Source organism: Camarhynchus parvulus, chromosome 1, assembly GCF_901933205.1.
Source record: "Camarhynchus parvulus chromosome 1, STF_HiC, whole genome shotgun sequence".
In the NCBI taxonomy this organism is placed as follows: domain Eukaryota; kingdom Metazoa; phylum Chordata; class Aves; order Passeriformes; family Thraupidae; genus Camarhynchus; species Camarhynchus parvulus.
Genome location: NC_044571.1, coordinates 71,220,569 through 71,292,657, shown reverse-complemented (window position 1 = coordinate 71,292,657; position 72,089 = coordinate 71,220,569).

The window sequence follows — 72,089 nt, the reverse complement described above, 5'->3', positions numbered from 1 at the left end:
AGACAGCCATTGGATCAGGATTCATCCCACCCATCTGCAGCTGTTTGTACAGCAGAGGAGCTGCATCTTAGCTGGTCAGAGGAGAAAGAGAGGCTCAGTGACAAGACAGAGGCATCTATAGGTAACAAAGACGTCCTGCCTGGCCTCTGACAGCTGAGGAAAGACTTCACATCTCCTGTGGGCCCAGTGTCATGCCTACCAGTCCCATATAGATGTCCTGGATACCTCAGGGCATTTAATGTGGAATTAGGTACATAAATCCTTTCAGATTCCTTTATGGTACAATTTCAAGATAGAACCTAGAATAGCTTGGGAGTATTATCCCCCAGAAATGCTGATTTCTTCTTTTTTTCCATCACAGGAGTCTCAGCACGGGGCTCAGGCATGTGAATGTCAATAGTGGTCATTTTACCCCAAGCGCCTGAGGCCATTTTCTACAGAAGGGGTGAAGACCTGCTAGGGCTCCTCACAGCTGGTACATATACACCCAGCACTGGTGGGAGACTCACCCCCTCCAAATCAGCAGGTGGAGGCCAGGTAAGCCTCCTGAGGGCACCTGGGTTGGCAATAGATGCTGATAATAAGGCAAATGAATCCCGCTGCCAGCTACTATGGGTCTCCAGGCTGCTGTCACTAGATGTCAACTGCCTGTAATGGGATCTTGGGCATTTAACTCATGTGTGGACACCAAATTGTGTTTTAAACTAGAGCTGAATCCCATTTCTAAATTCAGGTGAGATAAATTGACTTAGAACTCAAAGTTAGCTTCTAGCAATCAGCTTTTTTCTCTTGCCTTTTTTTTTTCTTGCCGCAGCTGGAGCTATAGCCACAAGCACAGAGTTAGGGAGAGGGTGGTGATGCTTGCTGCTTCTCATCTGGTGTGCAACAGAGCAAGCAAGAGAGGTTACTGAGCTGTCACCCCTACCAAACCACAGGAAACACACTATGCCAGATATATGTACTTACAATATGACAAAAAACTGTCGTATGTTACTCCAATTCAATTACACTACACGTGATGACTTGTTATTCATGTGTGCCCTTTTCAGGCTTTAAAAGAATCATTGGAGCAGAGCTCCCAACAGGTATTTTCAGGTACTGGTTCTGTAACTGTTCAAAGTGGGTCCACAATATTTCTCTTGTAAACTCTTTGCAAGAAGGGAGAACAGTGACCCAGTTCAGTTCCATGTTCCCTTTCCATCACCTCTACCATATCAATAAGAAGATGTGGTGTAGCAGTGCCAGCAACATCTGCAGGAAAAAAAAAAGATTGCTACAACTCACACTTCATGAAACATTATAGTGGAAAAGAAAATGTGTTCCAAACCACCTTGAGGTTCTGAAGTTAATTCATCATTAAGCATGGGAGACATGGGCGCTGCAGACTCCTGCATTGTTTCCATCATAGAAAGCCCTAGATTTTGCAGTGTCCCAGCATGGAAAGCCACACAATCAGACATCAGTGTGTATATTTTACTTTGTGCATTTAATAAGTATTAATCATCTACTTAAAATCAAGCAAACTAAAGCAAAATACAACACAGGGCACTAATTTTATAGTGGGCCGTTAACCAAAGACATGCCATGCTTCTTAGATTCCCTTTCTGCAAATGGTTCAGCACAAGCTAGTTTTACCACTCATATCAATCAAACTACAGGATCAACACTTGAAACGGGAAAGAAAATTATGTTGGCTGCACTGTAGCTGTAACCTTTCATGCTAGTAGTTGTTAATGAGAGGAGTGAGGTTTGAATCATACAAACTAAGACTAGGGTACAAAACCCAATTTTTTTAAAAAAAGCTCTGAGATGACCCAATTACATCCCAGACCACTGGGAAGAAAGAAATGAAAGAAAAGAAATGGGCACATCAGTTTTAGCCAAGCCTACTAGACAGTACAATTTTTCTCACAATGTCACAGAATAGTTCTTAATAGAATATGGCAACTCTCTGTTACATGACAATAGCAAGAAGTCCTAAAAAAATGCCTATTGCTTGGACAACAAATGGTGGGGAGCAGGGAACTGGAGAATGGGAACATATGCAGAAAAAAAAGCAGTCACAGCTGCAGGGCACAAATCTGGGGTTGGCAGTCTGTCTGAGGTGGCTGCTCCTGGGGACACTGGTCCTGCACACAGTAGATGTGAGCAGATCTACACAAATGGCTCAGAGGGCCATGATGTGGTCCCTACTGCGGGGTGACATGAGAGCTTGTGTATGACCTGCGCTTCTTACAGCTCAAGGTCTCACTGGCTGATTAAAGGTGACCTTTGCTCTCAACTGTTGCCACATTTCTCTTCACAAAAAAAACCAAACACAATTCTTCCCAAGAATATTTCTGAGTTCTACATTCTCTGAACCTCAGAGAAAAAAACAAAACAATTCTTATCTCATTTACTCCCCCTGTGTTATTCACAAGTAAAATACATTGTAAAAAATTGTTTACCTAAAAAAAATTAATAATTAAATTCTAATGTAAGTACTTTAATTCACAAACCAATTAAATCCATGTATGTGTGTATCAAAACTGTCAGCTGAAAATCACAAAATACAATTCAAATAAAAATACAATAAAATACAATTAAGTGCTTAACAAATTAAATTTAAATATAATGTAATATAATATAAAATAATATAGTATAATAAAATAATTAATTAACGTTCTAATAAAATAAAATCCTCCTCATAATTCCTCTCCTTCATCTGGGGCAAAAAATATCTACTATACTCAACAGATTGCAAAAACTTATCTTTTTTTATCTCTCCGTAGCACTTTATACTCTGGTTCACTTTTAGTTCTGTACAAGCTTCTATGCTTGTAAATGGAAAACTACCTGCCAAGAAGCCACATTTCTGTTTTCTGTAATCTCTGATTTATAATAACCCCTCTTCAATCAGGCACTCTAGCAATGGAGCATTACTGGCACTCAGAAACCGGAGATTCAAATCTTCTCAGTTATTTATCACTTAGTGCTATAAATGCAGTGGGTGTGTTTTTGAACTGTTCCTCTCATTGAGACATTTAATACAGTGAATTATCTCCTCTAAAGAGACTGGAACATCATGGCAGTTATTTGACAACTGAGGAGCTGTAGCAACATTCAAAGCATATGTTAAGCCTTGTTGTTCAATTAGTATGCCAAATGGCAGCTCAAAATTTAACATTAATTTAGTGCTTAGTCTGGGGATTAACTGGGAAAGAATGGTTTGGAAGTGTCCACAGATAGGAGGAATATAAGGAAATTCCAAAAAAACAAGAAGCAGATGGTGTCCAGAGAGAGGTCTGGATTTTTCTACTGTAATGAAAGATGGACAGTTCCTTTGACCACATGGTAGCCATTGGATATGAAAACTCAGGATTTTTGTAATTGAATTACTGGCAAAGAATTACTCAAAGACCTGGGAATTTAAGACAAGCTATCCAACCCTTAGATTCTCTCCTTTCCTGCAAGCAGTCATTCCTGTGAGAAACAGCATGCCTGCAATTCCACTGGGTTCTACAAAACCTCTATTCTCCCAGGCATAATAGGAATGAAACTTTTTCATTATTACTAGAGTACTGTTCAAATGTGATTATAAGAAATTCAAACAAAAATACAGCCTACCAAAAGGTAACTACATACATACATTTAAATACTGATCCGAATAGAAGGGATTCAATTTGAAAACTTATTCGGATGTCAGTAATTTTAAAATTTTACCCTCCATTTCTTCTTCAATAAGTTTCCTTTAAAAATGTTTGCTAAAATAAAAGCATGCCATTTTTTGTTCTAGGGCTTTTTTTTCCTGAAAATCATAGAATCACAGAATCATAGAATATCCTGAGTTGGAAGACACTTATCAGTATCATCAAGTTCAACTCCTGTCTCTCTATAGGATGCCCCAAGAACCACATCACATGCCTGAAAACATTGTCCAAACACTTCTTGAGCTCTGTCAGGCTGGTGCTGTGACTATTTCCCTGGGGAGCCTGTTCCAGTGCCCAGCCACCCTCTGGGTGAAGAACCTTTCCCCAGTGTCCAATCTAAACCTCCCCTGATACAACTTCAGGCCATTCCCTTGGGTCCTGACACTGATCACCACAGAGAAGAGATCAGTGCCTGCCCTTCCTCTTCCCCTCATGAGGAAGTTGCTGACTGCAATGACATCTTCCCTCAATCTCTTCTTCTCCAGGCTGAACAAGCTGTGTCCTCAGCTGCTCCTCTTCTGATATTAAATTGTTGAAATAAAGTTTTTAAATAATTCAGACTATCTTTCCTACCTGTTTGTTCCCATTGAAATGAATAGTCATATATTTGAAGCACTACCTTGTCTGAGTAAGGCTGGCAGATATCAGAAAATAAATTATTTCTGGACTACAAGCATAAATGTTCAGATTTGGTTCAAAAAGCCTTTCTGCCAAGTTATAAATTCTCAGACATTTTTGTTTATGTTTGAAAAGCTGACATACTCTTCAGACCTATGTCTCAAATGCAATGCTATAATTTCTATAGGTTTAAAGAATAAACTTTATTTATCAAACATAGTAATTAATCATTCCTCTTTGCTGGATGTAAATGTAGACGTCACTCATGTCAATGAGCAAGGGGACATTCCCGGCTTTAGCTGCAGAACAATAGAAACCTGAAAATGACTGTGCTTATTGTCTGTGAAACAATGAAAAACTGTGGTAGGTACATTTTACAGTCATGTCATAAAACATATCTGAGTAAAAACACATGCTTTTTTGATCATTAGGGTTTTTCCAACTGGATGAGCCAAACTGCACAATACTGTAGAATTTACTTTGATTTCTATAATGAATCACTAAAGCAATCCCACAAGGCTATCCAATGTAATAAAAGATTAACTATTTCCTAGTACAGAGTCATGTTTATGGAGATGTGCCAGTAAGTTCTCTAATTCAGTCTAGCAGAAATGTACCTCAGGCTTTAGAGCAGATATTTACTCTAATTCCAGCTCTTCCTTTCGTGACATGAAGTCCTGTGTGGTTGCAAGTTCTGTTAGGTTTCCATGCATCACTGTGTCTCAAGAAATATGGCAAAAATTATATTGAGACACCAAAAACTAAACTGAAACCTGATGGTCCCATTCAGAAATTTTGCCACAGATGTAAAAGAAGTAGTTTTCGAAGCAATATACAAAATCTTGTTTATTGCAAGCAAAAATAAAAATATCCTTCCTCACATATATATTCACTGTGTCTTTACAAATAAAATCCATTCTCATGACACCAAAGAATCCTACAGAACCACCTATGAAATATTTTTTGCTTACAATTTGGGTGAAAGAATTTCTCTATAAGAGTGAATTTTTCTACTTCATGGATTTATTCCTTCTACAGAGTGGAAGCTAAGCTTCCCAAATAACCGTGTGGTTCAGTGACTATTCTGAGCTCATTATTTTGAGTTTCCAATCTCAAAAGTGACTTGTCTGATGAGAAAAATGTTTCCTCTAAGGAGGAGATAACGTCCTACCTGTGGCTTTGCAAATCAAGAGAGGAAAATGAAACAGAGATGTATGGCACTTCTCAGGACAGGAGTGTGGTTTCTTCTTGGTTTTTTGCTTGCTGTGTTTAAGTTACATCTTACATTTAATGAATTATCACAGAGGGGAAAGAATTAGTGTTAATAATACAAATGAATACAGTTTTCTTGATAGAACTAGAAGATAAGACATGTTAGCTTAAAATTCACTGAGAGAGGTTTAACACACTTTACTCTCTGTTTGTCAGGAATTCTGTGCACCAGCTACAGCACAGCAGTCTAAAGGCACACAGCAGCTTCCATATATGTTTGTTCCCAACAGACCCCTGAATTAGCTTAAGCAATCATGCATATTTTATTAACTAAGATGTGCTACTGCTAAAATGCATTAAGAAAATATGTTTGTGACATAGCCCAGGAAAATCTGATGGTGTTAGATGTGAGTTCCATTCTCATTCTCATTTTCAAGATGGTCTTTGGAGATCCCTTCCAGTCCAAACTATTCTATGATTCTATTATAGATTCATTTGTCATTTGAAGTATTAATATTGACTTAGTAATGTACTTAAGGAGAGTAGATGATTTATCATTCAGCCCAGTTTCTCTATTTAAATATAACTCTATTTTTGGATGGTCCTTTCAACCTCTCTGAAAGCTTATATTGTTCTTCTAAAATTGGAGAACCAGATGTGGAACACGGCCCTTAGTTTGTGTTTGGCTTGTCTATTTCTAAAATTTCTGTGAAGTGAATATGCTAGTTTTAATTGAGAGTTAGCTGGATGTTTTCTTAAATAACAGAATCTGAATGAACGGGAAACTGTGATGAGTTTAAATTCGCCAAGCAGCTGTTAGTCTGACTGATACAAATACTCTGTGGAAGCTGGGGTTGATGCTGGGAAACTTTTTCTATTCTGCTCAATATAAATTAAAAGGAGGTGAGCATCTTTGTAAACCAAAAGAAGTATGACTTCTCAGAAAGCCAGAACCGAAAATGAAAAAAGCATTCTGCTCTAAAAATGGCAGGGTAATCAAGACCTTATATTTATCTTCTTTTTTCCTGTTGTTAAAAGATGAATTCTCAAGGATCAAGTGCTGTCAAAAGCCCAAAAGAACAAGTAATTATTTTGCCATTTTGCCTGCAGGATCATAGTTAAAAAAATTCATATTTGGAAAGAATATTTGAAGCTTCAGTGTTTATTAGATGATTTATGTGTGGTTTTGATTTCATTTTTTGAGAGCAAAATTGGCTAAGATTAAATAGATTTAGGGTCAGCCTTTTATTTTGTGTCAGTATTCCTCGGAGAAATAGAAATTCAGTTGCTGACTATTAGCACTGCTCTACCTCTGCCTGTTCATACTCACCCCGTGAGACCACACCAAAACCAGAGACATCTGGTTCCTGTGGCACAGCAAACAGCTTTGGGCAGGAGGTGGAGTTAGGGCAGGGTTTTCTCCTCTTAAATTTAAAGGGAAGTATCCACGAGCGCTACATGTACAAGCAAATCATAGGGAAGAGAGACCTGCCTCAGGGAAATAATGCCTCAAGCAGCTCTTTGTACCTAAGCCTTGTGGAGGATAGCATGACTCCTTCAAATAGGACCGTTTTAAAAAAATCTTGAAAAGGTACTATCAAAATTTGGGCCAAAATTCAGATGCAAGAAGAAAATAACCTTGAGGTAGCCCTACTCATTGCAAATAGAACTGATATAAAATGTGGGCCTTCATCAAGTAAAAGCAATCAAATATATTTGGAAATTATTTAACATTCTTCTTTATGGGCTCAGTTTTAACCAAATGTGATCTGACAGTAGTATCTAAGTGAAGTCAGAGCTGAGGTGTGCTAAGGAATGTCTTCACACAGTCAAATATACTGGAGATAATGCTCAAAACTAAAAAGTGCATAACAAAAGAGATTCTGTTGTGCTGACTTTACTGGGAAAGCAATTGGATTGACTGAACATTTTTAGAAACATAACCCTGATTGCTACTGTATGTGTTGCTGCAGAATTATTTTCACATGTTAATAATTCATTTTTTTCCACAACGGTATTACTGATTGTGTGGAAGCATATAATTGATTCATTAAACTGTGTAGTTCCCTACAGTTTGACCTCTATTGACGTCTCTGAATTTGTGGCAAGCTATTTTAAAAGAGCAGAAGCATATCACAGCCAGCAGCCTTACACCAATATAAATATTTTCTACTGTGCTAATGCTCAGAATTCACTTTCTGGCAGCTGACCAAGAATTTTGCATAGGAATGCACTGAGCTGGAGACGCCTATCTAATAAATTTTATCTGACACACTCAAACATCCACTTTTATTACCATGTCTGATTTTCCCATGCTCATACAATTTAAAGCTACAGCTTCTCCCTTTCTCCTCTTTGAAGAAAGAGTAATATTTTCAAACAGAATGTCACAGGGGTACATTACCATGAGCACTTTCATCTGTGGAAGCCTTATACAAAGGAATGTATACTATATATTCAAAAAAGCACATTCTCTCACCAATCCCACCATCTTTCCACAAAAGCTCCCCAAACAATGCAGCAAGGAAAATCGTATTTCTGTGACATTTTTACTGTTTATGGGCTGCAATTTTTTTTTTTTTGCACTGGAGAATATTTGAATGCTAGTCCTGATGTTCTCTATACATTAACTGCAATGAATTCTTCAATATTTCAGGGGACTTTGCCCCTTCAGAATGTGTTGCCCAGGGTCTAATGGCTGAGGATATGTATCTAAAGGAAAAACATTCTGGAAGATTCCCATAGCAGTGCTATGATGAATTAGCACTGCCCCTCAGCTGATGCAGGGAGTTGCAATATTTGGAAACTGGATTGATATGAATCTTTTGCTGGAGTCTTCTGTGGAAATCAAGAAATGTCCCAGACAAGATTTTTAATGCAGTGATTAAATTGTTCCCTGTACCTGTGCTTATCAGTAATTTTCAGCCCTGCGTAATGTTCAGAAACCTGGTATAATTATATATATTACAAAAAAAAAAAAAAAAAGAAAGAAAAGCACACAGGAAAGAGGTACCTCAGTAAAAAGATTAGATTTCCCCAGTCAAAAACTATTTTCCTCCTGAGACAAATGAAAGTCTTCTGAAGTCAAGGGCGCCCTGTACCAATTCCAATGAATCATGCGTTATTATCTCTCCATGATACAAACTTACAGCAAAGCCAAAAATTCTCCCCTGAGCTTTTGAAAAGGAAATTAAATCTAAAATGTTACTTTAACTTTGGGGTTTTTTCCCCTTACCAAGAAAATGGGTACTGTTCCTTTTAGATTGTCCATCATGACAAATGTAAAAAAAATAAAATAACAAGAAATAAGAGCCTTATATTCTTAATTATTTCACCCAATGATTTTTCCCCAAAATATAATTTTAAATTGAAATTCAATGACAAGATAAAATCCCCGAAAGTCACCTATATTATGCCATTAAAAATATGCCTAAAATAGCTTTTTTTAACAAGAGAAAAGGAGGACTTTAGCTAAGTTCATGTACCATCATTCAAATGCAACATTCAGATGCTCACAGTTTTAGTGAAAAACAGATGTGAACGGGTATTTCTTGAAAATCAGTGTATTTGTCACTGGCTCAAAGTATCAGCACAGTAGAATACCTGGAAAAGATTTCTGCAGATTACAGTATACTTGCAAATGAAGCCTGAAACACAATGTGAACAAACCCACGCAGATGTACCCAAAAAAGCCCTTTATTATTTTCGTTTGCTAAATTTCACTATGGTGTGAGACTGGTAGGTTCTAGAAAGCAGCTAATCTGAATCGACTACAGTCAGCTAAATTACCCAGTAACACAGAGAAAAACCTCCTGAAAGCCCTAACAGAGGGAATTATGTGCTGTCTAAACCATGGTCCTGAAAGGACGCACAGAGGTGCTTGGCTCTAAGCCGTGACTATTCCCACCGAAGTCAGCAGGACTGCTGAAGTGGGGCACAGGCACAGCAGGGCTGTCCTCCAGCACCAATCTGCAGGATCACCTACAGCTTTGGGGCAGCCTGAGGAAGAGCTGAAGGTGTGCAGCAGGACAGGAGGGGGGCTGTGGGTGATGTCCTGCCCCACGCAGCAGCCTGGGAAAGGTGCTGCCTCCAACGCTGGCCCCAGCTCTACCTACGCTCCCTCCCCTGAGCAGCTGGCTACCATCTTGGGTAGCCTTATCTGCTGCGACTTGTCAAGCTAAAATATTTGTTTAAAAAAGGATCAAATATTCATAGCTCATTTATGCATTCTTTTAAAAGGAGAAATGAGGCTTGTCATGGTAGATAAATGCCAAAGTATGTGTGAGGAAAGTAAATGCAAGGAAAAGAAAAGAAGAGAAAAGAAGGGGGAGAAAGCATTTTTTTAACCTGAAGTATTTATAGTTTTCTGCTCTGTCTTCTTTCCTTTGCTCTGTGGTCTGGTGCTGAGAGTTTGATGGCTATAACCATGCAATCCAGAGCACCCCTGCTAACCCAGTGTTGCCACTGGACGTTGTTGGTTTGTATTTTGATAATTTTGTTGATTTTTAGAAGTGATTCAGGCAAGTTATTTCCTTCCAAGAAACCCCTAAACTAACACCAAATAAGCTTGTCCGTCAACACTTTTATATAAAAGCCAATGTGGAGCACAAAACGAGGATTTCATTAAGTAGGGCTTTGTTGACAGATTGGTTATTTTCTATATGAGAAGAGTCACAAGTCAGATTTCCATTGGTTCTGGGTGAATAGAGAGACATTATAATTTTCCTCCCTCATTTCTGCAACAGCAGTCCAAATATCTGACTTTTCTGAATGCAAAAAGGAAACATTACAGTTGCTTTCTGCTCACCCCAACATCTCCATTCATCTTTGATCACAGCTTTTAGTCTGGAGAGGAAGGAAAAAAAAAAGCAGTTCAGGATCATTAAGAAATTTTTCAAGGCTCTTATTCCAAATCTCTTCCTGAGAGCAATTAAGCCAGAGTCCCTTTGCTTTGCTACTGCAACGAGCAAAAAAATAAAATCCTTAGAAATATGTAATAAACTGAGCATGCAAAAATCAATTTTGACCTAGCTGCAACCACATGTTAATTTTTAAAAGAAAAAATACTGTATTTTCTCCCTAGCAGGCCCTTTTAATCATATTTTAGACAAATATATTCATGGGAAAAATGTTCCTGAACCTCTCTTACATGTCTCTCTTTTCTTTTCAGAAGAGATGAAATCCAGTATGAAATCACAAAGGCCTGAAACAATGCATCTGGTGAAACAGGAATCCACAGCATGATCAATGTACATTTTGTCTCTCAAAATATGGGCATTATTAGAGCTGAGATAGCACAAGCTGCCAAGACTGTGAATGTTCCCTCAGAGATCTTAAACAAAAAACACACAAGAAATCTAATTTTACAAAAATTTAACAAAAAATCAGAATGGCAGTTTAACATTCCAGATGTCAGACACATTGAACCAAATAACAGATGCAACACAACAGGCTTTTCTGACTCTACTATGTCATTGTGCAATACAAGCTTAATTTACTCAGAACTTTGCCATTGATATCTGTTTGTGCTGGGTATCTGCATCAAGCTGAAAATTAGGACAGAGTTTGAATTCTACCAAGCCTTTTCTGAGAATAAGGCTGAAGAAAGACATACATTTTCAGCAGAAAACGATCCTGGGGTATTTTCTTCTTGTTTTTTTCATTTGGTTATTTGGGATTTTCTTCCAAACCTGCGCTTGGAAGAAAATACTTAACTTTTGGCAAGGTGATGTCTGAGCTGTAGGGCTGTAGTGCAACCCACCCTCACTTTCCTGAGCCATAAAATCACCTTTCCCAGCACAGATCTCAGTAATAAGCCTCTCTGCACAATCTGTAGAGGTCTGAGTGAACTTAAATTTATTGTGGTTGCTATGAATGCCCAGGAAGTGTGTTCTCAGTTCCCAAGCTGAAAGCCCACAGTCTTCTCTCACAGCCAGGGATACTTGGAGATGGTTTCTTTTCCTGCTACATCTGGTTAAACTAGGGAGATGGAAACTGGGATGGGGCAATTCTAGGGCATCTTCACCATTTTTTTAGAGGAAATGACTGGGCAAAGTAAGGTTAGCTGCCAGTTAAAATGAGAGATGCAGCCTTCTAAGGGGCATGGCCAAGGCAAAGGAGCTAAGATATCTGTGATTTCCCCCAGATCCATGCGGCAGATGAAAGGTCCAGAGGCAGAGATCAGGATACAAGAAAAATGTTCAAGCAGATGGCTTTAGAAAAAATCCCACAAAATCACGCTGAAAAACGTTTTTGGGGCTTTTGGGAATTTTCCTCCCCTATGTAGAAAGATGAGAAGCAGCACAGCCAAGAAGGCCATGAAGCTGGTCCCCAGTGAAACTGTTCTGTCAGGCTCCTTTTCATTTAGGAAGTGGTCCACTGGTGGCCTTGAAGTCCAGGTAGTGATGGCACTCTGTCACTTAGGCTTCAACTGTGTGGGAAGGGCCCCAGAGTGAGGAGCCCCCCCAAATCTCTTCTCACCAAGTTCACTGACAGCAGCAGAGAAGCAGCGTTCCATGGACTGTACAAAACAGTTATCCACAGGGTAACGCTGAAATGGATTATTTAATTATAGACTGTGTCAAAATGCATAGGCACAGAGAGACCAGTTAGTACAGAACACCACTGTTAGCACTGTCCAGCTCTGAAATATTTATCTTTAATACTTTAAAAACAGCCTTATCAGCTGGATAATTGGTTTTGGTAGTGAAGCACTGTATGTCACACATATCTGACACAAGAGCTGTGAAGATAGAAGGACCCTGGGACTTCTACACAAGTCCTAAGCACTCAAGTTGACAGCATTAGACTCTATAGGCATTTTTGCTTCTTAAGGTTCCATGACATAGCATTGTTTCTTCTCTGCCTGAGAAGGGTGGGCTATGGATTCCAGAAATTCCACTTCTGTATTTAGTTTTTTCAGTGCCAAATACACAGAATCTTCTTTTCTAGTGATTATGCTATTGATTTATGTGACAAAACAATGAAAACTTTCTATTGCAAATGGCTTTTGTCAGCAACTGTTGGTACCTTTACAATTTTGCATACTTGTCATTTATTTTTGTAATATTTTCAAATTCATTTTAACTTGTGACATGTCAAATTGTTCACCAGATGTGAAGGAACTTTAAGGAATAACAATGTTGTTATTGTTGTTGTTATTAATCATGACAATGAGTAAAATGAAGAAAACTAGGCTTCTGTTTTACTTCAGTGGAGAATTTGGAAAGACTGTCATAATTCATTCCAGTTAGATCAATCACTCCTTTGCTATTCAGCCTATTAGGCAGTGGTTTTGGTTCACATAAAATACTTCAGGGCCAGATTGAATCTTAGCTTCACAGCTGTGTTCCTAAAATGTGCAAATATTTGATGTGTCTCAGGTGCACATTGAGAAACCATAAATCTTTCCATTGCCTGTCTGATTGCTCTGCCTTCTTCTGCAGTCTGATAAGCCACCTCCACTCCCCTGTGCAATGGCTTTAGTACTCAAAGGTGAAACTGGGGAGGGACAGTGCAGGGTAAAACTGATGGGACAGGAGCACCTCCTCTCTAGCATCTTTTTTTAAGTTGCCAAACAGGACTTCTCTGGGTAAAGAAGTTTTCTGGTGCAATTTATTTAAACTGGACTCAGGGCTACCAACCCTGCTATTGTACAGATCATGCACATTTCTTGACAGTTTCTGAGTCCCTAAATTAAAAAATGAGATGCCATAAGAAGGGAAGGAGGCAAGTAGTAGGAGGAAAATGTAACAGTAAAGGCATAAGTGTTTGGTATTGTACATGAGACAGAATAGAAATTTAACCCATGAAAGAACCAGCATTTCAGTTACCATGAGATTTAACAAGGTTTTCTTCACTTTTTTTTCCCAGATACTTACTCTGTCAATTTGAGTGACTCAGTGGTTCCTTTGGCACTCTGCAGTGAGTCGTGTCCTGCTGTGGCACTGTTATACCCAGGGTCCACTCTCTGTCAGATACCTTTGATGCTCAGTGAGGCATTTCATATGTTTTACATCCTGAGGAGTCAGTAAGCAACTTGTCTCTTATCAAAGTGAGAAGCTCACTGAATACTGGTCTGCTGACGCAGAAGTAACCTAAATGCATTCTTTATCCTTGTGTAAGATTCTGGCAGCAGTTACCAATGTTCTTGAAAGGTTTGCTTTTGATGCCTCATTTTCTTTGAACATGGTAGGAGATATGAAAAATATGGATTTTACTAATGTGACTGGACAGTTTTTACATTCAATGTAAAACAACTCCCAGGATCAAGACCACACTGAGGCAAAGAAGTGCTTTATCATACAAGGAGGAATTGCAGATTTGGTCCCACATCTGGCCTATACTCTGGAATCCCTCAAATAAAAAATTGTACTTAAGCAGTATAATGCAAATGCCCATCAATACCTTTCTGGTTAGATAAGTGACACCAAAGCCAAGTGACACCAAAGCCATGGCAGGCCAGATCAACCAGAGAGGTGGATCAAAATAAATGACATTAGCAATCATAGTTGACACAAGTGACGACATTTCCCCAATTAAGCCTCCAATCTCAGTTCTGCATGGGTACAACAGAGGTGCTAGCTCTTTGCATTTGGAAGTGTAGTTTTCCCTCCACTACCTGGATGGTGTTTAAAACAGTCGCTGTTGTCTTCAGAAGTGTCTTGTTCATAAAATTACATGCATATCCCAATTAGAGCTTCTTAGACAACCAGACAGAAGAACAAGATACTCCTTGGGGTACGCTAGAAACCCTGGACTGCAGATTAGGTTGACTGAGGGTAGGAGATATCCAGACTTGCCAACACAAAACTGTGAAATAGAAAAGTGCAGAGGCTTCAGACTCCTGGCCTGTCAGACCATGCTCTACCAGGCTTTCTGTGAAGTGTTGGTGAACCACTTTCTCCCTGCAGTGGTGACTGTTGGATGGCTTATGTCCAGGCTTCATCCCAGACGCCTGTGAACTGAAATCTGGGAGTCTTGTCTCACTCCCTCCCTCACCCTGCACATCATGTCTTACATTTCCACCAGGAATGGTGCACATTGGTCCCTGCGTGTGTCCCTTAGTCTGGCACTGTTTGGAGGGGGTTGGCTCCTCATCTTATGCTGGGAGAACAACTTCCAGGAATAACATTATACCATGAGTTTGTGTATCCTTTCAAAATACAGTTATAAATTTGTGGATTACTTTCAAGCTTGGTAGTTTCACTTGGCCAAAGGGTTAGTAATCTGTCTATGAGCCACAAAATGTCAAGGACAAATTTATGATAAATCTTTTCCAGTACCAATACTTCCAAGTTTTTAGGCATTGATAAGTCAAAAGGAAGAAAAGGAAAGCTCTGAAAATGGACTCCTGTTCCAGATTGTTTTCTGGGTGGTGTCTGAAGAGCCCATCTTTGAGTAAAGTGCTGAGATAAAATACCCAGTGACAGCCCCTGTACAGCACCAGTACAGACATCAAAGAGCAGGCTGGGCTGTGATTGTACTGCATTAGTACACAGCCAGAAGGTTTTTGAGTTAGGACACAGTGCTCTGGAAAAAACCAAACCAGTAGTTTTCTTATGTATTGCAAGGAGCTATTAGATTAAAAGCATTTTGCTTTCTGAGCTTGCCCTCAAATATACTCTGACCAGTTTTGTTTTTACAGAAAGCTTCTCAGAAATCCTACTTGATTCCTTGATACTAGTCTCAGACTAGCCTATTAGACGTACTGTTTGAAATCAGCCCTCTGACTTACAATACAAAGGAACAATACGTTATTTTGTAAGGAAAAAATTCTGGAGTGGGATGTAATTTGCTTACCTTCTTTGTTCTTTTGTATGATTTCAGCTAGTTATTATATGTTGACAGAGTGAAAGCTAAGGAATTTATCTCCAAACACAAGCCTTATTTTCTTAGAACCCATTTCCAAAAGACTAGTAAACCTATTTGCTAAATTACTGTAATTATTTTTTCATTCCCTTGTTCATTGCGGGAAATACAAGTGTGCACCTTAATTACAAAAGGATTTGTCCACTGTACAACCTGAGCAAATATCCCATCTGTATTTTCCCCTTGGAAATAAACATCTCAGGTTTAAGCCAGTTCAACAGAGAGAGCACTGTGCCTATTGCAGAGTGCATTGATTACAGAGTGCCTGAGACAGGGGAAATTTCACAGGTGCGATGGTCCCCACAAATTATCTATTCTCAGTAAAATGAAAATTCATTATTTTTCATTCTTTCCTTTGGACCAGTGCATGTGCTTTGGTAGAAGTGAAGGGGCTGAGACACTGAACATGTCTCAAATGCTGATAAAGCATTGTGTAAAAGTGACAGATGGCCTTCCAAACAAGACAAGTTTGAGGGGCATGTGGCCAAATGCAAGTTCAGTGCCTTATGTGAGCAATGATGAAAGTGCATACCATTTTTTATGGCGACTTTAAGGATGATCACTCCGTTTCCTTGAAATTCTTTCAGTATGCCAGTGTCAGGACATTGCTCCCGACGTGGAAGCGGAGGCCTTGGTGAAACGGTTAAATAAACATATCGTTATTGTCCAGCTTTAGAAGAGGATATTAGATTACATACCAGGAGAGCAGGCCATGCCTGATTTCAGCACTAAACTACATCTGAGTCTCCATTTTCCTGTAGCACTGTGTTCAGTTTTGATTACCTACTGCTCCCAAGCTTGGTTTATTTATCTAAGTGCTATTCTAATATAAACTCGCCGAGATTAGTTTTGCCCTTGGTCTCACGAAGGCAGCTCAGTGGGAAATGTGACTCAAGTGATCAAGGACAGAAGTGAATCCATTACCATTTTCTGAGGTATCCATGTGTTTATTTTTGTGTTCAGATCTTTAAAAGTCCTTTCAAATAGGATCAGCAGGTTTTGTAATGTGAATGCCAGTTAGAACACAGGTGACAAAAACTGTAATAAGCTTTCACACGAGTAGTGGCAGCTCTGAAGATTTTTAGCTGGTAAGGATCTTAACAGAAGATTTTGTATTAGATGTATGTGTGCATGTGCATATAAAAATGTGGAGCATGGTGCTGTGCAAAATAGGAATGGTATCAGTTATTCATTATCAAGATAGTGCTAACAGGAATGTTAGATATTTTTGCGCTGGAAAATAGAAAAGAATTGTCATTATAATAAAAAATATTGTCATTGTAAAGATCCTTACAATTTTCTCCCATGTACCATTTCCCATGGGTCAGCCCAGGCTGCCCCACAGCTGACTCTGAGCTTGGGAGCGCCAGTGAAATCCCCACAGGGACTGCTGCATATTCCCAGTATCCTCATCTGCCTGCTGCCCTTCTGGTGCTGGGATTGATCCTCCCTTGTGTGTCCTGCTCAGAGATCCTTCACCAAAGATGTCAAACTGTCTGTGAAGAAAGCAGAAGAGAGAAGGGGGATGTGAGAAACAAAGAGCATTTCTAGGGTCAGCATGAATTTGGTGTGATGACCAAAAGGAAAGCAAGGGCAGGAGAGGGAAGGAGAGGTAAGATGGGTTTGCAAGTTTGGTATGGGGTGGGTGATTGATTACTAAAAGAAAAATAAGGGAAAGGCAGAAATGGGGTGAGAAGAAAATATGACTCAGGGAAAAGGAGGAGATAGGAGAGATTATAGGCAGGAAACACAGGTGATCAAAGAGGCTGTGGGAACAGAAAAGGAAGGTGAAGGGAAGAGAGGCATGAGAAAAGGGAGGTAGGAAGAAGATGGTGATGGAAGGAGAGAATCAAATGACCAAAGAAAAAATATGTATGTGGAAGGGTCTCAGATAAATGCAGCAGCAATGCCAGTGTGAGATTAAAAGCAAAAGTAACAAAAAGTATTCTTCGGTATTTAATTCCATGATTGGCTTTAGCTATCAAATAACAGAAAACAGCTGCATTTCATAAAGCAACAACTGGTCTGCAGTTGTAATCTAATCCTTGCATCTGACACTTAGAAAAAAAATATTTTCCCTGCACATGTGATCCACTTATACGACTGGTACCACATCGAAGAAATCTGTGAAGTTGCAAACTAAGTTGTTAGTTGCTTCTTTTTTCTTCCTATTTTCCCTTGTATATTTTAATCAAAGAGGGAAATGACAGGTTTTAAGTGTCTGGGCATTGTCTTTCTGAGTCAATTTAACCTAGTATGTCCATTTCCCTCTTCCTCAAGTATGTGCATAATTGAAAAATAGAACCTTTACAAAAACGATCAGCTAGGGAATAAAAAAGAAGCAATATGTAAAGATAAATATTAATCAAAAGTTCAAAGGTTGAACTATATTTTCAGGAGCTTAAATATAGGAACCCATGTATAGGAAAGTAAAATCTGAAAATATTTTAGCAAAGCAATTAGGGAAATTCTTTAGATATTTTCATTCACTCTTTCTTTCCCTTGCTTAGTATACTAAACATTATCACACTAAAATGACAGTATTTATTACATATAATCTTAACTCCTCTCTGAGGAAAACATGTAAATAAATTAGCAGTTCTGTTTTTCCAGAACAGCTGATGCAGGACATTCAATGCTATATTCTGCCTTCATGGTGGTGTTTTTCATCCCTGTTTGTTTACAAACACTGTGTGAAGGAGCACAGAGAGCTGCAGTGGGTTTTGGAGCAGTGAGCTGCTGCCCACAGCTCGCTCACAGGATAGAGGGCAGAAGTGGAAAGAGAAAATATGTCCAGTAAGAGCACATCTACTTTGTTCCCTGTAGATCTCTAGAGTTCAGTCTTAGAAAACACATCATGTGCTAAATTAAATCCCTACAAAATGGAAAGAATGTAAGTTATCATGGCCTTATCTGAAAAAATCCAGACAATAAATTGAATGGATCTCAGTTTATCTTTCTTGTTGTTGAAAGATTAAACCAGCTCTGAATCTGCAACTCCAAGGATACTAATTTTTTCCCTACCTGATACTAAGACCACTTAAGACAGAAGATTGCAGAAGGCCCTTTGCTAATTTTTATCCCCTCTCTGGCTTTTTTCCCTTTGAAGTAGTAACCTAGGAAAATTTACGTTTGTGTGAATTAAAGTATTTCAGTTAAAACACACCACACATTTGTGCAGAATTAAAAATTGACATAATCTTGCAGAGTTCCCTTGCACTTTTAAGCTGCAAGGCAGATACCATTTCCATTGTTCACCCCCCAGCTTCAGCCACCCAAAGCAGTTAAAATATTGCAGTGTACTGTACCTCTCACCCAGCCTGCCCAGATTCCTTCCTAAATCCCTGTGGTGAGGACCTCTTGCCCCAAAAGCAGGGAAAACTTAAATCAGTGTGCCACTTCATATGCACAAGAAATAAATCCAATGGAAGGCAGGAGTCATTAATTCTGATGCTCATGGAATTGCATGTTTACCTGTGAAAACTTTTTTAATCTGACATCCTTAAATTACTTCAGCTCCTACTTTGTCCCAAATGAAATCAGGTTTTATGAAAAATTCTGAAGGTGATTAATTGGTTTCGAAGCCTTCCAAATACACTCAGCATATCCACTGGTATTAGTCTGCTTTTCACAGGAGAGAAAAGAAGTTACTGGAAATCATATTACACCAGCCTATTTCTTCTGGATTAAACGTGCTTGAAATAAATGTCATTCCTTTTCCCAGTTTACAATTTATCATTTCAGAGTGAGAGAGTGTATCTTCATTTTATCACTGCATTGTGTAACATTTTTCCATGTCACTATGCAAAAAAATTATTTGACACACTAAAAGTTGAAATATACTGCACAGAGACCAAACTCTGTTACAAGTACACTGCAATTATATTCAGCTTCATTAGGCAATTCACCATCAGTTTCTAAAGGACTGGGATCCTCATTAAATAAAGGATTTAAGTGCCTAAAGAGATTTGGCAAACTAGATTCAAATCTGCAATCCAACCTGTTGTGCTCTATTACCCATCCTGGTATTCACTAGACTCCGAAGGCACCAAAGGATTTTCCCTCACAGCTCTTTAATTGCTTAGAGCTGTTGTTCTGGGCTCTACAGGAACTGACCTATTTCTGACAGGTGTGACTTTGCCTTCCAGCTCACAGCAACAAAATGATTTCTTCACAAAGATGCAAGTGACATTGCTCTCCTGTAATCTTAGGCTGACTGTACAGTGCAGAAGAAGGGCTGAGCAGTTAAACCAGGCTACCTCTGCAGCTGATAGGGAGAAGCAGGCACTTTCAGAAGGATGCCTGTCTCATCTATTTTAGCTGTCTGCATTAGGATGTGAAATGCTGCAGTTACGCCAGCTATGGTACAGGATGTCCTGGAAAGCTGTTTCCAATGTAGATATCTGCCCTGCAACATTCAAATGAATCTCCAAGTAGGTGTTTCCCCAGTTTTCTGTGGGATAGTGGGATATTGTAACAGATATCCCCATGGAAGCTGAGTGGAGCTGGAACACTGCAGCGGTGTGGGGCTGCGCAGCACAGACACACCAGTTCAGCAGCATTACCTTGTGTCCTTGACCACACAGGTCCAACTGTACTAGTGCCCATCCCAGCAGTACCTCAGAGGTTGATGTGTTCTGCAGCACATGAAGCATAAATACACAGCATATTAATGTAGTGTATTATGCACTCTGTAAGTCCCTTACTAGGCCTGGCACAGCAGAAAATCAGAGAATGTATGCAGCACACAGAAAGGATTAATCACCTTTTAAAGTGCATTTAATTCTTTTGACAATAGTGTGTTCTCAGCTTCTTTCCTATCATCACCGCTCAGGTCTGAGAGGGAGGTGAGTGCATGAGAGACTGGGGCACTTTTTCCTTTCCCAGAAGTGATCCACAGGGAAAGCTGCTGGCAGGAGCCTCTCGACCTTCTGTACTGCAAAGACAGCAAGAGCCCTGATCCAGAAAAGGTGTGAGCGAGATCCTGATTCTGCAACTTGGCACTTGCTGGAGCATGAGTCCTGGGCCCTGGCCAACAACAGCTGCAGCACATGGAATGAGCTTGGGTCCTAAATCCTGCGTCCTTGTACTGGAACGGGGGATATTGAGAATAACATGGATAACATGGAGATTCAATGGACCATAAAAAATTACCCTCCAGCATTAGGAAAGACAGCACACTCATTTAGCCACCCTATTATCAGTAAGCCAAGGAAATGTGGTATTAAGGACACAAATACACAGTGAATTTAACACCATTCAGCAATGATGGAACAGGAGAAACCTGCTCTCTTCAAAGATTTACTATGCCCTTTTTTTTTTTGCAGCACTGAATAGGAAGAGTGTCCCAACAATTCATATCCCAGCAGCACACCGCAATGCTGAGTTATAACATGTTTTGGTCTCACAGAAGGAGATCTTACAGGAAAGCTTGTTAGAAAAGTAATCTGTTATGGATAAAGTATTAAAATAAAATCTTAGGGTCCTAACCAGTACAGGATGATTTATTTTAGTACAGGTGTTAATTATGCTTAGTGCCCTAATAGATAGGGAATGATGGCTGCCTGGAAAAACAAAGCCATTGCATAATTTCACATTTTCCAGTGAAGGTTTCTTTAAGGGGACATAGCATCTTTATCAGATCATCACTGGTGACTTGAAGGAGAACTTAGAACTAGATCCAAAGACAAACCTCCCAGGAAATCAGTGGAAGACTTCTTGTTCTTCACAAATTACCTATTCCAGTGAAACCACACTCAATTTTGTTCTGTGCAGCTGCTTTATCAGTTTGTTCTGCTTCTTTGGAAAGAGGTGGCATAACTTGGCTGTGAAGTGAGTGAGAAAGTAGGTGTTAAGTTCAGTACATATGGGAACTCTTGGAGACTTGTCTTTCCTTGACCAGGTGTGAAGGTCTGCAGGTCTACTTCTCTAGTCTCTTTTTCCTGGACAAATTGCAGTTCATAGCACATGAGAAACAACTCAGCTACAAGTTTCAACACATTTTAAATATTGCTAAGTGGTGTTTTTTTTAATTTCCCATAATATTTTCACACTGTAAAAGGATTTTCCTTTTCATTGTAACACGTTATTGCACACTGCATGCTCATAATTACCTAATATTTTCATGCTCTATAGATTTCTCTTGATTGTTAATATAAAAAGGCTTATTAAGATCCTCTCTATCAGCCTATGGTCTCCACATATACTTAGAGGGTTGGCAAACTTGGCATAGGATAAATATCACTTTTAAAATATGTTACAGACAGAGTACAGTGGAGGTTAAAAAAATAGAGATTAGAGTGTTGAGTAAATGTCATGACTGCCAGAATCAATTGAAAATGAGCATTCTTGCCGGCTTTAGCTGGAATGAAAGGAGGCTTCTCCTCCCCCAAACCCAGTCCCAGAGGAGTACAGTCAGGATGGTACTAATGAGGAGAAAACTCACAAGGTAGGGGTGATGTTTCCTTCAGAAACACTATATGCATTGGTGCCCTGAGCCCCCTAGGGACCTAAAATCTGTTATTGTTCCTCCTGGGAGGTCCGTTTACACTTAACACACATCTGGCTTAATTAGGTTGACAGCTGCTGCAGGTACTATTGGACAAGGTCCAGGCATCAGAGTGCATTAGCATTTGTTTAATGGTTTAACCTTTCATAATCTGATCTCCACTGCATAAATGAACCAGAGATATCTTTTATTACTTGTTAATGTGTGTTGTGTGTGTGTGCACATACTCACACTCACACAAACATGCAAGCAATCCGCATCAAATGTGTCCCACTGCACACTGAAAACCCAAATCTTTTCCAATAGTAAACTTTTGCTTAAATAAATGCAGCTCCAAATAAAGAAAAAATGAGCTGGGTTAACAGGAAAGAGAGCAGCAGTCATGCTGTATATAAAGACAGAAGAAAATACAGTTACTTCAATGTAGAGATATTGGCCACCACATATTCGCAACCAGATTTTGCATACCTATGGTTTTCATGCTTTAATTAAAAAGGAAAAAGAGGACTAAAGTTTTTGCTGCATACAGAAATGAAGCCAACATAGAAGATGTTCTAGCACAGATTCATGTTTGAATCTGTGCTAGAATAATAATAAATAAAGCTCATGATCTTGATATTTTTAAATAGATCCAATGAACAAAATAGGCCTGATTCTGCCCCTATTAACAGCAGAGCAATTCCTTCAAAGTCACTGGAAATAATCTGGTTTTACACTTGGGTACCTGAGGGAAGAATATAGCTCAAATGATTAGGCATGTGCTTTGTTTTCTCAAGAGAACCCTTTCCACATATCCATTGAAAGGATTTTTTTTCACTTTTAAAAATTCTTTTATGTCTAGTTGGCTTCTTTCCATAGCAAATCGCGGTAAAAATAGCCTTTGGCAAGGCAGCCAACTTCAGCACAAGCCCAAACCTCATTGTATCATTGAAAGCAAAACCAAATCCAAAGGCACCTTTCCAAATCCAATCAGCTTTCTTTATACACCGATGTGCTCATTTACCTGACAAATTATTGTTCACCTTTCTATTGACTCCCGGACTGCAATACACCACATGTTTGGAGACTTTGGATATCAATACCAAGAAAATCTTTGTATAGGGAAGAATCCCATTTAAATATTAATCAACCTGGCCCTTCAGTAAGTTCTCTTTCAGCGTGTGCTCTTGCCACAGCCTTAGCACAAGTCAAATTTTCTCTGTGGTTTGGTGCAGACAGAGGAGAGCAGCCTTCTGCACTTGCTCTGTAATGAGATCTGCCTTCTGCTGAGCCACTGCAGATTTGTGCTGCATTGCTGAGGAGTGGAGCTCAAAGCTCCCCTCCAAAACCTGTCCCAGGGCTGGACCCTCATTTTAAGAAATGCATTTCAATTGTTTTGCCCTTCTGGGACATTTTATCCTCTGTGGTGTGTAATGTGTCTTGGTGAAGCAGCTCAGGGTACCAGCATCACTCAATAGCAAGTGCATGTAGGAACATGGTTAGATACAGTCCATGTATTGAACATCTTTGACTATTTAAGGGCAAGAACATAGAGACCACATTCACCGATCTCATGCATAATAGCTTTTCATACTCGGATTCCCTTTTAAAAGGGCATGTTCCCCTCTGTTTAAGTGAGTAAACTTCAGCATGAGCAGTGTAAACAAAACTTTAACGAGAATACTATGGTTATTTACTGGATCAGGGTTTCAGGCCCATTAGGCAGATGCTGTCCAGGCATTTTTGGTGCTTATAGTACTTGTTATTTCATGTGTAAACTCTCTTAAGCCATCTCTAAATCATGCAATAGAGTTTGGTGTACAGACTCTTGTACTATCAGAGTAATGGCTGTGCTGGAAAATCCACCCTGAGGCACACAGATGCATGAGGACTAAATGTAAGATGTACCATGATGTACTCTTGTTTGATTCCAGCAAGTGTCACAAATTTGCATTACAGGGGAGGGAGGGAAAAACAGCCAATATAGCATGGGGTAAAAATGGAAGAGGCTTGAGGAACATATTGGGGGCTTGTATCTTTTGTGAAAAGCTAAAAGATGAACAAATATGCAGTAGCCTTTTTCTCCTGATCACAAAAGTCTTGCCAAATCATATTCTAGGAGAAAATAGGCACAGGGTTTGTCCTGGTCACACTGACAGGAAGTCATATGTTGGAAGTGATAGAGTGATGCTACGTAATGTAGTTTATTTATGAGTATGAAATTTAACATCCTTTGTGATGGCGTACTCGAGGAAAGTTTTCAGTAATCTTTTTATCTCTGTTAAACAATGCCCATTTCCACAATAAATATAATTTTAGGACTGATCATGGTCTCCTGCTAAACCTGTCGGCTAGTATGACGGCTTAAAATTACCTCTCCACAGATAGAAGTAAAAAGGTATTTCTGAATGTTAACAAAAAATGGGGGCGGGGGGGGGGGGGGGAAAAAAAAAAAGAAAAATGAAAACAGAACTGGATGGCACAATTTGATAATATTTGACCTCTGCAGCTTTGTGTTCAGGAAAAGTTCTGCAGCAAATTGATTTGGGATATTTTAAATCCTTACAATCAGCTACATGCTTAAATACTTTGCTGAATTGTTACCTCACCCCAGAGAAAAAACAGCTTACTGTAATCTCATTGGTATCAGATTTCCATTCACAGCTTCCCTGAAAAATCAATGCACAGGATGAAAATCAATCCTTACTCAAAATGTGGCCAAAAATGTTTTAATTTCTGAATGAAGGTTGCTTCAAAGAAGATAAAATCCAACTACACTATCAGGCAACCAAAGTCTCATTTCACTGTATATCTCTATGTCTGATTGTTTATCTTGTTTTGTGTTGTGTGCTTTTCCTAGTGCTCCTGCATAGTTTAAGGAAGGGCCTTCTGGAGGGGCTCTGTACCTTTTATCTCCTAATATATGCTATGGTGTGCATTTACTACAACTACTAATAACAGCAGCAGATCTTAGCTGGTTTGAAAAGGGGAAACCAGTCATTGCCTAATGTTTGAAAGTGGAGGTTGAGCTGGAAGCAGTGTGACTAAGAGCCCTGGCTGGTAGATGAAGGCCGGAGAAAGGAGCAGATGTCCTGAAACCAAGTCTAGTGTTCGAAGCATGGTGTCTTTCATCAGGAATCCTATGAGAGGTCATTAAGTTCATCTGGTTATACGTTTTACCAAGGAAAGGCAGCAAAGAAAGATAAACATTCTATATCTTTGCCATCACACCAACACCTTGATTTTGGTGCAAAATCTTTTCTTTCTTCTGAAGAAGGTCAGTCATTCTGCAGAGCACACAGGGTCTGGGAACACTGTGTGGGATTGAATCAATTCCACAGCTGTGCTCTGTTCATATATCTGTGGGAAAACAGAAATCCATGAAGGGTACTCTTCCACCTTATGGTAACCATTGCAAAGCTGTTCCAAGTGTCCATCCAAAATAAATCTCAACTGTAACCATAAAAGCAAGTGTATGGCTTAGTTGCAGAATTGAAGCTTGCTTCTATCCTCAGAGTCATGGCTTTTGCCTATGGACTGGCAGCTTGAAGAGACAGTCTAAATTCAGGTAGAAAGCTCTATGAAGTAAGAAAAAACTGAGAAATGGACAAAAGACTGGATGTGTGCTGCAACGAGAAGGAAGAATTGAAAATTATCTCAGAGTATAAAGACTTGCAAAACACAAAAGGATTATGGCATTTTGATAAGTACCTTCTGGAGAGGAAGGATGCATTTAAGGGACACAGTGTTACAGTTCTTGTAAACAGTTTTCCAACAGGACATTTTTTCTCTGTTAATGTTGCTAGTTGGCTGCCTCAGTGACCAAGAGTCATGGAGAGTTAGTGTAAACCTGATTAGAGAGCCTCCTCATTTTTGAAATGGAAGCCAGATGAAAAGTTTGAACATTGTAGTCATGGACTGGCTCTCTCCACAAATATTTAAAATATTACACTAAATATCTCTAAGGGAAAGTTAATAATGAAGATGATACTCTGCACTGAAGAAAAATGGCATTAAGTGTTTCCTGTTACTAAAATTGTTTTGCACAATATTTGGCTTATAATGGAAACACAGTTCCAGTATTAGCAGGACTTGTGGTGTTATCAAATATAGTAATTTTTGCACAGAAACAGCAGATGACCACAAGTTGTGATTCAGCTACAACAATTTGACACCTGCCTGAGCTCTATGGGGTTAGTCATCAAACCTTACCCATCTAAGCAGCACGTTTCTGGGGAACAAACACAACATTAGATGTTTCTACTACATGGTGACTCCTTCAGTGGGAGTACAAAGGAGATTCGGGGAAAAATGTGGGGAAAGTTGCTGCCAAGAGGAAGGGTTGGTACAAACCACTCAACCAGTGCCCTCTGTCAGTGAGCAAACAGACACAGGGCAAGCCTCGCTGGTGGCATCTGTTGACAATGTCTGTGTGAAGCAAAATTTCAAGGGAAAAAAAAAGAATGTAAAAACCCCATTGTATTTAAATAAAAGAAAAACAAATTAGTGTCTTTTCCTGACAACTAGTTTTAGGCTTTGGACTAAAATATTCCAGTACTGAAAGTAATTGCTTTTACTTTACCAAGATCAACCACTAAGCTTCAGACAAGTGATAAATTATATCTGTTCATACTCCTTCTCAGCCCACCACAGCAACACAAGACCTTGGATGGATCTTCCCCCAACCCATGCTGCTGCTTGTAAACTACAACTAAGGGAAGAAGTCCTCAAAAGGCTGCCTTTCCCCATCAAATGTATAGCTCTGAGTGGGCAAGGCAAGGGCAAAGAGATTAAATTTAAAGATGACAGGAAATTGAAATTCTGGCCCCCATTTCTCTTTTTTACCTTCTGTGAAAAGGCTTAATGGAGAAAGTTTCTTACCACATGAAGGTAACCATGTCTTAATTGGTGTCCCTAATTCAGCCTCCTGCAAGGCTAGTAGGCTTGCTGAGGCAGTCCTGCCAATACCCAACAGCTGGCACAGAGAAGAAAAGAGGGATTGTGGAGGGATCTGATTCTTTGCACTTGAGCTGTCACTACACACATTGGAATTAAGACAACAACCTGGAGGGAGCCATTTTTTGGGTCTTGTTCCCAAGATATGATGACTTATGCATGCTTTCTCTGTCTCAAGTGGGTAATGTCTATTTCTATCCCTCTGGACCTCTGGCTGTTACTTGGGTTCAAATTTCTCATTACTGATGTTAGTGCTTCAGAGCAAAAATTGCCATCAACAGTTAGAAAAAAGATAGGAGACATTCTTCTGTCCATCATGAAACACGGTCGCAGTCAAATACAAACTTAAGAGCATTATTCCCTCCAGTTCAAAGACAAAGCTTAGGAAAATAATTACATTGGACATCAATAAAAAAAGGAAAAAAGAAAATACTGAAACAGAAAACTCTAAAAAAACCAAAACAACCCACTGCAAATATCTTGAAAGTTTAGTTGACCTTGGCTTATTATTTTGTTTCATCTTTTTTCCTGCTTTGGACAAGAGCACAGCATGTGGTCCTGTGGAATGAAGTCTCCTGATCTCTTTATTGCACTGGAAAGCTACAGCTTCTATGTGTTGAGTCATGCCCTGAGCCTAAACCTGTGTAGCTTGTTCAGCAAACAGGGAACCACAGACACGGTAGCAGCTACAGAATATTTGATTCACTCAGGCCTGCTTTGACATGGTTCACAGTGAAAAAACCAACAAAATATTCTTATTTTACCATTTCCTTCCTAATCATAAAATGCATGTATATATTCATTAATGTCTTTCTGGGTTCTTGGACAGAATTTTTTAAGAGAGATATAGGAGGTTTTATCATTCTCCAAGATCCTGCAGTGAAGTATAACTTGAATATAAGCATCTGTGTTGTTTGGACTAGTCTTTTCCTATATGTAGCAGTTCTCCAGTTGAATTTACAAAGCCAACAATTACATGACACAATCACTATGCAACTCTCATTTAGGTCAAATGATTTAAAGCCACATGGTTCTATGCCATTGCCTATTATTAGAAAGGAAGTGCATAATTTCAAGTGTTTTGAATTTCAGCAACCATTTTTTTAGGACCAGTAGATCTCATCAGTTCCTCAAAGAGGAATCAACCAAATACAGAAGATGGAACAAAAGATACAAAGTCTTGCTCTTTCCCAGAAGGTGTTTTCCTTCCTCTTTTGTTTTGCCAGCATTACATTTTCTCACCTACCATGGAGGATAAAATCTGCAGCTACTTAACACATTAGACTCAGTGACACTAAAAATAATGCATTTAAATGTGATATTTGTGACTATGTGCCCAGCATGAAAAAAACATTATTTCCTTAGATTCAATTTAGGCCTAAGGGATTCCGAGTGCAATTATGGTGTTGACTGGATTAGTAAAATTGCTTAAATATGCAGTGATATTTCATCAGCTATTCCAGAGGCTTCTAGATTATAGACCTAGTGAAATAGTCTGTGGAAGTATGTGAAAAATGGTTCGGTTATATCCCATCATAAAAGTAAGCAAAAGTATTACATATTAAAAGCTCAAAATAGTCTGTGGTAGTCATAAAATCAGCTTAAGGAAACCAATACAGACTTGGTGTAACAAATGGGAGATGTGCATCAGATAAGATATAAAAAATGCATTTTGGATGTGGTGTGAAAAGATTGAAGCACACCTGTCACACAACAGTTATCTTTTGTAGCTCAGTGTACATACAAACAGGAACTAAAAGCACGTATATATTTCTGTTGATGCTGGGTGCTCTGTGGGCATAACAGAAGGCTCAAAATGCAAAGTAAGTATTTATATTAATATTTATAAAACATAAAATTAATACTTCACTGAGAAATCTGCTTAAGTCATGACAATATTTCTGAAATGGTACTGCTTTCTGGTACTGTGCTTAATGTATGAAATATATAGTATGCAGTGTACCAACAGCTATCTTCTTGTAAAATCATATGTTTTCAAAACAAGGATAAAAACCCCCGTACTTCAAATAAAACTGGAGTAGGACAGATTACATGGCTCAAGAATAGTCCGTATATTCCACTTATAAAAGCAAAAGCAATAGGTGCAATAATATTAACTGAAAAATAAAAATAATTTAATGCCTTTTGAGATTTTTCTCACAGATTTTATTATGAAAGTATTTTCTTGTTTAAACAAAGAATGAGTTGTCTGAAACATGATAGGTTTGGAAAAGAAAAGAATCTAGGTATTTCAGTGGGGAAGGGTTTCTCTAGGTTAAATTAGTCATAACTCGTTCTTGGAAAAACATACAAAGAAGGATAAGTCAAATTCTTCTGTAATATGCATGTAGACAAGAACTGCATTTGAAGATTAATTATCTCATTATTTTGCTAATATGCTGTAATTAAGTGAGCTATAGCACTGAAATTACTAAACGTGGGATTACTATACCAGATTTGAATTAGCTTGTATCTCAGAAATGTTCTACACTACACCTCAGCTTTAGGACATAAGCATAATTAAATTACCACTTTATTTGATGCAGCTGCTTCATAAATTTGCACTTCAAAATAGTTCCATCATTCACCATGTCATTTCCTGTGTTTTTTAATTATTGGCTGGTAAAAAATTAAACCCAAGTAGTTTAACAATAGCACAGTAGCTTTTCCTTACATTCAAATTAAGCCTAAGGGATTCTGAGTGCAATTATGGTGTTGACTGGATTAGTTCAATTGGTTAAAAATGCAAGGATATTTCATCAGCTATTCCTGAGGCTTGTGGATTATGCCCAAGAAAACGAAGATTTAATTTAATCTAAGTTATTTCTGTTATTTCTTAGGAAAAAAAAAAAGAAAATACTAGGAAAAAAGCTTTGTAGTTACACAAGATTAAGGATACAGAACAGCCTGAATGAATTATCAGTGGGATTTTTACCATTACCTTCCAAAAAGTCAGACTTTCAACCTAATCTACACTTCTAATGTAAGAAACACATGACATCAACTTCTGGGGGTGTTCGTACTTCACAGATGATCAACAAAGAATTTGGGTATCTTTTTCTTCCATTCCAGTTTCCAGTATTCACCATTACTTGTGAACCACAGAACTCCCTGTTAAAGCTGGATACCGAGCCCACTTGAACTTTTGCCTTTTGGAGAGGTTGCATCTTAAAGGGCCATAATATCTATCGTGGCAGTTTGCCACAGATCACTGCTCCTGTAGTACAGTCAGGTATGGGCAGCTGTGCTTGTCTGGTATTTTAATACCTGACTGCTTCAAGTCAGATGTCATTCCAGAGCTATTACCATTACTCAGAAATAGCTGGAATGATAGCTGTAGGCAGTCTACCATTTTCAGGAGAGATATTGGTTTCTTAGTAGTCCTGAAATGTGCAAAGCCGTGCTGTAGTATTTCTTCTAGACATGATTTCAATTAGAGGACCTGGTTATCAGTCCCTATTGGCATTCTTTATAATAATTTTCTCTATGCAAATATGCAGTATCATTAAAATGACATTATTATTCATGAATACATTTGGAAAATTTCATTCATCATACATCCCTTAGAAAAACTAAAATAACAAACATAAGCAAGATCATTAATCTTTCTGGGATGTCACAAATTGGAAGCATCATGACTAACCATGGTACTTTGCTTATGAAAACATTTATTTTCATTCTTGTATTTTTGTGGATTTTGAACCTTTTGAATGCAGTGGACAGAATGTGGCCTCAAACTACTAAAATAAATTGTGGATCTTCTCTGCCATTATCCTGAGGCAACAAACATCCTATAAATATTGCAGGTGGGGAAGCCATCTTCCCACAGGAAAACAATTCAGGATGTTTCTGCTGAAGGATTACTCCCTTATAAACTCTATAACATCTTGGTATCATCCAAAGGTCACTCGAATGGAGCAGAATACATACATTTGTAACAAGTAGGACACTAATACTAAGAGACATTTCACAGCTATCTAATGCAAGAATAATCTTCCCAAAACTATGGGAAAACATTTCTGTATGTAAAGGGGGAAAAACTATCATAATTTGAGTTTGGTGAGAGCTTAATTAAAAACTATGGACAATACAGGCAATAAGAATGGATCTTTTCAGAGAAAGCTGCCTTCTAAAGAAATTTTATTAGATAAAATAATTGTCAAGCTTAAATCTTCAGCGGCTATCAATCATCATAGTTCCATCTGTTTGAGGGCCATTATCCCAATATACATCAATTGTGACTCTGACCTTTCAGTGGCTGGATACCAGCATGATAAAGAAAGATAATGAAGTATTCAAACAGATATGTATCATCTCAAACATAATATACAGTTTCAGATCTATTGATGCCTAGATAAAGGAGGGTCTGCAAGTATTCTTATTGCTGGGAAACCAGAAATAAATGTGGAAAAAAGACTAACTTCTAGTCTTTTAAAGATGCCACCATGTAAAAACCACCTTACAAAAACTAGATTATAGAAGCCTTTGTATTTCTTGAATGGTTTAAATTAATTCCCTTATTGTAACTGTGGAAACCCTCTTTCACAAAAAGTAAAAGTAGCAGGCATCAGCAAACTTAGCTCAGGGGGATTCAGAGTGCAAATCTCCACCTTAACATCGATTTTTTTTAATTTAGCTGAGCTAGGATAACTCCTGAACAATACCACATTTTTTGAGCAGTCCAGTTGCATAGCTGTACATAGAATTCACAGATTAGGGCGGTCTCTTTTAGAGACTAAACTCTGTTAGAAACTAAAACTTATACAAACCTGAAATATTGGTTTTTACTTTATCACCACTTTTTTCCTTTCCTCCCCACTTTTTTCCTTTCCTCCCAAGAGAGGAAATAAATTCTATTAAGAAGTGCTTCCATCTACAGTAACTCGTGATTGCACACTCATATCCATGAGCTATATGACCACCAAATCTGTTATAATCAGGTTCTAGAGATCACAACTGGTGCAGGTTAATTAATTTCTATAACTCTGTAATAGATGTTGCTCTGTTAATTCTGTGTATTCAATAAAAGAGATGATGAAAGACAACATGAAATATGCTGGAAAAGTGAAAAAATGCAATGGCAATAGTTATAAAAGGTACACTGTAATATGGTGAATGCAATCAATATACTTAATGTTATCCATAAAAAAACTCATCCTGCTCTCACCAGGGAAGCAGGCTGCACTATGTGCTTGATCTATGGAGTCCTTGTGCACTTTAATGTGAGCAAACTAAATTATTTCCCCTGCATCTGTTTACAATATGCCCAAACAATGTCATTTCTGGGTGGACAGCCTGCATTAAGACAAAGAAATACAGGAGGAATGCTAAAAAATCTTAGGCTCATATAAGCACATTCCACAATGTTCAGCATGTAAAGCTTTTTCATTTTTCCTCTCATATTCAAAATTACATGGGAAGACATCCAGATCCTAATTTATTCTTCTTCTTAATTATGCTCTACATGGGCAATGTGGTAGTTAGTGGTTAGTGGTGAAAAAGTATTTACTTCTAAAAAGCTCCTTTGGAACGGAAACAAATTTCTTGGTTAGTGTATTTAGCATCCCCAAAACAAGGAAATTGGGAGGGAGAATATACAATGGATACATTACAGTATTATGCTTTTCTGTCATTAAAGTATTTTTGATACTTATGTATCAGCTTCCTGAGATGATGAACGAGCAAATTCATTTGTCTTCCGTGTCTCAAAGGACACAAGAGCATGCTGAATCAGCCCATTAAGCCTCAGTGGTGCACATGTTGCCTTTCACCCTTTTCTACCTCTGATGAACCATGTGCTGATGGAAGTCAAAATGTGTAACTGTGTGCAAGAAGAGTGAAAACTTGTTAGATGCTGAAATTACAAAAGAAAAAAAAACTCCAGAAAGACAGACTCAGCAACACGCAGTGGCTGGTGTCCCTGTCCAGACCATACAGCACGCAGCCATGGCCACGTCCTGCAGTTCATTGGATCCCCGCCCATGTCTGAGGAGGAATCGAAAGATGCAAAAGACCTTTTACCTTCTCCCAGGCAAATTCAGACTCATCAGGCCTGTAATTGGGCCCAGCGTACGGACTTGTGCTCCTGCCAATCCCATGTTGCCATATGTCCCCCTTTCCGAGCTGTCCCGTGTTGCCATCTGTCCCCACGCCAGCCCGGCCGGTCAGGGCCATCTGTTTCTGCCTGACCCATCCCATGGGGCCAGCTGTCTCGCCCCTTTGCAGGCTGGTGCAGCCACACACCTTGTCTGGAGGTACAAATTCCTACCAGTAATGGATAAATATCTGCTAAAAAGGAAGAAAGCATGAACAGCAGCCTAAAAAAATCAATTTGTGCTGTCTGCATTTCTTAATCAGGGTCTAGTTGAAGTTTCACCATGAAACCTTTCTTGCAAGTCCTCAAAAGTCCCAGCACTGACATTTTGTTAAAACTCAGATGGTGGAATTGGTACTGGGAGATGGTGGGAATTGTTTTTGCAACATACCTGTTACTCTGGTGCCATGTAGGACCCCATCTGGGAACACAAGAAATTTGAAAATCTGTTATTGAACCTTCAAAAAAGTCTGACATAGAGACTCCAGAGTCATTAAGCTCATCTGCAATGAAGTACCATTAAGGTGGTGGCACAAGAGGATATAAACCCATTTGCTGACCAGACTTTTGGAAAGTCTCAGTCTACAAAGCTATATTTAACCAAATGAGTGGAAAAAATTGGAAACACTTTTGAATTCCTATCAAATAACCATTTTGTTAATCATTGAGGGTACTTAATTGTACCTAGATGAGGGATGCAGGGAGAATTTTCCACTTTCCAGTTGCATATTCTCACATCCCTGCTCCCTACTGGGACAAAATGCAGGCACGCACCAGCTGTCCATTCTTCTTCCCTCCTACCTTCCCACAATCTGGTTTTCACAGTTAAGAAAAGTGGAGGTGTGGACTGGACATGAGCCATCACTTTTCCTAGCAGGTAAGTCTAGACATAGCTTATAATGCCCTTCATACCAGTTCTCTTCCCTCATTTCCAATCTGTAGCACATTTTTACTTATATTGAACTGAGTATTTTAAGTGTTTCAGTTTGATTGATGCCACAGAGAAATCAGTGTCATTATTGCTGCAAAATATTTAGGGAGGGATTGTTTCAACATTTTGGCTGTTTATCCAATAAAATATTTTCCATGAAATAGTGGAGGTTAAATTATGAGATTTGAAATCCCATATGCATTGACGCAGGTGCTAGAACTGCTGCTGCTTTGAGAAGTGCCACAAAGCCACCCTGTGGTGAATATTCTGCTCAATCTTTGTATATCTAATCTACTTAGATGCTTCTGAAATTATCAACAATATCATCCTGGTACTAGAGATGAACAGCAATCTGATGCAAGTTTGAATGTTTTATTTCATTGGAAAGTTGGGTATTAATAAATCAAAGACACCTAAATGTTTTTCTCAATTATTTTCATGAAGTTTAAACGTCTTTGGTTTAGCTCACAGCTGTACGCTTACTCTGGACTCTGCAGTAAAGGTTTTGGGTAGTTGTCAGATATTCTTTTGGCTTAAAAAGCGCAAAGAATCTTAAAATGATTTCACAATGTGTAATAAGGAATGATGAGTTGCACTGACAAACTAAAATTTGTATTTTAAACCTTAGTACCACATGTTGTTAATGTTAAAAAGAAATGTATTCTTTAGCAGAAAATCTGATTACTCTGTCCACCTCAAAGTACTAACTTGTTATTTTTTCAAAAGATTGCTGCTGAATGTTGGAATATGGCTCTGTGTAAAGTTACAGCCATGATAAATGCAAGATTCCACTGAAAGCACAGTCTGAACCCAGTCTGTAAAAAAAAAGCAAAAAGAATAAGGAATTACCTGTTCAGCAGGATCATGTGTTACTACTTATTTGAGTAGGAGGCAGTTACAACTGAGCTACTTCAGGTGAAAGCAGGGAATGGTGAAAGAATATCTCACTAGATCAAATGCTGCTTGTAAGCCTGTGGTTAAAGTCTGAACTCAGCTGAAGTTGGAGCCATTCTGGTTGACACTGCAGCTGAGATCTGGCATCATTTCCCCCAGCAGTGGGAATCCACAGTACCAGCTACGACTGTTCGCTCCCTGGCATGGCAGCTACACTGAGCATAAAGCATGCATGGAACATGTGGCAAAGCTGGTGTCCTGGTGATGAGCTTAGTGACACCAACCCGGTGCTTTAGCTGCTTTTGCATCAGAAAACCAACCCAGAGCCAAAGCCATTGCGTTCAGAATTTCCTCGCAGTGCTGCCGTGGGTCAGGCTGCAGGGAGTGAGTGCTGCCTGCCTGCTGCCCTGGCAGCAGATTGCTCAGCCATGGTGAGATAGAGTTACCCACCAAAGAGCCCATGGTAGGTTTGGATAACATACGAACAGATGCTCTCAAACCCTACCCAATGCTCATGCAGCTCCAGGGAGGAGTGTGAAAAAGGAAGGAACAGGGGTAAGAAAATCCCAAGATGTAGAAGAGGTGCATTAGCGGTCATTCTGCTATGATGAATATAACAGCAGGTAGTCCATTAAGCCCAGCCTTTTCACTGAACAACTGGAGGTCTGATAGCCATTAGAAGCAGGTCATATTTAATAGCAGTTGACTCCCTCAACTCTTTCTCCTACAGTATATTTAAGTGAATCAGCTTTGTTTCTCCTGCACAGGTTTGGGAGAGAGGATAAGGAAAGGCATTTATTTTTGTAGAACTGGATCTTTTGTCACCCACTCCCCTCTGAATCTCAACTACTATCTGCTAAGCCAAAATGAACTTTAATAAATGAGCTGAACTCATTAGTTATGTGAAGCTCATGCTTACAGTCATAATGATTTTAAAATGTGTGGCTGCATCTTGAAGAAGAACAGAGCCTGACATAATTTCAGTTATCAAATACTGGTAATTGACACAGAGACAGGCTGTGCTTTACATTGGGTTATAATTAATCCACTTCAGTGACCTCAAAGGCTGCACTTCTGAGAAATCTACCACTTACATTTTGATTCTTTGTCAACTACTTCAGCAGACATAAATTACAAATGAGGTACTAATGAAGTATTTCATCACCTGTTTACCTTCAGTGATCAGTTCCCTTACCCTAATTTACAGGAGGCACAATTTTTTTTGAAGCTACTGTCAGCTGGAGCTGCCTTTTACTCTGAGCAGTTATAAATTAGCACATAGCTGTGCTTACTCTCACTGGCTCTTTGTTCTTGGTTTTAAAATACTACAGCATAGGAGGAAATTAATTTATATTTAGAAACAGATGGGTAAGAAAAAAATTGTAATTTTTTTCTTGTCTATTCCTTTATTTAAAGGCTCACTACATGGAAGGAAATTCCCCACTCATATAAATACATCAAATCCTACTGCTGTGTGACTTTGTGTATTTACAGCAGTAGGGCATTTGATTCATTTTGAAATTAAACCCTGCCATATTACCAATCACTTGGAATGATTTTACATGTGTAGATGTCAAAGAATCACCTTGGTCTGCCAAAGTATTGCCACTGAAAACCTTACACTACGCCTGCAATGCTCACATAACTGACTAATTTAAAGTGGCAGGGCTCGATTCCCACATGCAGGCTGAAAAAACATGGAGTAAGGGATAATTTGAGGGTGAGTAAGCAATAATTTGACTTTCTGGGGCTGGAAGGTGAGACACAGCTGTACTATCCTGACCTGCTGTTCTGATGCCTGTGGGCTGCTCCCAATCTGCTCCCACTCCTGCCAACATCTTCCCTCAGTCCCCGCAATACATTCCCATGGGTTTGGCACCATCCTGCTCCGTGATGAAGGCTCTTTTCTTTCTTAAGCACCAGTGCTTTTACCCTCAACTCTTCCTTTCAGCAATCTGATCAGTTTTCTTTCACTTCCTCCTGCTCACACCGGTGATTCTCCTGCTCTGTGTTAGTGTCTCCACTATTCTCTCCCTTTTTGGCGCTACCATGAGGCCCACTGCATCTTTCAATCCAACAAAAGATAACTATTCTCCGTGCTTTTAACTATGAGTGTTCCATATTTTATCAACTTTTCTAAGGAAAAAAATTAAGAAAATTTCCTCATATTTTTTCCAGAGATCTAAAAAGAAGAATGAAGAAATTTAATTATTGGGAAAGCTACATGAAATTTGTGAGTTCTGTTTAATTCCAGGCACTTCACATGAAAGCCATTAATGGACTCACAGTTGGCTGGAGTTCAGGGCAAACTTACTTTTCAAGTCTGAACCAAACCAGTGAAGGTAGTATGCGACAGATCATCTGGATTTCGTTGCACATTGAGGTGAACCAGAAGGTTGCCTGACAAATGAGAGTAGAACACCCTTGTTTATTTTTTGACGAGGTCCTTAATTGGCTCCTTTAGGGAGCGAACTGAAGAAAAGAGACAGAGAAACAGGCTCCCATGATCTGAAGAAGGAGGTAGATGCAAAAGGTGGGGAGAGATGAAGGATCTTGGGCAGTGCAGGGGCCTGTAATACTGCTAGACATGAGGCAATGAAATGTACCTAAACATACAATTCTGTCTACACTTGAAAAGTATCCTATTGTAAATAAAGCCACAAGTTACTGCTTACAGAAAATTGTAATCTTTTTCTTGGTGTACTTCCACTCACAAACACCCTTGAAAAACCAAGCTGCAAACTTAAAATGCCACATAGCTGGACGTAGGAAGAGAGTGTAATGAAAGTACCGAGGAGCTCTTGGGCTCCACACCAGCACGGAGACCTGGGGCTGCCATACCCCAGGGTCTCAGTGCCACCAGTGGAGAGCAAACAGCTTGTGACCACGAGGCATCTCAGACAGCCTGTCGACAGAGATGCTGCTGGGGCCTTCAGAGACAAATGAAAGTTCCAAGCCCAGTGTCCAGCAGGTGGGGACTCCAATGCATGTGCTTGGATGGTGCAACTGTACAGACCATGTGCCTTCAGGAGTTTCCTCCTAAGCCTGATTTTGCATTCAGGTCCAGCTACCATAGAAAAGCCACAGTGTAAGTTCCCACTGTACTGGTAACAAGAAATTTCTGAAATAATTTGCTTCTGTGTCAGTTTTGCTCTATCTTTTACAGACTGCAGTGCAGAGGGTAGGAAGGTGCTTGAGACAACTCTATCAGGAGGTCATGAGCACTGAACCCTGGACACCCTTCCCCAGACATCTCCAAGCTGGAAACCTGTTGCTGAGATTCATCATTTTGCATTAGGCAGGATCTGCTTCACAATCACTGTTCTGTGAAAAATATGGGAAAATAAAAGGCTGTGTTTGTCTTTTGGATGTGCTGTTTCCTGGACCTCACCACATCTCCTCTGTCTCTCTCAGCAGAGCTGATCACCTTTCAGATTGCTCTGGACTTATCATACCTGGTACAGCAAAAATGCATGTCTTAGGGGAAAAAAAAGTTTGAAACAAAAAGTGTCAGGAAGGCCCCACACACTAACAATTTCCATAGGTTTTCACAACTAATTGCTTTTCTATACAAGGGGGAAAAATAGTTATTACTATATTAACTATCACAATACATAATAGCTTTTTTTAAAAACAAACTGTACTTTTTGTGGGTACAGATACATCATGATGACAAGTATCTTTTTCTTTTGCAGTTTTGCAATAGTTGTAAGCAACATATAGAGGAACCAATATTTTCCTTTTCTGTGTTGATGGGATGCTGCATTTTGTAGTACTCCCTTTTATCAACAAAAATTTTGTTTAGAAAAGAATTCACTGATGGGAGAAGGTATAATGGAAATTAATTATACAGACTTTCATAGGTAATGAGGAGAGAGCAGTAAGGAGTGACCGTCCCTTTTCAGGAGTGAGCAGGGCTACAGAGTGGCTTAATAAACCTGTCCCATGAAGACAGACTGAGAGAGTTTGGGTTGCTCAGCCTGGAGAGGAAAAAACTCTGGGGAGCAGAAGCTGTAGCAACTTTCTACTACCTACAGGAGGCTACAAAAGAGATGAAGAGGGACTTTGGACAGGGGCATGTGGTGATAGCATAAGGGGGAATGGCTTTAAACTGAGAGAAGGCAGGTCAAGATTAGATAAAGGGAAGAAAGTCTTTACTGTGAGAGTGGTGAGTCACAGGAAAAGGTTTCCCAGAGAAGTTGTGGATGCCGCATCCCTGGAAGCGTTCAAGGCCGGGCTGAACAACCTCAGCAGCCTGGTCTAGTGGAAGGTGTCCCTGCCTACAGCAGGGGATTGAAACTAAATGATCTTTGTGGTCCCTTCATCCATCCCCCAGCTCATGCCACTGTAAAAGCATCTCCTTTTTTTATAGATAATGCCATGTCAAGGCACCAATTGAGATGCAGCAGAAGTCTGTCGACAGCTGCCAGCTGCTTTATTCCTAGCACTGTGCTGGTACCACAGAATGACAGGAAAAAAACTACTGACTACAAAATATTAGTTTGCTGCATTTTCATTCTATCCAGTGGACATGGGCAGAAGGCAAACCTGACCCACCTTGGTGAAGTGTGTCTTTCCTTGTGGGCTGCTGTAGTGGGCTTTGTGCTTTACACTGGCAGATAAGACTAGTGCAGGCATGCAGGTAGATACATGGGATGGACTTTCTGTTGACAGCGCAGAAGCGAAGCAAAAGCTACAATATCCTTCATATGCACAGAGAGATATGGTGATATCCTTTGATGCTTTGTAGCCTCTGGATCTACCTTGAAGGAGAGAATTGTAAGGTCTGGAGGGGAAAGAAAGTCAGATTTAGAGAAATAGTTGGGGTCTGGTGTGCTTCCAGGAGCTTGGACAGGATTTCATATGCATCTGTGAAATCATTGAGCTGTACTTCCCTCTTTTACTAATTTCTTTGGTAGTGATGTGGCATTGTGCAACATTTTGCTCTCAGTATAATCCCCAGGAATGAATGAATTTTAAAGAAAACAAACAAAAAAATTGTTATTACTGTTGTTAGATCAGTTTGTGTAGAAGAAATCTAGAAAATATCTTTTGGCCACTGCCAACGTCTGCATGGAAAAAACTCCATGAGACTAAAACAATTTGGGTAAATCCAAATTTGTCCTTTCCTTGCCCAGCTCAAAATATTTGAAAACACCAAAATTTCCTGTAAAGGTCTCTACAACTTAGGATTCAGACTCAGACTCAGCAAAGATCTTAAATCCATGTTAGATTATGTGCACATGCTCAAGTTCTCTGCTGAATTGAAGCCTAAATTTGTTGTCCTTCCCAGCTTTGTGATTGTTACACAATTTCATTATCAATCTGATTTTTTTAAAAAAGCCTATGAAAAGTGACAGAAAGCAGAAGACTATGTCTCTGTTTCTATTTTAATAATTACATGTGTTTAGAAATTTTAATTACATAGTCATCAATTCTCATTCACATAAAATCCTGGCTAACTTATTTTTATGAAGTAAATTTTACTTTCCTCAGTCTTGTTGCTCACAAAACTGGCAAATGTACATTTGTTACAAGTCAAGAGTTATCTGAGAGGTAAATTTCATATTAATGGAACTAATGTGCTTTCTTTTAAAACATCTTTGGTTATTTCATTGCTTACCATAATTTAAGACTTGGCTGCGTAAGGAGTGTTGCACTTTGGCAATTGCTTAAATGGTCTGTGTGTGGTCAAGACAGCTGTGTCTGTTGTTGCTGAACATAATGCTGACTTAAGTAACCAGTATCCGCTTCAAGTAGGATTTCAAACCTTTTTGCTTTCTTTCGCTAATACCAGGTTACACAGACAGAGAAAAGGGGGGCCAGTGCTGACCTGTCTTTCTTGTTGTTCTCATAACTGAACGGCAGCAGATAGAGCAGGAGCAGATTGCAATCTCTTCCTTCAAACCTTCAGCGATGAACAGCAGCTGAGCAGTTTCAGGATGTTGTGTTTTGGGGTTCATCTCCCCATCTAACAAAATGCTAATCCTCAAATGACTTCAATTTCCACATCCAAAATGTTCTGAAGAAATCCCATGCTGTCTGGTGCAACGCTTTGGTCTTTGAGCTGCACAGAGGTGGTCTGATCCCTATCTCGCTGGGAATTGGGAAACAATGTCACCCAAGTCAACATATAAGTAGTACATACAATATCTAAACTTGGCATGAGGGGAAAATTGCCCCGTGATTACACCACTCAAGGAAGTGCTTTTAAAGCTAAGAAGAGAGATGGGGATCAAACAGATATAAAGGGCTTGAGGGCAACTCTGCCAGCTGAGGAATTCGTGCCTGAACAACAGCGGGCGGTGGCTGCTGCCTTCCCAGCCGGGCTGCGCCCCTGTCCGCGCCCCGCACCGGCTGCCAGCGCTCACATCCTGGGGAGGGCAGAGCTGCCCACCGAGCTGGTGCCCAGCCTGCCTCTGCAGACCTTGCCCCCTTCACGGGCTGGCTGGCACGCCGTGCCTCCCCAGGGAAAGCCCAGGCCAGAGGCAGCTTTCATCGCCGAGCCCCTTTTCCCCAGAATGACCTCCCCGGCGAGGGGCCGGAGCGGTCCCGACGCCATCCGCGGTGTAATTTATATGTAAATGAGCTGGAGAACATGCACAAGCGAGCCGCACATACATTGCTCCAGTGGATTCCACCATGCGGACTCTGGTTTCTATCAGAAGCATGCACAGATGGGGTTTCTGCAGATTAAAGAAACCAAGATGTGATTGCTTTTAAAGAATGTACCTACTGATACAATGCTGAGAGAAAACAGGAAAGCGCTAAGTATTTGAGCCTTAAAATAACACTGCTTTTTCTAGTCATGAAATATTTTGAGCTATACCTCCTATTGCACTTACAAACATTTAGCCATTATTCAGGGAATATGACTGTTGAGATTTATTCCAACACATTCCAGAACACCCTTGTAAGATGAAATTTAACATCAAGTGAACAGCATGTCCTACATAAACCCTTTTTTTAAAGCAAATAGGGGGGAAAAAACCAAGTCTTGTTTTAAATTAACCTTTCAAGGTCACGTTGGGATGAAGCCGTTTCAATATATATCAAAGGGGTGTAGAAATGTGCAGCTTACTGAAGTGTGTTCTTATACAGTAAGAATATGTCCTCATTTTACATGGTTGAATCATATATAATAAACATATTTTCAAAGGTGACCTTGAGGCTACCATCCACATTTCTTAAATATTTGTCTTACAATTGAATCTGTGCAAATATACGTGTGAAAAGCTTAATTTTTTTTCTCTAAACAAATAATGCAAATAAATTCTTTGTTCTAAAAGGCATAAATCAGTCTATTTCTGTTGGTTTCACTGGACCTACCGCAATTTGCTCTAGCTGAAAATCTGGCCCTGGTTCCTTAATCCACAGATATACTTTGTCATTGCAGTTTATATAAACATGAGGTCAGCTAGTACTTCCAGACCCAAATGAACTCCTTGATAGTTCAAACTCAAACTTCAGTTTTAAATCTGAATTTTGCTGTCATCATTTATCTTACAACTGACCACAAGTAGACATAGAGCATTGCTGGGTTTTGTGGTATGGTTTTGTCTGGGGATTTTTAAATGTAAGTAAGCACCCTGTTTTTCTCCAGGCACAATAATTTAAGTGACCCATTAAAAGCTGAGTGTACTTTTCTTAATAAGCTTTGAAAGAGCATTTAGTAAAAGCCCAAACAAACCTAGCATCCAACAGATTCTCATTGTTTGAGTCAATCCACATTATAAACTGTGCATAATGACTTTTTAACAAATAGGACTATTTTCAAGCTATGGGAATGCAGAAAAGGAAAAGAAATAGGTGATTTTGTCTTTCATTCCATAATCTAAAATGCACACAAGAGGTTGGACAGGATATAAGTCTTCTTTTAATGTGCAAAGACCAGCCCATAAGAAATTTGAAATAAAACAGTTATTCTCAAATGTGGTTTCAAACACTGGTATTTTATACACAGTGTCAGTATTATTAATTTTGTCTTGCATTTCCCCAAATAATTCAAACTACTCTGTAGTCAAAACAGTCAGAAACATAAACTTGGTTCATTACTGCACAGCTACATGGGAACGAAATGCAGAGGGTATTTCATGGTGGATAGCCTTGCTGAGCACATTAGAAGAAAAGAGAAATACTTAATCCTCTTAAAACTATGGAGAGAATTTCAGTTGGCAAAATGGTCATACTGGAATTTGACCATATGCTACCAACACCTCTAGGAAGTGCCCTAAAATGCAGTTTCTCAGGAATGAAACAGTTGACTACCGTATTGAGAGGTAAGAGAAGTGTAAAATAATAAATAGTCTAGAAAATAATATGAGGTGAAGACTGAAAATAGTAATGATCATACTACCCTATTCTTTCAAATTTCTTTCAGATTTTATCTGGGAATTTCAAATGAAGTTTTACATATATAGTGCTATAAGAGACAAATACTATGCCAGTGTTACACAGGAGCAACCTGCGGCATTGCAAATTTGCACCACTTGCTTTAGGCAACACAGATGGTTAATAGGAATGCAGGGAATAGAATTAGTAATTCTGTATTATACTGTGCTATTTTAATCACAAAACCTTCTTCCCTGTGACGTAGTTCTTATGCATTTGGAAAGATTTATATGAAAAGTCTCAGGCACAAACCTATAAGGACTTTCCAAACCCCTATGTAGACTCAGGGGGAGTCTGGGTCCTAAATCACTGTAAGCACCTGGGTCTGAGCCTTGCAAGCCAAACTGAAATGAAGAAACTCAGAGCTTGTTTCCACACCAGCACGTCACTGAGGTACTGTCTGGTTTAAGAACACAACATTAAGGTGATCCATTCTAGGTTCACTCAATATCCATGAAATATTCTCGTGCTAGAAATGAGAAATTTTCCTGAGACACGAAACACTGTACTATATTTTATTTCTGGAATGTACTTTCAGCTCTATCTACGTTGTGCGTATTACTCTAGATGAGCACCTTCAGCAGCGGCCTAGAAGTTCCTCTGCTGCCCAGCAGCTGAAAAATGAGATCTACAGATCCCTTCAGAAACTCTGCCCTTCATGGAATAATAGATGAGTTGTCATTATGCTTTGGTGTGGAAAGTTGCTGTCAGACTTGGCAGTTCTGACTCCAAAAATCAAGCTTTGAGGTTTTCCTTAAAGTTGAGGCTTACGATATAAATACAAAAGCAATGATTAAATTTTATAGGTAGTTTACCAGACTAAACATAGTTGTGAAAACTGTTAAAAAAAAAAAAAGATTCCTAACATAGCAACAACATCTACAGTGAAAAAAAGAAATTTGGGAACTGCTGTCTACCAGCTCCACCACATGGCAAAGGAGTAATTTACAGTTTTCTTTCTAGAAGGAAGATAATAATTTCAATCTAAAATCTTAGTCTGCCACAATTTTTTCAACAGACACCTCTTCAGTAGGGGGGTCTCAGAGACCAAAACTCTGCCAAAGGCACAAGTGATTTTAAAACAGTAATTCGTGGCCTGCCAGAGCAGACAGTCATCTTATGATTAAAAGATGCAGGGTGGGAAACCACATTTTCTTGCTTCTGTGTGGGATGGTTGAGATTGATTTCTTCTTGGAGCTCCTGTCCATGACCAGAGAATACATAGTTAACCCAGAAAATCCCTGGGCAGACAGACAAGACCACCGGGAAACAGTGGTATTACAAGGTTACCCAGCTGCTACTCCATGAGCCCACCAGTCCTTGGATTGTCCATGTCCTGTTGTACTTTGGAATGAGAAGAAGAGCACAAGGCAGTAGACAGACACTCCAGCTATGGCCTCTGGAGATAAATTTCACCCCACGGAGGAAACTTGCCTCTGCATTTTGAGGTTCACCCAGTCCTTATCCATTACCTCCATGACAGTAGAGGTTCTTAGTGCAGAAGACAAATTAATCAATCTTGTGAAAAATATTTAAAGCATACAGAATACAATAGTCTTGATTGGCTCAAGAAAAAACATCAGACAGATGAGTGAACTGCAATTTTCCTTCTCTTTTCTGTAAAAAAAAAAAAAAATCAAAGAAAATATGTTTCTACAATGGCTCTGTACCTGTGTTTGTAAAAGTCTTAGCTGCTGTGTTCCTTGGTTTCTCTATGAAGGGAAAAGTTATATTTGATTCATTTGGAAACACCACTTTGTGACAAGGAACTGATTAGTATGTGAAGCCTATCATGAAATGGACTCAAAATGAGGGGTGTTATACAATCATCATAAGCAGAAACCAGAGCTGACTCACCAGGTTTTTCAAAGTTTTGCTTTTCAAATATCTCATGGCAGCAACGGTAGCTGTGAGATTACTGGTCAGTAGCTGCAGACTTCTGACTTGGTGAGTACAGAAGTTTCTGCAGCACTGCTTCTGATCTGCGTTCACCTGGCACCATCCTAGCTCATGAAGCATGGTTTTCTTTAAAAAGAAATATTTTAAAACTAAAGCACCATTTACATGCTGGTCTTTCGTATCTTCACGTTTTTTTACAAGTAGCTCTGCATTTTAAATATAACCTCAGTAAGTGCATTCTAAGAAATTTTTCAAATTTAGAACGAACTTTAATTGTTCAGATTGTGATACAAGATGTTTCTCCAGCTATTTCTGGCACTTGAAGATTTATGAGAGAACTCAGACAATGTACAGAGCTGGTGTTTTAAGCAGCATGGGCTCACCAGAGAAGACAGGGAATTAGGATTCCTAGATTTATTTAATGCAAGGCAGAAAATACTGGAATTCACATTTCAGTGAGAAAAGTCTGTGTGCTCATGTGCCTCCATAAAAACGTGGTAGGGTGTCTGAGAGGCAGAGCACCATGGTTTGATCATTGCTCACTTGGCTTCTAGGTGTATTAGACTTCCCTGGCCACAGTTTTTCAACTCATTCAACAGTCATCTGCTTTCTCTAGGCAGTGATTTTTCATTGACTAATCATTCACAAGTTACTGTGAAATAAGCAGCCTCATAAACTTAACTAATATTTGCTTTAAGATAGTGCAGGAGAACCTGCCCCGTGGGGGATGAAGTAGGAAAGCACACACATAGCAGGTGGGTGTGTTTCCACATCTGGAGATAAGGACACAGTGATAGAAGTGGCCACAAAACACTAACATTTTTTAAATGAATAATTTGAACTTGTCAATTTAGAGAGCAGTGTAAAATTATTCTTGTTCCACTAAAAATTGTCTCTACTGGATCCAGATCAAATCCTTGGGCTTATTTTCTTTCCAAAGTGTCTTCTCATTACAAGTTCTGTGCTTCATTTTGTGTTTTTTTGCTTTCAAATCAAATTTTTTCCCTTTAGTAGTTTTTTCTGAGCTTCCACATGGAGTTCCACTTTGCTTTCTATGTCATTTGATATTCTGTCTGCTCCCGGCTTTTGAAGTAAAAAAATAATTACTGATTTCACAGTAAATTTGATCTCATAGTCTTCTTAATGAACAATTTATTTGTGTTGGTTCTGTTTAGTCCTGTTCTGGGATGGTATAAAATCACATGTAATGTGGAGAGTGGTTAAAAAAAAGAAACTTTGTACTTTGGCCTGGCTGTCCAATTTTCAGAGTGCAGTAATCACGGTGATGGATGTGGGAAGAGAAATAATGAGCCCCTTTACTTTATTTCTTTGCAGTTCATGAGTGGAAACCATGAAGCTTTTCAGTCTAATCATTCTTCACATCCATCCTTGATAAAATTCTCAGCAGTCAGCACAGATTTAAGAAGAAAAAAAGACACTGCCTGTCCTGTTTTTTGACATTTGGAAAGTTTTAAGCAATATTGCAGGTGGGAAGATTGTCACAAATGTATTTTATTTGTCATAATTTCTCTCCAGATTTTAAAATGAAAAAATGTAATGTGGGCTCTGACATCAGAAAATATTTTGGAGCCCTTAAAAACTGAAAAAGTGAGACAAATCAGAACATACAAAATATGGGGGTTTTTGCAGAAAATATTTATGTGAAATCAGGATTTTACATTTGATTAAGTGTTTACAGGTGACTGCATCTGCAGTTCTGGAATGTCATGATATGCTGCAATATATTGAAGAGCAAATTTAGAATATTTGCAGTCTGAGTATTGAAAAAAATTAGGGAACTGAGACAAAAAAGGGAAAACACCAATCAGTGTAACAGATGGGTTTATGATTTTATTTGTCACTTAACCTATCTAATTCTAAGTTGAAGAGACTCATAATTCTGATTATCATATAGACAAAATTGTGAAATTCAATTTCAAATATGAACTGTTCCTGTAGTTTTTTCAGTGGGTCATTGGGTACGAGATGACCTGCCACAGGAAAAGAGAAAATTGTACTTTTAAGGTCAAACACTACAATGCGGGAGTTTACCTTTCAGGATATATATAAACACAAAAATTAAAATGCTACACTCTAAAAGAAGCACCTTATAATATGCATCCTGAGGTATGCAACGTGCCAACAGACACTTTCCTTCCCTTGAAATGCTTTTAGTCCTTCTCTCACCAGGATGTGACAGGCTGACATTTGGAAGGGACCTTTATCATGGGGGCCTGCTGTTACCTCCAAACCTGCTGCTGCTGCTGTCGGTGGCAAAGGAGGCTGGATACTCTCACAGTCAATTGCTGCAATCCGTCATGTCTGAGATTTGCAGGCTGGGTTTTATTCCAGAGGATTTTGGTGCTCTCCACAAAGTTCAGCTGTGGGGCTGGCATGGGTCTGTTCCAGAGGCCAGGACTACTGATGGCAGGGTGGGACAGTACATGCTGTGCATGGCAGTGCTGGGGCTTTTCATGCCATAGAGAGGCAGCTGCCACCAAAATCGTCAGCTCAGTTCTGACCGTGATAAAACCTCTGCTGAAGGTAATGTCAGAGAGGGGAAGGAGGAGAGGGAAGCATCTGCAAGGGGTCTGGAGCAATGGGCACTGTCCCAAGGAGAGAGGCAGGCTGGGCTGTCGCACACCTCACAGATGGGAGGGAACCTTACAGAGCAGCTGCAGCATGCAGAATGGGTTACACTGTGGAGAGCAGAAGTTGTGGGCTTCCTGGTTGTGTCCTTAGTGACCTCAGGACTGAATGGTTATAGGCAACAGGGAGAGCTTGCCAGGGTGCGCAGTGCATCGTGAGTAGGGCTTTCTCCTGCTTTTGGGACTCCCAGCACCACATCCCCAGCTGGCTGAACCAGCTCAGTCTCTCACCCAGATCTGCGATGGTCTCAATAAATGTTCCTGTTGAGTGTGTTTTGCCTTGTCAGGATAATTATCTGTTGGTCTAAGGGGATGGGGTTCATCTTATTTATGATATGGAGCTAATATCAGAGCTAATGATTCTGTTTTAGCTAATAGAGAGGAATAAATCCTTAACAGATAATTCATCTCACCTATCTTAATGTGTAGAGGAAATTCACAGCATAGCAGCAATAGCATTAAGGGAAGCATAGGGCAGTGTGGGCTGAGCATGGAATGCAGCTCTTGGGAAAGACAGCCTGTCAGAGGGAGAGCCCTGTATGATTGAGCTTATGTGAATTTTAGCCCCTGAATTTAATGTCAGTCCTTATTTGCTGATGGAATTTTAAGTCCTTGCCAGGTGCCAACCTGACAGCCAGCCGTAATGATACATTATCCCCAGTTTTGGTTCTGCTCCAAACCAGCAAGTTTCTCACGTATAACATATATTGACAAGCACAACTTCCTGAGCAGCTCATGAGTAGCCACACTTCATTAGCATGCCAAGCATGGACACAGAGATCCTTGCAAAAATGTTATTGTATGGGAGGGAATTCAGAACAAATATATCAGTAATTAATAAAGGAAGAAATGCAGAGAGTGGGCATGCTGGTCTGTGCAATAAACACAGTTTGCTCAACTGACTTCCAATGTGTTAGTTGAAACAGGCAAAAGGTGAAGAGAGATAATTTTAGGTAAATAAGATATGAAAACATTCTGATATCATATACAGAAAAAAAGATTATTTCTTTGTACCCAACTGTGGTTTTAATATAGGCTGAACAGATCACTCTTATCAAAGAAGTGGTGAAAACTGACTGCAGCTACATGCTGGCCACATTTTCAAGCAGCATCAATCTCTGTATCTGAACATCTCACATGACTTCAAAGGAAAACATAAGCCCTTCTTCCCTTTGCATCATTTATAGGGATTTGCTTTGGGTTTTATTTTTTCAACTAAAGGCAATTATGTTGGAAGGTCCACATCAAAGAAAATGCCAACCTTAGGCCTTTTTGCACTATCCAGGACAGGGGGTGCAGTGGATATTCATCTATTTAGGATATCCCATCACATGCACTGGCCAGAGTATGTTTCACAGTATTAATGGTGATGAGGTTAAAGCCTGTCATTTCTTAGAAAACCTGGGTATCATCATAACCAGCTGTTCTGATTTGCTGACCATTTATTAACATCTTTAGTAATTATGCGTGGCAGATTTCATGAGAACACAATCATACAGCTTGTGTAAATTAATGCCTTCAATAAAACCTGCCTCGGCTTATGCACTTAGCTCCTTTGTTCAAGTGTGTTTCTCCCGTTAAAATATTTAGCTATTGCAGGCATCTGCCCCCTCTCAGGCACAGGCTGTGCACATTTTCTTTGCTTGTTCTGCATGAGAAGCTCTCATTGACCCAAATAAGGGCTCAGTGCATGGGCCATATGCTAAGACTATGGAAATTGCCTTGAGAATAAGTTGATTTGCCATACTCACATCATAACTGAAGTGTGAGTGTCACTGCTGGATTGTCTTTTGTACATGGATAAAACTACACCATTGGAGTCAGTGGAGGTTTTATCTCTGAGTAAAATGAGACCATGTCCATTGCCCCTTGGGAAGTTCCGAGCTGCCTCTGATTCCTCTGGCCAAGAGTGTTGTGCACTGTCCTGTGGACCCTTCACAGGCCAGATGCCCCCAGTGAAAGGTGCTCATCATCTAGCTGGAAGGAACCCAAAATAATGCCAGTTCACTTTGCTTGTCCACAATATCCTCACATTTCACAGTGAGCACATTAAGGTTTAGGGTGAAGCCTTTTTTGAATGCCTGGTCAGGTTCAGTCCAGGTGACATAATTAGCTGCACCACAATATAGGATTTATCTCACCCTTGCTTTCACTGTCTGAAGGTTTAGCACCTTGCAGGCCTCAGTTGTGTAATCCTCTGTATTAAATAAGGAGATACAAGCCCCATCTCAGGGTTACTCATCCCACCTTTAGCTAAGAGTAGCAGAATGTAGCAAAGAAAATTTAATCTGTATGTACAATTATTAAATTCAGATATCACTTCAGAACATGCTTTAGAAAAGGCCATAGATTCACTACTAGATCTTATCCTTTTCCACTTGACCTGCTCTGCCCAAAGTTCAGTTTGAATGGGCATATAAATCCGGCTTTAAAAGACATTGTTATAACAGGGAGGGTACTGCCTTAGTATGGAGTGTTGAATAGAATCATTGCTTATTCTCAAGCCGTGTTCTGTCTCAGAAAGGGTTGCCTTACATAAAAATAATTCCTTTTTAAACAGTTTGCTCTAAGCTCAGCAGGACTGTTATACATTCAGCAACGTACTCTGTTAATCTGCTGTTGTGACATCTTGTTTCTAGCTCCGTAAGCCTACACCCATGTGTACACAAACACATGCACACTTAGGCACACACATTTGCAAAACATGTCCATGGATCTCAGTGCCAGAACATCAGCCTGGGAGAGCTGCTTTGTTTTTCCATAGATGCACTTCAACATAGTTGGAACAAGTCAGACTCCCCACAAGTTGTGCCACAGCAGATTCCTTCCTCTGGCAGAGCACAGCTGTGTGAGCCATGTGGGTAAGAGGGGAGCTCCTGCTGACATGAGCTCCCAGGGCAACTCAGTGAGATGGGGACTCTGATCACCAGGACATGGGCAAAACCACTCTCCCATTTCACACCAGGCAATGCCAGGTTCCTTAGTCTTGCCGTAGTATTTCAGTTTCATGTTTCTACTGACCAGAGATTTCACTTGTCATAACACCTCTGCCCAAAATGAGTGAAGGGTGCCCGGAGAATACAGCAGCACACATGTCTGCACTCCCTTTGTAAGGATGGAAATGATGATGTAAAGTGAAAGACAAGGGCAAATTACGTACCTTGGGGCAGGTTGTGAGCCTTTACAGGCAACATTGATTAATTACTGACATAAACAGCCTGATTAACTTAGTAAGATTGTAATCAGTTCTCAAGCCTTTTGTTTGCACAACAGTAAATCAAAGGAAAGTAAAAATGCAGAAATTAGATTTGTATGTTTCTGTATGTCTGTATATACATATACAAAGATACATCTCCACAACATAGGTAGAAGGGAGGAATAAATATCAGCAAGGAAAGCCTGCTGTTTTTCCTTATGTTATCAAATGTGTAGACAAACCTGTGATTTATTTTCCATGTTTTAGATGCAACTAGTCAATGTGTGCTGTGCAGCTGTGACATAAAACTTCTTTCAAAGACGGCTAACGCTAAAGAAAGATATTGCAAATATGTGACCTGTGCTCTGGTTTTGTAAAATATTTTTCTAATTTCATCGCTCCAGGATAGAGCTTTATAACTTAAGCCAGAATCGTTGAAAAATGTTGCTGCTTTGCTACTGCAGGCAAAATCTGTACAGAATAGGATTTGTAATATATACAAACTCTCAGACAGTTCCTTTAAACCTACGGAAACTCCTATAATAGAGTTTTACTGAAGTCCAAAATAAGTCCTGGCCAAAGTTTTTGCTGAATATGTTGAATTCTAAAGCAGGCTTGGGTCTCAGCATGATTTTCCTACTGTCTCCTGAACAAAAACCACCTTATATTCCACCCAGGAGCATAACCTATAAAACACGCACAATAAGATGTATAGAAATCCATCTCTCCCAGCCTAATGAATTTAATCAAGATCAACAGTTGTGTGAGATCAGTTTTGGCAGAAACTTGTGCAGGTGCAGATTTCTATTGTTGTTCAGTCAAACCATTGAACAGGAGCTCTCTTGTGCTTGAATAACCTCTACCTTTCTTTCCGACGTTTTAATGAGTGAGTGGCATATGTTTTAGACGGAATATTGGGCATGACATAAAGCACACACACTGCAGGATACATGGGGTGGGTTTTTTGGAAAATTTTTGAAAGTCAGTATACAGGCTCCTGTCCTACAACTGTCTTAGCTGTAGATTCTGAATAAGAAGGATATTACCTGGGTAAAAAGGGTGTGTAGGCAGGAGAAAACACATGGAAAAGGGTGTTTGACAACATTCTTCACAGTGAGGGTGTATCCATATCATACTGCATCCAGTGTTGTTTGTACCATCCAAGGAATACATTTGCAGCCAGGTATCTCCTGTTTTCGTCCTTCTCCCTGCCCACCAGCACAGTCACTACTTCCTATTGGCAGTTTCCTGCCACTGCTATATAGATATATTAGACCCCATTTTCTGGGTACAACAGCAGAAATCAAGGTTTTGGCAAAAATGGCCCCTGCTGCATCTTGCTCTTGCTGTGGCTTTTATGCACTTTTATGCATCCAAATGTGCTAGGGAGTTAGGAGAGCTCCTCAAAAGAAAGACTCTTGCATTTTCTGCTTGATGCTGACATCAAAAAACACAGCTATTTTTTTCATGGCAACTTCCATTTTTGAGCACTGTAGGTCCTTCAACACAACCCTTTAGCTGAGAATGCCCTGGCTTAGGGCCAAGCACAGGGCTGGCACTGCCGGGCAGATGTACCCAGCTCACAGCTGGGGACTGATCCAGAACCCACCAAAATGAGTGGAAAGGTGGTCATTGACTCTGGTGAGGTCTGGATTTTTCCCTCTGGAAAAATATTCTTGCTCTGAACTATAAGCAGGAAAATTCCATTTATAGAATAGTTAAATGAAATGTTCAAATTGCTTCAATCCACAAGTACATTGCATTTCTGCTTATAATTCATTTTGCCTTATAGGCCCCAGTCCAGTCAGACACTTAAGCACCTGCATATCTTTTAGCTGATGAATAATTCTCTCAGAGACAGTGTTACCAGGTTGCTTAATCTGGGCAGAATTGAATGTCTCTTCAGTGAAAAATAAGGAGGGTCTATTTATTTTACTCAGAGATATATGATCTGTAAAATCTTGCAGTAGCATGTGATTAAAAAAATTGTGACCAATTTCCAATCATACTTTTACTGCCTGCCTGCTTAGGAAATTAGCTAGCTTAGCTTTTAATATGTAAACATATCACATGGTTATTTTATAGAAATTACACGATTAAACCATTTTTTAGCTAATATTCTCCATTTGTTTGTGTGTCACAAAGTTTTACAATAAATGTTGTTTAGATATGTTACATTTTATAGCATATTCTGCTTAATAGAATTATAAGGGAAAGTTAAAATCTAATTTCATTTTCTGCTGCTCACAGTTGGTATCTTGTGTTGCCAAAATCACCTAATGTAGCTTTTGTCTGCTTGCAAAATCCAGAGTTTATTTCTTGAGTTCTAAATTGCATGTAATATGCATTTCTGTTCCTGTATCAGCTGTATCTGATAGCTGAATTTTCAGATGCAGAGATTTATCTGTCCTTTTGGTTTACTTTTGTCCCCCAAATGCAAAAGTAAACTTCAAAACCATTGCTTTGGTTAGTCCAAGTATTTGAACTTCCCAGTGGTTGCTGCCATATGAAAACATAGATATATACTTAAACACATGCTGCACTTTCCCTGCCCCAGACAGACATCTGGCCATTTCCCATCTGCTGACTGTGACCTGAAGCATTTTTCTGTCTCTCTCTTATTACTTTGGGCTTTTGCTGAGGTTCAGTAGCTCACACATGCTGATCCATCAATTGTTTTTATTGGCAAACAGGTCCATCATTAGCAATCAGAAACTATAGCATCTGCTAATTTAAGTGGGAACCACATCCTGTTGTACATTAGGTGTTTAGCAGAGTGGGCATTTATCAAAACAGGGATTAAGTGAAATACACATATGTGTAATATTATGGATATTTCAGGCTATAAATAACACATTTCATTTTTCTTCCTCTTTAAACTCACATATGCATTTTACCATAGGGAAAAAATTTGTCTAAATCTTTCTGGATAGTTTTGCACTGGAAAACTTCGTCAACACAATGCTTGTCTGTTAAAATCGTTTGCATGCCTTTTTATGCTGGGTGGGCTGCCCATACCAGCAAACATGGAAAACTATGGGGGGTTTGAAGACTGCAGAACTGGTGTAGCATATCTCAGTGGCATGCAGCCCATGTGGGTTTTTGCTTCCAGCAGCGAGAAATTGCAAAGTAATGATTTAATTTCATTCAGAAATGTACTTCCAATATTTTAATGGCACCAGCAACAGCACAAATTGCCCCAAACTTTAACAAGTACTCCTAGTAGAAAGGAAACGTATTTTTAAAAGCTAATATTTAGAGATTAAAATCACATTGCCAGATTTGGGCTGGCTAGATGTCATGGGCATTTGTTACTCACAATTTGGTTTATGGCCCAATACTTAAAAGATGCAACAAAACCATTCAGTTTGAGACTGGTGTTTAGGGTGTTCCAGCCTGATGGTTTACTTATTCCCAGAACAACTGGCATTCAAAGAAAAGAGCAAGTATCAACATGACTTGAAGAAAAATCAAGATTTGTAATAAAATTTCTCCTGAACCATGAGAGATTGTTAAGCTCCAGGAAGGCAGGGTAAATGCAGAGCCTGCCAGTATCCCACCACAACAAAACCATCTGGGAAAAAACAGTGGTCCCTGCTCCCAGGAAAGTGGCTCTGGGTACCTGCATCCCCTTTAGAAGTTCATGTCTGAGGTTGTAACAGCATGTATGCATGCCAGCTTCACCCAAACCTGGCTGCATTATCAGTAAGGAAGGAAAGAATTTTAATCACAAGCAACTTAAGACCAAGTGGAGACTGGATGAAAAGCTTATTGAAGTCAATGGGAAGGCTCCTGCTGGCTTCTCTGAGGGGTGGATTGGGTCCCAGCTTCAGACCTCTGAAACAAATGCAAAATTTGTTTGGTTTTGTGCTTTGAACATTGCTTTATTTTCTAAACAGAGGTCGCAAACAGTTATGTGTCTGTTTCTGTGATCCTCTACTCTTATGAAGTCATTCCAGCTCCTCTATCAGTAAACTTGTTGTAATATATTTCATGCTTAGTCTTCAAAGAAATGTTAACGTTCACAGATAAAAGACTCTGTACGCTGTCCATGCCACAACTGTCACCAGAAACCCAGGAACGATGATATGAGTGGATGATAAATATCCTTACACAAAAAAACTATTTTTCATGGGAGCCATAAGCAAACCTTTGTTACCCTCCCTATCTGTGAACCAAGGGACGTGTCCCCCCACGGAGATGGCTTTGGGCTGGCTGCCGCCAGGCGATGGAGCAAAGCCCCTGCCCAGGGTCTGGTCTGCCATGGAGAGTGGGCGAGGCGAGGCAGAGGCGTGCCAGTCATTGCCTCCCTGCCGAAAGCACACCGTCTCCCACATCAAAAAGGCACCAGGAGCCTTCACACAGGTCTGCACTGTATAATGGGCAGATTTTCGTCGGGGGTTCAGAAGACAAATGAAGCTTTTATCTGCTTTTCAGCCCTCTGCATTAGGAGTTTATGTTAAAGCCACTTAACTGTCTAGAGTGCGGGCCTGTGGATTACCTGTTTGTGTGAATCAAGTACATTACCTGATCACATGAGCACCGGGGATAAGTTTTCTATAACTAGCTTTTCTTTGAAGGGATCTTCAGCTACTTCAGTATTCTCACAAAGAAGTGCCCCAAAAGAGTCAGGATTAAGAATAAGCTATATTTCACTTTGGCTTGTGTTTCTCTGGCCTCATTTATTTAGCTTTACTTACTTACTCGGTCACTTATTTGTGTGTGTCATAACAGCAGGATGAGGAGTAAACCTTCCAAGTATGCAGCTCCTATAACCTTTACGGCACCATGGGTTAAATATTATATAAAGAAGGGAGTGAATGTCATAAAAGGAAATAACTCTTTCTGAACTGCAATTTGAAAGACTGTTGGTAATTTTATAAGAGTTCTGAATTTCAATTGCTAGAGTTAAAAATATTATTCTACCACACCTTTTTTTTTTAAGCCACATTAAAAATAATTAGCTCTGCAGAACATTTTAAAATTAAAATAACGATGAGGGATGTATAAACTATTTAAAAACACTTAGGATGATACACCCTTTTTCAGGAAATTGCACATGAAGGAGCAAAACTGGGGAGGTTTGAACGCATGAGTCTGTATTAGGGAGTCTGGTGAGCTGTCCCTCCAGGCTTTGAGCTTACCCCACACATGGTGCTATCTTGGGATCCCCTCACAAACTGCTCTGCCATCTCCCATTTTTTTACCCCTTTTTCGCTCCTGGAGGACACACCTCTGTGTATTGTCACCATTACAAGTGGGGAGAGCTCCTGGGGGCTGAGGGCACAAGGTCCCTCTACACCACCTCCACCTCCACTAATGCATCAGTTCAGACACTGAAGCCTGGCTACCCTCTCCCTGGAGATGTCCAGCAGCCCACCCTCTGGGGTAGCAGCCATGCTGTATGGAGGCCCACCATTTTTGCATTGAAAATACTGGCTTTCTTTTGTTACCCATCTGTCACAGAGCGGTTGTGGGCATTCAGAAGCCTCTGGTTGACAGTGGGTGAGTCTATTTTTCTCTTGCTAGGAATTTCAAGGGGAGACAAGCACCCTCAGACCCCTGAGAAGATGTTTTGTTTGACAAGAGGCAGTGTGATGGTGAGGAGTGGAACTGCTCATCCCGAAGTTCTCAAGACTTGTTTAAAACAAAGCATGAGAGAAGGGATTAATAGGGTCAAGCTGCATTTCTTACCAGAAAAACAATGGAAAGCAAAAGGAGATACATTGCAAACCTTTAGAGAGTATGAGCCAGAACATTTGAAGGGAATATCTTTGGAGGACAAAAGAGTTAATTTTTCTGATCAGCAGGTTTTCTGTCTCTAGTGATAAATTTAAGGTTACTTTATAATGCTCCTCTAAATCTGAAAACCGTCTGCTGTCTGAAAAGTGACTCCAGTACTGTGCCCACTGCCTTGTTAACACTGAGTGGTTGCATTGTGTACAAGAGCCTTTCTTGGAAAGACATTACAGTTTTTTCTTCCTTGTTGTGTTCTAATAAATTAAAAGGCCATTTTGACTGCAAGTCAGTACTTCTGTATAGAAATAACATAACTTATCACTCATCACTAGCAATAATACACTGCCTGAAGACATTCCTTTGTCAAGCCTGTTGGTGATCAGTTTATGCCCTAAAGGATTTACTTATGACTCAAGGCAATGCAATTTCAGATGATATTTTTATTCATAAAAGTACAATCTCCCTTTGAAAGAATCTGAACTAATCACTTTAGTTACATCTTGTGACAGTGAGACACCTTCTCTTCAGAACTAAATAAAACCAAACTCCAGACTGACAGGATGGACTGGCTGTGACAGACAGTGAGCAGGGCAGGACAGATGGAGAGTAGAAAGACTAAGGAAGCATGTTACACACCCCTTGCTTGCTGTCTGCAACATAATATGACACACAACTGTGATATATCCCTATTCTTCCACAGATTTTTTGCTTATGGTGAATAAAATACAAAGTCTCAGTCCTCTTTTCTACTCTTCCTTCTTTTTTGTTCTCAAATGAAAAAAAAAACCACAACCCATACGACTGTTTTTTTCTTACTTGTTTATAAATACTGCTTCCTCAGTATTTCTTTTTCCTGAGAATTATGTCTAGTCATTTAGTAGTATCTCATCAACTTAAGTAAATAAATAAACAAGAGATCTTTTCCTAGGAGACTCTGTGGTTGCATTCTGTAATTAAATAGAAAACATTTGGCAGGTTTGGCTAAATAATGACTGTGCTTCCAAATGCTGATGGTGTAAATCAAACTGAAGGAAAACATGTCATGTTTGTCCATTTCATGAGGACAGTGAGGGTCTTATGGTGTTATTTTACGCTTGGATTTGGCCTTAATTCTCTTAATTTTGTACAAAGAGGATGACCAAATCTGAAAAGATCTGGAAAGACTGCAGTCTTGCCAATTAAATCTGCAGAAAAGCTGAGCTGGTGACTTCAATTTAACTGCACAGTTGGCACTGTGCTTGTATTTCAATACTTCAGTTGCCTTTGGCAATGAGATGAGAATAAAATGTATCTCTGAACTAACAGCCAGCATCTTATTCTCAGAAATGTAACTACAGTTGTGTAAAATCTTTAGCACACATGAAAGCAAAAAGGGACTTTGCAGAGCCACGTGTCCAGAGTTCTTTGTGAGTCACTTCTGCTCTGCACAGAGACGCATATGTGCTAGGTACTTGAGTTTGCAAAAGTAGTTGCTGACTTTGGGCCCTATTTTGTGAAGATCAGGCCCTTAGTATCAATTTAGTACAGAAAGAGTGAAAATCTACAGACAAAACAAAGATTAGAGTTTGAAATGCACCACTTCTCCCTTCAGAAAGAGCCAGCCAGAAAGCACAGTAAATTTAGTCACAGTACAATGCCTATTACTCTCAGCGCGTGATTAAAGCTGCTTTCCCTTGGACCACACACACATGTAGTCTGTGCCCCTCTTGGGAGAAATGTCTCCTTCTGCCCACGGCCCAGATGAATTACAGTCACAACCACTTTGAAGATTTACAGAACACACAAAGGGGCAACCTGAAACAAGAGTGGTATTTCCCTGAAATGCATCTCTTCTCAATGAAGGCATTTTCTTGGAAATATGCAAGATGTGATTGCAGTTTACTGAGACAATGCTCATTATTATGAAGGCATTTCAGAAAGGACTTGAATTTCTCATTGCTCTAAATCCCATGACTTTATAACCTGGTGCAAAAATCCTGGGGAAAAGGTGTGGGAAGCTGTGGGATGATAGATTCTCGGTGATGTTTTTCTGGCATTATGGATTTGGCTCTGTGACATGGCAGAAATCATCCACGGTGTGCCCATTCTGGCTGAAAGTTCCCTGTCCTCACTTCCATGGCTGAATAACTACATCCATCAGAGAATTTGTTCTGTGCCCGACCTCTTTTCCCTGGGGAGATACCAACAGGTTTTTAAACATGGTGCTTTAGTCTACACTTCTACACAGAAAAATATATTCACAGAATTTAGTGTCCTTACCAGCTAGTTCTCTAGGTACTTGAATTTTGGGTAGCTCACCCACCTTGGGACCTGGGCTGATCCTACTTTAACCTAGGTGAGAATTTTCTCTCTTTTCAATGAGGAAGGAGACTTTACTGTGTCAGTGTTGACAGTGTATTCGTATTTTTCTGCAAAAGCTGCAATCCCCTTGGAAGGACTATAGCACAAAATGGCAGTGAGAAAGGGCCCTGTCAGCAGACCTGGGCATAGGTACCATGCAATAAGTCATGGGTCAGTGGGGATGAGATGTAGCTATGAAATAATATTTCTTCTGAGAAGACTCGGTGTGTCAAATCTGCATCCTGCTCCCTTAGCTTCCTCACTGTCCCAGGGAATATTCCCAGGGAATATTATGGAGCAGATCATACAGCACATACAGGACAACCAGGACATCAGGCCCAGGCAGCAGGCTTGTGAAAGGTGGGTCCTGCTTCACCATCTGGTCTCCTTTTTTCACCAGGTAACCTGCCTAGTGGATGAGGGAAAGGCTGTGGGTGTAGTCTCTGGACTTTAGTCAAGTCTTCTGTACTGTCTCCCATGGCATTTTCCCAGAGAACCTGGCACCTTACAGTTCTCTGGTTTATAAACATCTGGATGGCTGGACCCAGAGAATGATGGGGAATGGAGTTACTTCCACCTGAGGGCTGGTCACAAGGGATGTTTCTCAAGGCTCAGTGTTTGGGCCAGTCTTCTTTAACATGTTTGTTGATGATCTGGACCAAAGGATTAAGTGCACTCTCAGTCATTTTGTGGACAACACCAAGTTGGGCAGGAGTGTTGATTTGCTGGAGGGAAGAAAAGCTCTGCAGAGGGATGTGGACCGGCTGGATCACAGGCCCAGGACCAGTTGTATGATGTTCAACAAGGCCAAGTCCAGGTCCTGCACAACAACCTGGGTAGTGCTACAGGGTGGAGGCAGTGGCTGGGAAGCTGCCCTGATGGAAAAGGACCCGGGGGTGCTGGCAAACAGCAGCTGAACATGATCCAGAGTGTGCCCAGGTGGCCCAGAAGGCCGATGGCATCCTGGCCTGGATCAGCCAGGCTGTGGCCAGCAGGAGCAGGGCAGTGACCGTCCCCCTGTACCCAGCACTGCTGAGGCCACAGCTCCAATCCTGTGCTCAGTTCTGGGCCCCTCAGTGCAGAGAGACATTGAGGGGCTGGAGCGTGTCCAGAGAAGGGCAACAGAGCTGGGGAAGGGTCTGGAGCACAAGTGCTGTGAGGAGCAGCTGAGGGAGCTGGGGGTGTTCAGCCTGGAGAAAAGGAGGTTCAGGGGCACCTCATCACTCTCTGCAGCTGCCTGACAGGAGGGTGCAGCCAGGTGGGGTCACCCTCATCTCCCAGGCAATCAGCAACAGGATGACAGGACATAGGTTCTAGTTGCACCAGTGGAGGTTCACGCTGGACATCAGGAAAATTCTTTTCGCTGAAAAGGTGGTTATGCATTAGAACTAACTTCCCAGGCATGTGGTAGAATCACCATCCTTGGAACTATTAAAGAAATGACTGGACATGTTTCTCAGTGCCATGGTCATGTTGTTGAGGTAGTGGGCGGTCAAAGGTTGGACTGGATAATCTTGGAGGTCTTTTCCAATCATGATGATTCTATGATTCTATGATTCTGCAAACTATGGAGTTCAGGGTAGGCATTGCTTTGGCTATGGTTTGCCTTGGGAATTTGGAAGAGGCATCTGTTAAAGCAGGATCATCTCCAGCAGGTTGCCCAAGTTAAGACAAAACTGGACAGCCTTTCTGAAAGCTCTTCCTACTGATGTTTTCATGATACACTATTGAAGCCTAAAGGGTTCTAATAAGTTTAAATAAGGTTGCTTTAAGGTAGCAATTTTTTCCAATTTTGAGTCAGATGGCTCCTCAGACTTTGTGAGTAGCTCACCATTTGTAATTTGTTTCCAATGAGAAAAGGTACTCTGAGAGAAGTATTTGCTTTCCATTGAAAATTTCAATATTTAATTATACCCAAAAAGGAAAAGGCCTAAACCTGAAAAAATTTTGAGTTTTGTGCAAAAAATATAAAATGCTGTTTTGCAGATGTTGCCACAGTGCTTCATGAGAGATGGGGCTCAGTTGCTTCAAGTCTCCGTACAGTTTCGGGGCAATTTTGCTTTATAATGCTGCAAGGATGACCACTAGTAACTTGTTGTCCCTCAGCTAGATGCCTCCTTTGAAGCATAACCTGCTTGCAGCAGATGCTGGATGTATGTGGCATGATGCTCACAATTCTTACAAAGTTCAATGGCAGTGTTTTTAATTCACTGTTTGGTGTGTCAAAAGATTCCTGGGGGAAATACAGATAATCTCAAATTGGTCCTAGTTAAAAATCTGACAGGTGGACTTCCCCTTATTTTCTATGTATTTGGCCTTCATATGTAATCCTTTATGAATTTTGACATGTGTTTTGACAACTGATTGAAGTCAGGCTCTCAAGCTTTTCCCAGGCATCCCAGGGGAGTAGGTGATGTGTATCAAACCCTTTTGGTCCCATTCTTGTGGGAGGTGTTTAGAGAACCCAAATCCCCAGCTGCCAGAGGGGGCATTGGGTGTACTACTGGAGACTAAACCAGAAGAACACTGTGGTAAATAGAAAAATTTGCCCACTGTAAACTCTGCATCAGAGTTGAGCTTAGTTTGCTGAAGAAATATTTCCACAGATCAAATATGACATCTGTTTTAAATTAAACCAATTTTTATAAAGAAACTGATGCAATGACTGCATTGCTAATACATTTATGACCTTTATGTTGCATGTCATTGTTAAAAGTAAAATATAAGTAATATTGAAAGATATCATCATTTATTGTAGTAAATTCATTCATTTTCTGAAGAACTTGAAAAATTGAATTTGGGTATTTCTACAAGATTTTTTCAATTCTCATTCATTTATGATTGTGCTTCTGGTATTTTGATTACATCTAGTTTCTGTCTAAATTACCAGTCCAATAATCAGACTACAAAGTAGGCGGAATTATATTACCTGAGTTTTTAGGAAATGCTAGGAAATTTGTAGAACTTGCATAGAAGTCTTTAGAGCAGATCAAGTCCTTACACATGTGGGGTGTGTGGAAAACAGGAACTGTTATTATCAAGGGTTTCTCAGTGTTCTTGAAGCAGCAGCCCACATGGCTGGGGTTATGTGGCCACCATGTGGTAACACAGGGAAAAATTAAACTGAATTTTTACTTTCACTTTGCATGTAATTTTTGTGTAAATGACTTGTGGATGTGCACACGTTCACTTTCTCGAGGACATTCCTTGAATAATTTCCTCTTCATTTACAGAATTAAATCATTTTTTAAATGGTCATTTCACTTTGCAATACCCGACTCACAGTACAGGATTTATCCTTGCAGTGGAATTTCATCTGTTTGCATGAAAGGCAACTTTTGTAGACAAGAAAATAATTCCTGTGTAACTTCCAAAACCACCAATGATAAAATAGAAAAACCCATTCATCAGTTCATAGAAAACTATGACATTGAAAAGATGTGGAAATATACATTTGAATTTTAATTACTATAGTTTAATAGAGAACTGTTAAACATCTCTCAGGAGTAACAGGTGGGCCCTGAAGAAGCAGAAAACAGCTCAGAAAACCTTCAGCTCCAGAAAACAACTTCTTCATTCATCTTGTTTGCATAAACTGAAAATCCATTTTCTAAATTCCTTTGGATGAACACAAGTAATAATGTAAAGGGTATAAATGGTGATTTTCCTTTTTTGTATAAGGGGTAAACTAATATTAATTTCTGGTGACATAATTTACTGTTCAACAACTGAAAATCTGAGAAAGAAACTAGATGAGGGTCCTGCAAGGATCTATGAATTGAAAGGTGAAGGCAAACACATTGGCCTTGCAGTGACTGTGGATGACCTGGTTCTCACAGCCACCAGTACCAGAAACCACATAAAATAAAATGCATCTGTCCACAGCAGGATGGAGTTTCTCTGAATGTCCAGCTAGAAATAGCACCACATAGACAGATGGAATTTTGGAGTGATTTTCTTGCTACTCAAGGTTCATACTACTCCAATGATATTGCATTACCTCCATAAAGATGTTTTAAGTTTAGAGATCATTTAAAAATCATATAAAAATGGCTGAATTATTCCAGCTATATCTAGAAATACTAAGTCTGTCCTTCTCCTCTAGGTACAGGTGGGCTTTGTTGCACCAGCAAACTTCCTCCAAACTTTCAGTGTACTCTGAAACAAGGGGATAATACATCTGCCTGGTGTTGGCTTGTTGTTTACCTCTTTGGTTGCAAGAAAGGGAAGAAGGGATGCCCAAATTTCCATTTCACTGAGTCTCCTGTGTCCAGGGACACAAGTCCTTGAAACAGTTAAAGAAAGACCAAGGGAGAAAGGTTTGTATGAACTCCCTGTTAAATATTGGCAGATATCACTACAAGACACATTTATTTCATGTTAATGCTCAGCCAGCCTTAACTTGTACAGCAAATATTGACCCAAACAATGGCACTCTGGCAAAGGAATCAGGAGTTACAGTTTTGTGACGTGTTCTACTCCTAAACACCTCCCATATAATTTTCTGCCAGCATATATTTTGGGATAGGATAATGTAAGACTTTTCTTTTTCCTGTGGGAAATTTTACTAAATCAGTTATTTTGCATAGACTGCAGAGGTTGCCTTGGGTGACTAAAACTTCCAAATTAAGAGGTTTGGGATAGTAGGACTAGAAAGAGCTGCTCCCAGGCAGATTCTTTTTTTTTTTTCTCAAGCCCTTTCTAAGTATAAACAAGTCAAAAACCCTTTATCCAGTGAATATGACAGGCATATACTTAATGCTGTTTACATTCACCAAAATACATAAAAATATTTGAAGAACTGAATAGAACTAAGCATGTGCTTATGTGTTTTGCTGACTCAGGCCCTTTGTATGTAACTCTCAGCTCTGACAAAGGGTGTAATACTTAATGCCTATTCCTCTTTTCTCTGCTTAGTATTTAAAGGAAAGATGTTTCTTTTTACTTGAAGAGTAATGACACATTGAGCTATTCACTGCCTGTGGGCACTAATGCTATGAAGCATTCTAAAATCCAAGAACTTATATACATATATATATGTATATGTATATATATACACACACACATATTTATCTGGTTTAACATTTATTTATTTGTGTGTTTGTCTCATCTATTTAGCTATGTGTAATGCTTCCCATTGATAAAGGAATTGTTGTGCCTTTGTGCCTTTTACTCAAATCTTGAGAGATAAGTTTGCCAATAAGTGAAGCACAGTAAAGAGAGTTTATATCACCTTTGACTAACAGACTAACACCTTTCTTCTGTTTATTGAAAAATTATGAATACTTTTAAAACTTTTTATGATTAGGTGATATGTTGCCTGTTACATTTTCTCATAGGCTCAGTGTGGCTACTATTTTTGTAGTCATTTACCTAACAGTAGAACCGAAAATAGAAATTACAATCAAAGGCATATTTATGTCTTAGTCTCTGATTTTGTAGCAAGCAACTTCCAAGCACAGCGATCAGTTCTTTGATTTCTTACCTCAGAAATAATGTCCCTTGAAATTCCTGTCAGGCATAAGCTTCAACTAATCTTTGATAAATACTCCTGTCCTGTCCTGTCCTGTCCTGTCCTGTCCTGTCCTGTCCTGTCCTGTCCTGTCCTGTCCTCTCCTCTCCTCTCCTCTCCTCTCCTCTCCTCTCCTCTCCTCTCCTCTCCTCTCCAAACTGTTTTGCAGCTCCCATTTCCACCTGAAGTCCAGCAGATTAAATAGTTCTGCAGAGTATACCACTCCTGGCAGCTTAAGCTCCTGCTTTTTGCATGCTGGCACTGAGAACAGGTAACCCAGGATGCCTTTTGCCTGGTAGATCAGGCGGTGTTCTGCTTCCACCAGGGAGCACCATCCCACCGCTCACCATCACCCTCCTCTCTCCCACGCAGTTTTAACCATTTCCTTGCAAAGTGTTCAGTTTTCCTTGCACTGCTATAGTTCTTCACGGACAGCTATTTCACAGGATGCTTTAGTTACGTGGGGCAGGAGCAGACAGACAAAGCAATTGCACTTTTCTCCAGTTGCTGACTTGCTGCTGTTCTATCATACTGTAGGGCTAAGCTTCCACTGACATGCTGCTGCTGGGTGGCAAGAGCAAACACAAATGGTATTCTTCAGCCTGCTCTTTTTATCCTTACACAGCTCTTTTCTGAGACCTCAATTGCTGAGTAAGTTGGAACACCTTTTCAATCTTTCCATAAGCCTCCCAAATGACCTTTGTTTTTGCCTACCAGTCCTGGGCATTGATCTCAGCATTCTTATAAAACAGACCATATTCCTCACTGCTTCCTACACTGCATTCACCACAGGTGACCTGACCAGTGACATGCCTGCATCAGATCTTCAGACCAGGGAAGAAGCACACAGCACCTCTTTATATTTTCTTCACAATCTACATGCTCTTAATGCATCAGCTCAGATAGCGAACTATAATGAAATGCAGCTTGCCCTTGGAGGGAAAGGTCTGCAAGCAGACAGCATTCCCAAAGGCAGAAGAACCCCCCACAAAAACAAAGATGACTGTGCAGTAACATTCCACCAAAAGGTCCTGCTGTGCCGACAGCCCCCTCAGACAAGGCAGGGACACATGAGCTCAGTCTGCAGGCAGAAGCCTGGAAGCAAATGCCACAACAGGGCTGGGAAAGTTTCTCATGTATCTTCTTCAGTGCAGGAGATGTGACAGTCTGCAAAAGCAGCTTGGGTTCAGATTTATCACTCTCCCCAGCTCTCTCCTCCCCATCCAGCTCCTCAGCGCCACAACCTGAAGGCTGGGATCTGCTGTTCAGTCCAGTACTCCTCCTCCATGCTCAACCAGGTGCTACAGAATAGGTCGTACACAATGGTAGGAGATCACAAAAGAAAAGGTGATGGGCAGAATTTACACTGAAGACTTGTTTTTGAGAGCTCATGTGACAAGCCTGTTACTTCCAATTCTAAACAAATGAGCGCTACACAGAAACCTTTCTCTGAAGTTCAGATTTCTTCACCCTGAAGAAAAAAAAAGCAGATCTAGCTGACTGGCATGATTTTAAAAGAAAAAAATTGCACACGTTGTTGTAAGCCTCTTTTTGTTCCAATTGCAGTAACTGCAGATTATAATCTCATATTTCTTAGACAGATCTACTTTAGCCCTTAAGGATACCTCTTCTGTGTTTCAATGCAGATGATGAGTCTATGTGCTTAAAACTCCCAAAATGAGTATTCTGTTTTGACTGTTGCTGTTCTGTTCCCACCCCTGACTGGTCTCAGGACAGGATTAACACTCAGGACAGGGGATAGTGGCTTGCACCTCCTCTTGTCAGACCTCAGACAATTTTTAAAGCTTGAGTCAACACATTGGAAGAAAACTGTTGCTGCCTTTGGAGGTTTCAAAGCATAACTGTAGTTATTTGTAATACAAATAAAACTCTGCCCTGAGCAAAGGGGAAAACACACTTGCAGATTTGAGAGCTAATAAAAGTTGCTTATTCAGCAACCATTAAACTGCCTGAGTCAGGCTAAAAGCAACTGCTACATTTCTTTTCTTTTTTCTCCTCTTCCTAACTCATCTTAGTGGAAGTGCAAGGGAGAGCTGACCATGTGGGAAATGCTTTCCATCCAGCTCTACCCAGAACAGCTTGCTCTCTTCTGACTTAATTTTTAAATGCGAGAAAATCAGGATTTGACAGAGTTATAGGAATTTGAACTTCCTGTAGCAGTTTTGAAGATGTGAAGCAAACATATGTATTTTTCACTTTCTCAGTATTTTAGCTTTATATAACAAACGGTTTTGACACCACCTGTTTAGATCAGCATGACTAGCAAAAACTGTATTGACAACAGAAATAACTAGGCAAATTTTACAAAACTATATTAATCTGCAGCACTAGATTGGGATCGCCATAATTTTTTCCATTTTTATATTTCTTTCAAAATTCATGCATGCCTTGCTAAGAGGTGAGATTACCTGGGACCGTGGATTTTTGGCAAGTATGTAAAAATCAGTGATTTTTCTTTAAGTAGGGAAAAGTTTTTTGAGGGGGATCTAACTCTAAGTATTCTGAAAGCAGGTGGTACAAAAGAATTGAAAAACAAATTGAAAAGCAGAAGGTGAAAACAAATCAAATGAATTCTTATCAGTTCAGAAGAACAAGTCAGACTGAACACATTTTCCTCTGTGCTTGAAACCAGAGATAAAAATTGACTGTGGAAAAATGTGTATATCAGTGAAGGAGGAAAGAGAAATAGATAGTATTCTAAAGTATATTTAAAGACTTTTGTCTCTAATTCCTTTCTTGGATATTTCTAGCCTAGAAAACATTGGGTGGGGCTTTTTGTGGGAAGTAGGAAGGAGGAAGAAGCACTGAACAACACTTATTGTCTTTTTTTCCCTTTAAAATTTCTGAACTGTGCCAGTATTTTAACTCAGACTACCAACGTACATATACTGGAACATATTATTTTGTTCTTTCAATTCCTGTTTTGTGACAGATGTACCAAATGTCATAGAAAAGAAATCCATGTATTCATATCTTTAAACAGACATAGCTTCTGATTTGTCCCTGTGATGTCCACTGGGCCTGTGCTCCTAGCTGTGACAATGACACTAAAAGCATCCCAGGACTCAAAAAAAATTATGAGAATTTTCAGATGGAGTAGTTGCTAAGGAAGAATTTCTGGAAGCCTGCAGCTGTGCTGAATGTTCACTGCCCTTGCAAGTTGGGTGTTAATAAGACACAAGAAAAACTTGTTTTGTAAGAAGCAATGCAGGATTCACAGACTCTTAGAGTAGCTGGTGATAGGAGACAGGTCTGAAAATCATCCAGTCCAATCCCCTGCTCAAAGAAGGATTGTCTAGAGGAGGTTGCTCAGGGTCATGTCAAGTGAGATTTTGAATAGGTTTTAAAATGAAAATTCCACAACCTCTCTAGACAGACTATTCCAGTGTTTGATCCCTCTCACAATAGAAAGTTTTTTCCACATTTAGATAAAATTTCATGTGTTTTGTGTCCATAGCCTCTTGTCCTGTCAGAAAGCATTTACTCAGGAGAGTCTGTCTCTCTCTTCTTTAACTCTATTCCCCCATCAGGTATTTATACATCTTGATGAGATGCCCAGCCTTGTCTTCTCTAGGCGGAATGGTCTCAGTTTTCTCAGCTTGTCTTCATATGCCAAGTGCTCCAATCCTTTAACCATCCCCATGGCCCTCTGCTGGATTTTCTGCCAGAAGTCCATACCTGTCTTGCGCCCAGAAGCCCAGATGTGGACCTAGTATTCTAGATGTGTCTCACCAGTGCTGAGTAGTGACAAATGTCCTCCTAGTGCAGACAAGGAGGCTGTTTGCCTGCTTTGCTAAAGGATGTATTGACAGGTCTTGTTCTGCTGACTTTTCCCCAGATCCCCAGGGCCTTCTCTGCAAAGCTGCTTTCCTGCCAGTCAGTGCCCAGCCAACACAGGTGTGTACCACAATTCTTCTCCACACACAGAACTTGACATTTCTCTTTGCGTAGCAAGAGGAGGTTTCCGCTGGCTGATTTATCCATCCTGCTGAGGCCCCTCTGAGTGGCAGTACAGCAATCTGGTACATCAGCCAGATGATTCCCAGTTGTGCATCTTCTGCAAACTTGCTGAGGGTGCATTCTTCCCATCAGCCAAGTGATGAATGAAGATGTCAGACAGTGTTGACCACAGCACTGAACTTCAAGACTCTCACTCTCCTAGGACTGCACCTAATATCTTTTATTAACAGAGAACGGCAGGAGGGGGAAAGGAAGAACCTAATAGAACTTATTCTACTAACTAAGTACTAGAAATCATCTTAAATCTGGGAATTAAGATGATCTTAAAAAAATATCTGCTTACTGTTTTGGGTTTTTCTTGTCTTTCATTTTTCTATTCATGTGTCCTACTAGGGGTGTGGAAAGAGATGAAAACAAAAAGGTTTCCTTAGTAATTGAGCATCCAACACTAACCATATCACTTTTCACTTGTTTCAGGTGCCACAAATTTGTATCTTGTTGTATAAAATTTGATACACAAAATTTGTATCACATTTTTTCCTTGGAAAAATGAAGAAACAGGGGAATAAATCTCATTCTTGGAGAAAACATTTTGTGTAATGCACACTTAGTAGGTAAACATAGAACTCAGCCCATTGTCAGATATAGACGGGGTGAAAAGTAAGTGAATTTCCATTTTAATAGGTAGGTTAATCTGAAAACTAAGTTTCCTTCTTCTGCCCACATTTCTGCAAGATTTAAGGTTAATAAATTAGGACATGTGATACTCCCAGTTATGCTCCCAGGAGCCCAGCATTCAGATTAATTCAGCTGGTGTTTCTACGCCAGGCTTTTCCTTCTTCTCTCCAACTGATGAAACGTTTCAGGTTTAAATGAACTTGAAAGCCTCAGATCAGAGACAGATGCAGGCTGTTTTATCCACTTACAGTACTTTGAATAATGCAATCAGATTGTGCAATCCCCTGTATCCTTCTAGCTGTATAAAAGGACAGTTTTTCAGTACTCAAGGGACTCCTGTTTTGCCCATGCCTATATAATGAGTTTGCTTTGATCTGTATCTCATTGAGTCATAGTGATGACATGCTGATAGAATTAATAATTTTTGGAGAAGGTGTGGTAACCTGCATGATCTGAGTTATAATTTCAAGTTTGGGTGACCCTTGCTGATAATTTGTGTTGATCTATGGTGACTGTGTTTATGTCTACTTTTAGAAACTGTGCTTAAACCAGGTTTTTGTGAGCTCAGGGCATCTTTCCCATGCAGGGTAACTTTACTCTGGAAAATTCAGAAAATATAGTGAAGACCAATGTGATGGTTTGTTTGGTTTGTTTTTTTGTTGAGTAGAGTAGAAGACATTTGAAAATCCATAAAGTTTATGTTAGGAACAGAAGTGACAGAGTTATTTCAAAACTTCAATCTAGTCCCTACCCCAGGAGTTTTTGTGCCTAGTTCAGAGTTGCTGTAATCAAAGAGAAAGCCGTGGTTTGCTGTAGGCAAGAGAGACAGGAAAGGAGCCTTTAGGCCACTAAATAGCCTGGAAGCACTGCACCAGCTTTTCATGCACACAAAGCGACACGTACAGGTGGGAAAAACAATCATTCCACATACCCTGGTGGACCAGAAATCATAAATTTTGTTGTAAAATTTTTATTGTATCCCTTGAGGAAAATTAAACATACATTTTTGATTAAATATAAAAAGATTTGATGAGCAATGGATTGGACAGAGCCCTACTAAGTGGTTCTGCAAGCAGGATGCAAAGATGCAGCAAGAGCTGATTCCTTACACGCACTCATCCCAGCACCAGTCCTGTGGGTGTTGGCATGAGGTAGATCACTCATCCCCCACTGTCAGGTCTGTTTACCAAAAGTGTAGTATATTCCCCTGAGCATATTGCACAATTGGTGCAAGACAATACTGCAGCATTTCTTATCTCCTAAGCAAATTTTACTCCCTGTTAGAGTTCTGTCCCTGGCATACTTGTTTCCATCTAGTTTAAATGCTTCTGCAGATGGGCCTTCTTGTCCTCTGTGCCAGATCATGCCTTGGTCACAAGTTACCATTGCTGTTGGAATTTCCCCTTCAATTAGGGGAATGACATCTGAGAAAAAGGGATTTGAGAAGCATAACAGGTGCATGAAAATGCAAATTCAGAGCACAGCAGTGGCCAAAAGCTAATCTGGACATAAAAACTGCTTGAAAATCCTGGAGAGAAAGGCTAAGACATCCCAGTGCCACTGTTTATGTCTGGGATGCATCAGCTTCTTAAATAGTCCTTGCAGAGATCATATCTTCCCATTTGGAGATTTGCTAATTGCCACTCGCTTCAATGTTAATATTTGAAATAAAATGATGAAGAAATTCCCATTCTTGACCCATATTTTCCCCTTTTTTTTGTACATCAGTAAAACATTTCGCAAGATCTGGAAGGCAACTAAAGTCAGGCACACAGTGTACTTCTAACCAGTTCAGATCAGAGCTGCACAGAGTATCACACACTGTTGAAGTCCACAAATGGGATGATTCAGAGATGAAGGCAAGAAATTTTATACTGAACAATTATGAAATGAAGTCACAGTAGAAGAAATTCTTCCAAAACTTCATTAGTTACATTTGTCTTTATGCTCTGAAACATTCATATCTATATACTTTGTATTTATAAACTGCTGGTTACAGGGACTTGAAGTAAATCTTTGTTCTTCGCTGCCCTGATGTCCTGGATTGCCAAGAAAATTGTATTCTATTTGCCATCTGTATGGCAGTTGTCTTCTGTTAAGTGGGCAGTTTTCCTTATCCCTTCCAACACGACTGCTCCCTCCAGGGAGACATCTGCTGATAACAGGCTATTGAGGGTCACTGCATGACTGATAAGAACTACACCATCCCGTTGTGAGATGCTCCACCCAGAGGGAGGAGCCAAGCATTCCTACCCAGATATAATGAGCTTCTGGAACACCAGCGCAGCTTTCTCCACTGGCTTTCCCAGAGGGACGGCTGCCTCTTCCACTGAATCTTCAGAGGAAGACTATACCCTTCTACAGGATCACTGCTCCAACAAAACCACCCCTGACACTCCAGGAGGACTGCAGCCACAGTTCCAATTGGACTGCTGCCAACACCCTGACCAACAGGGTGTCAGGTTGTGTTCTGACTCTGTCAGTGTTGTTTTGGTTAACTGCATTGTTTATTTTATCTTTTTATTTTCTTCCCTAATAAAGAACTGTTATTCCTGCTCCCATATTTTTGCCTGAGAGCCCCTTAATTTCAAATTTATAACAATTTGGAGGGAGGGGGTTTACATTTTTGCATTTCAGGGGAGGCTCCTGCCTTCCTTAGCAGACACCTGTCTTTCCAAACCAAGACACCTGATCAGAGCCTTTCACTAACACCATTAATAAGACCAGACTGATTTATTTGTACCCTCACAACTCTGCTTTTCCAAGCATAGGTAAATGTTAAACAGCTTCTGACACTGGTGACCAGTGGTTAAGCGGTGACAGAAAACTTTAAAGAATTGAACTGGCAACTAGATATGGATGGGATAGTTCCCTGACACCAAGGCAATTAATTAGAGAAGAGAGGCAAACAGCACAGCCCATCCTCTTGTGGCACACCTCACCTTCCTATAAAC